The 72,089-nt window shown below is 37.4% G+C and overlaps 3 protein-coding genes and 1 pseudogene across 3 annotated transcripts; 3 read left to right on the top strand and 1 right to left on the bottom strand.

Annotated features, from left to right (window-relative positions):
- Positions 1 to 14,483: 14,483 nt before the first annotated feature.
- On the top strand, positions 14,484 to 19,217 carry LOC104094140 (la-related protein 6B). Its single transcript, XM_009600011.4, has 10 exons — positions 14,484 to 15,204; positions 15,921 to 16,002; positions 16,177 to 16,271; positions 16,472 to 16,543; positions 16,702 to 16,781; positions 16,877 to 16,976; positions 17,299 to 17,346; positions 17,434 to 17,502; positions 18,294 to 18,440; positions 18,605 to 19,217. The coding sequence occupies exons 1-10, from the start codon at positions 14,737 to 14,739 to the stop codon at positions 18,917 to 18,919; spliced, it is 1,476 nt and encodes a 491-aa protein (XP_009598306.1). The 5' UTR covers positions 14,484 to 14,736; the 3' UTR covers positions 18,920 to 19,217.
- On the top strand, positions 17,883 to 17,978 carry LOC117276259 (U6atac minor spliceosomal RNA; annotated as a pseudogene).
- Positions 19,218 to 39,068: 19,851 nt separating the features above from the next.
- On the bottom strand, positions 39,069 to 39,631 carry LOC138902442 (uncharacterized). The gene is made up of 3 exons (XM_070190310.1): positions 39,626 to 39,631; positions 39,460 to 39,513; positions 39,069 to 39,353 (listed from the first exon to the last, which is right to left on the bottom strand). Exons 1-3 carry the CDS (start codon positions 39,629 to 39,631, stop codon positions 39,069 to 39,071), a joined length of 345 nt encoding a protein of 114 aa, XP_070046411.1.
- A 24,029-nt stretch (positions 39,632 to 63,660) lies between these two features.
- Positions 63,661 to 64,515, top strand: LOC138902441 (uncharacterized). Its single transcript, XM_070190309.1, has one exon. The coding sequence runs from the start codon at positions 63,661 to 63,663 to the stop codon at positions 64,513 to 64,515; it is 855 nt and encodes a 284-aa protein (XP_070046410.1).
- The last annotated feature ends 7,574 nt before the right edge of the window (positions 64,516 to 72,089 follow it).

The raw sequence follows: 72,089 nt of genomic DNA, 5'->3' as shown, positions 1-72,089 counted from the left end.
GGTGAAAGACATTCCCTCGATCTTGCTCGAGAAGAATCTGAGCAAAATGACAATGCACCAAAAAGAGGGGTAGATCTGGCCTAGGGTTACTTGGTACTAGCGGTAGAAGTCGATTATGATGGGATCGACGGAACCTAGTGTGAAAGGATAATTATACACACTTAAGAACTATTTCACATGAGTGGTGATGTCCTCTTCGGGGGTAGGAATCACTACATCTTTATTCTCCCAGTGGTAGTCCTTTTTCACCTGCTCGAGATCGCCTTCGGATATCGAACATATGTATCTAGACATGGGCTCACATCGGCCAGGAACCGAAGAAGGTTTTTCGACTTTAAAGTCGAAAGTAAGTTCACATGGCCCGAGGATGCACTCTTAGATATGTGGCTCCATCGGTGTTTTGTCACCGACCGACTATGATGAGGAGGCCTTTTTTTCTTGAGGAACTGTCTTTGATGTTTTTGCCATAGCTATATGAGGTTTAAGGAAGGAAAAGGCATAATTTGCGAGATTAGCAAACGCAAACCGACAAAGTTGATGGGCTTGAAGAGAATAGAAGAGCTTTTGAAGATTAGAAGAAGTTTGAAAGTAAAGTTTGAAAAGATAATGAAGGTGGTCTATTTATAATAGCCACTTTGAGGGTTTGAAAGCACTGGTGGCCGACCATCAACTGGCGTTAATTAATGACCTTGGGAACTGTGCAGATGTGATGCTTTAATCGCTTCTGTCGCTTACGTCACGATGTTAACATAATAATTGATTGAGGTATTAAATCGAAGTCTCAAATTCTTTTCTTCTCGTTATACTCCAAAAAATGAGGGAACTATCTGTATACGGTCAAAATCGGGCACACCCGATTTTGTTGGCATGGGAGTTACCTCGAGGGTAACCTCATAATAGATCGGGCTCGAGCTCAAAGATAGAACATCACACCTGGAGATCGAAGTGTTCATTGAGATCGAGGCCAGCAATAATCGAGATCGAGCATGATTGACTTCGAGTAAGGCGTAATAACAGAATGGAGAGATATCAGTAACCTGTCGAAAGTCAGGGCGGAAATCCCGAAACAGATCAAATCAAAGCAGTTATTAGCACCAATTATGGGATCTACTTCCGTTATTAGAGTTGTACCTTATTTAGGATTCCTCTATTATATAAAGAGGGATCCCATTCACTTGTAGAAACCAACATGATTCACGAATAAGAATATACATATACACTGTTTACTTTGTTGATCACTGTTCATCGTTGTTTGTTCTAACCTCTATTGTTCTTATTAACTAACCACAAGATTATTTTGAAACGAGGTCGAGGCATCGTTTACAGACCAATTTGATTTATTTTATTGTCCAAGTTATCTATTTAATCCGTTGTTTATCAATTGTTGCTGGTTTAAATCACATATCCTTAAAAACACAATATAAGTTTAATTGTTACTCAATTTTTAGGGTAAACAATCATGACCACAGAACGGAGGATATCCGACAATTGATAGAGGAAGTAGCCCGACTATTTAACAACGGGAATCTTTGAGAATTCCTGAGTGACCAAGCCAAGATTCATTTTAGGAATATGGATTCTATTTTGTGAATATGGATTCTATTTCAGTAGCCCGACTATTTTGCTACTTACTCTTCAGAGCGGTTGGCTGAAATTTACATCCGAGAGATCGTTCGCCTGCATGGTGTCCCAGTTTCCATCATTTCAGATAGGGGTACTCTGTTGACATCGCAGTTTTGGAGGGCCGTGCAGCGAGAGTTGGGTACTCAGGTTGAGTTAAGCATAACTTTACACCCTCAGACGGACGGGCAGTCCGAGCGCACTATTCAGATATTGGAGAACATGTTGCGTGCTTGTGTCATTGACTTTGGGGGTTCATGGGACCAGTTTCTACCACTCGTGGAGTTTGTATATAACAACAGTTATCAGTCGAGTATTCAGATGGCTCCGTACGAGGCTTTGTATGGGAGGAGGTGTAGATCTCCGGTTGGATAGTTTGAGCCGGGTGAGGCTAGGCTCTTAGGTACAAACTTGGTCCAGGACGCATTAGATAAGGTGAAATTGATTTAGGAGCGGCTTCGCACGGCGCAGTCTAGGCAGAAGAGCTACGCGGATAGGAAGGTCCGTGATGTGTCTTTTATGGTTGGGGAGAACGTTTTGCTGAAGGTATCACCCATGAAGGGTGTTATGAGGTTTGGGAAGAGGGGCAAGTTGAGCCCCCAGTTCATTGGGCCTTTTGAGGTGCTTCAGAGGATATGAGAGGTGGCTTATAAGCTTGCCTTGCCACCCAGCTTGTCGAGTGTGCATCTAGTGTTTCATGTTTCCATGCTCCGAAAGTATATTGGAGATCCGTCCCATGTTTAGGATTTCAGCACGGTTCAGTTAGAGGGTGATATGACTTATGATGTGGAGCCGGTGGCTATTTTGGATCGGCAGGTTCGAAGGTTGAGGTCAAAGGATATAACTTCAGTGAAGGTGCAATGGAGAGGTCAGCATATGCAGGAGGCCACCTGGGAGACCGAGCGGGAGATGCGGAGCAGATATCCATGCCTATTCGAGACTCCACGTATGTTTCTAGACCCGTTCAAGGACGAACAGATGTTTAAGAGGGGGAGGATGTAATGACCCGACCGGTTGTTTTGAGAGTTATAACCATGTTTTCCCCATTCCTACTTCTTTTTGTGTTATTCAGCTATATTATGTTATATCAGGTTAGTTGGTTCGAGTCCGGAAGGAACTCGGAGTGAAATGAGACACTTAGTCTCATAATTAAAAATTTTAAGTTAGAAAAGTGGACCGGATATGGACCTATATGTAAACGACCTCGGATTTTAATTTTGATGATTCCAATTGCTCCGTATGGTTATTTTGGGCTTAGGAGCATTTCCGGAATATTATTTAGAAGTCCGTAGAGGAATTAGGCTTGAAATGCCGAAAGTTTTATTTTTGAAAAGTTTGATCGGGGGTTGACTTTTTGATATCGGGGTCGAAATCTGATTCTGAAAATTGGAATACCTCTGTTATGTCATTTAGGACTTATGTGAAAAGTTTGAGGTCAATCGGACGTGATTTGATAGGTTCCGGAGGTTTTTGTAGAAATTAGAAATTTCAACGTTTATTAGGCTTGAATTGGGGTGTAATTCATGATTTTAGCATTGTTTGAGGTGATTTGAGGATTCGACTAAGTTTGTATGATATTTTAGGACTTGTTGGTTTATTTGTTTGAGGTCTCGAGGGCCCCGGGTGAGTTTCGGATGGTTAACGGATCAAAAAATGAACTAGAACAGCTGCTGCAATTTCCTTCTTTTGGAAATTGCTTCTGCCCAGAAATCGAGCCCAGATGTGAGCCTAGATCAAGCTCAGGGTCGAGGGCCACGATCGAAGCCTAGATCGAGCTCAGGGTCGAGGGCCACGAACGAAGCCCAGATCGAGCTCAGGGTCGAGGGCCACGATCGAGCCTAGAGTCGAGGGCCTCGATCGAAGGCATGATCGAGCCCAGGGTCGAGGGTCACGGTCGAAGACATAATCAAGGGCCATGATCGAGAACCAGGATCGAGGGGCTGGACCGAGAACCAGGATCGAGGACCTCGATCGAAGGCCAAGATCGAGGGCCAAGATCGAGGCAGAACCGAGGATGTCTGGGCAGAATTATAAAAATAGGGACTTCATCCCATTTGCCATTTTTGACAAATTGGAGCTTGGGGAGAGGCGAATTTTGATATATTTTCAAGGAAAACTTGAGGTAAGTCCCTTGTGATCGTTTCTACTCCATAATATTGAATTAGCACCGAATAATCCGACTAGATTACATGATTTTGAGGTGTAAATAAGAAATTGGAACTTAGAAATTTGGAAATACGATTTGTAGATTTGAGGGTCGAGTTGAGGTCGGATTTTGGTAAAATTGGTATGGGTAGACTCGTGGTTGAATGGGATTTCGAATTTTGTAACTTTTGTCGGGTTCTGAGACGTGGGCCCCACAGGCGATTTTTGAGCCAATTTCGGGTTTTGGTCTAATTTTGAAGCTTTTCTTGTGGAATTCATTCCATTAGCGTATATTGATGGCATTATACTGATTGTGAATATATTTGGAGCATTTGGAGGGAGAGTCCAGAGGCAAGAGCATTGAGGGGTAGAGATTTGACCGGTTTGAGGTAAGTAACGATTGTAAATCTAGTCTTGAGGGTATGAAACCCCGGATTTCGTATCATTCTATTATTTTGAAGTGACGCACATGATAGGTGACGGGCGTGTGGGTGTGCACTGTTGGGGATATGTGACTTGGTGCGTCCCGTAGCAACTGTAAAGTTGCATACTTTGTTGAAACCATTTGGTACTTATATATTTTAGAAAGAATTTCTGTAAATTGGGCTGAATGCCATGTTTGGGCCTTATGCCAATGCTGTTTGGACCCTTAGGGGCTGTTTCTTACCATCCTCTCACTGTTTTCGATTGAAAATCAATACTCAGTCATGTTTATATTTGTTTACCGCATAACTCAATTTTATGACTCTATTTTGATGCATATAAATGTTTTGGGCCGAATGCCCTGTTTTACTGAAATGCCCGAAGGCCTGATTTGTGAGGATGAGTGTGGATTGGGGCTGCCCGCCTGCAGCATACTTTATGACTGAGTGAAGCTGAGGGCCTGATTTGTGAGGATGAGTGTGGATCGGGGCTGCCCGCCTGCAGCATACTTTATTATTATAGCACGCGAGTTGTCCGTGCAGATTATAGCGCTTGGGCTGAAGGAGCCCCTCCGGAGTCTGTACACACCCCCAGTGAGCGCAGGTACCTACTGAGTGCGAGTGCGAGTGCCGAGTGCTGAGTGACTGGAAGGCAAGAGTGATTGTGAGGTATGCCCGAGTGGCAAGAGTGATTGTGAGGTATGCCCGAGTGGCAAGAGTGATTGTGAGGTATGCCCGAGTGCACGAGTGACTGTGAGGTTTGCCCGAGGGGCTATATATGAGTGATGTTTTGCCCGAGGAGCTGTTTATGATTTCATCATTTTTGCTCACCTTTGCATTGAGCCTTCGTTAGAAAAAAAACTGTTGGAAAAATATCTTTAAATGATTTTTACTGGAACTGGGTTTAAACGAGATGTTTGATTCAAATCCTGATTTTAAAGCATGTGGTATTTTACTGAGATTTCCTGATATGAATGTTATATGCTTTATTACTCGTCACTACTGCTCAGTTTTTATTTATTGTTGTTAATTACTGAATTGGCATACTCATGTTACTCCCTGCACCTTGTGTGCAGATTAAGGTATAGCTGGACACGGTAGCAGTTACTGAGTGTTCTAATTGCAGATTTTCTTGGAGATAGCAAGGTAGCTGTTTGGCGATCGCAACCCCTTCTCTTCTCTCTCTTATCTTCCTCTAGTTGTATTTAGCTATTTTTTTGGGCTGAGTTAGCCTTGATATTATTAGATAGATTGTAGTATATGCTCATGACTAGTGACACCCCGATATCGAGCTTTTCTTTTTCGCACTTCTATTTTTTTTCTTTGATTTGAACTCTTTAAATGGAGATTTTATGTTAAATAACCTTGAAATTATTTTTGAAATGAAAATATCATTTTGTTTTGGAAATGAGTCGGCTTGCCTAGTTCCACGATATGCGCCATCACGACAGGGATTAGTTTTGGGTCGTGACAGTCCCAAGGACTCTTTCCCTTTGCCCAACATCGATCGCATGATCGAGGCCACGACCGGCCGCGAGATCCCCAGTTTTCTCAATGCCTACTCCGGGTATAACCAAATACGGATGAACCCGAATGTTCAGGAAAAAACCTCTTTCGTCACTAAGTACAACACTTACTGCTATAACATGATTCCATTCGGATTAAAAAATGTTGGTGCCACTTACTAACGCCTAGTAAACCAGATGTTCGAGGAACAAATAGGAAAATCAATGGAGGTTTACATTGATTATGTTGGTTAAGTCCCTGGGAGCAGAGGACCATTTAAAATATTTGCAGGAAACCTTCAGCATATTGAAGAAATACAATATGAAGCTGAACCCGGAGAAATGCGCGTTTGGAGTTGGTTCAGCTAAATTCCTAGGATTCATGGTATCCAACTGGGGAATCGAGATCAATCCCGACAAAATAAAATCCATCGAAGATATCACTGTCGTGGACAACGTGAAGGCCGTGCAAATATTAACCGGGCGCATAGCCTCCCTGGGGAGATTCATCTCTAGGTCCTTCGACAAGAGCCATCGATTCTTCTCATTATTGAAAAAGAAGAATAACTTCTCATGGACCCCGGAGTGCCAACGGGCCTTGGAGGAACTCAAGAAATATTTATCGAGCCCACCGGTGTTTCACACGTCGAAGACAGACGAACAACTATACTTGTACTTAGCAGTATCAGAGATAGGGGTAAGTGGAGTCCTGGTCGAGGAAGAGCAAGGTACACAATTTCTAATTTGCTATGTTAGCAGGACCCTAGGTAAGGTTGAAACTATGTACCCTCACCTAGAAAAGCTGGTGCTCGCTTCGCTAAGCGCCTCTAGAAAGCTAAAAACATACTTCCAGTGTCACCCAATATGTGCCATGACTACTTACCCGTTGAGGTATGTTATACATAAGCCCGAGCTTTCGGGCCGGTTGGCCAAATGGGCCGTGGAAATCAGCAGGTACAATATTGAATATCGACCCCGGACCGCTATTAAATCTCAAATTTTGGCAGACTTTGTGCCCGACTTTACGCCGACCCTAATACACGAGGTTGAAAGAGAGTTATTAATCAACTCAGGAACCTACTAGGGAATCTGGACCCTCTTTACGGACGGCGCCTCAAACGCAAAAGGGTCTGGACTTGGCATCGTATTGAAGCCACCAACATGTAATGTGGTTAGAAAATCTATTAGGACTGTGAAATTCACTAACAACGAGGCTGAATATGAGGCCATCATTGTAGGTCTCGAACTAGACAAAAGCTTAGGGGCATAGCTGATCGAAGCCAAGTGCGACTCCCTCCCGGTGGTGAACCATGTTAATGGGACGTTCGAGGTCAGAGAAGAACGAATGCAAAGGTACCTGGATAAGTTTTAGGTAAGATTACATTGGTTCAAAGAATGGACTTTGGAACACGTACCTCAGGATCAAAATAGTGAGGCCGATGACCTTGCTAACCTAGGATCATCGGTCGATGACGACGAGTTCAACTCGGGGGCAGTCGTACAACTTATGAGATCGGTAGTGGAAGAAGGCCATGCCGAGATTAACTCGACAAGCCTAACTTGGGATTGGAGAAATAAATATATAGAATATCTGAAGATCAGAAAAATTCCCATCGAATATAAAATAATCAAGGGCCCTGTATACAAAGGCAACCCGGTTTAGTCTGTCCGAGGACGGAACCCTCTTCAGAAGAATATTCGATGGCCCACTAGAGATATGTCTAGGACCAGGGGATACCAAGTACGTTTTAAGGGAAATCTACGAAGGCACCTGTGGAAATCATTCAGGTACCGAATTGTTGGTTTGAAAAGTAATCAAAGTCGGCTACTACTGGATCGATATGGAAAAGTATGCGAAGGACTTTACACGAAAATGTGATGAATGTCAAAGATATGCTCTGATGATTCATCAACTCGGGGCACTGCTGCATTCGGTTCTGTCACCATGTGCGTTCATGAAGCAGAGAATGGACATCGTCGGCCCCCTTCCATGGGCACCCGGTAAGGCTCAATTTATATTGTTTATGACTGACTAATTCTTTAAGTGGGTGGAAGCAAACGCATATGAGAAAGTTAGGGAAAAGGAGGTCATCGACTTCATTTGGGACCACATCATATGCGGGTTCAGAATGCCGGCCGAGATCGTGTGCGACAATGGGAAACAATTCATCGGTGGCAAAGTAAGAAAGTTTCTCGAAGACCACAAGATCAAAAGGATCGTATCAACGCCCTATCACCCTAGTGGGAACGGACCTCAAAAACATACTCCAAAACCTCAAAAAAATGTTAACTGATGCCAAAGGAAAATGGAAGGAAATCCTACCCGAAGTCTTATGGGCATACCGTATGACCTCGAAGTCCAGTACTAGGGTCACCCCATTCTCACTGGTTTACGGCACCGAAGCTCTAATACTGGTCGAAGTCAGAGAATCTAGTCTCAGGTTCTGATTAGCAACCAAGGAATGAAATGACAAGGTTATGAACACGAGCCTAAATATATTAGATGAAAGGCGCGAAACATCCCTTGTCCGATTGGCTGCCCAAAAATAGCGGATCGAGAGATATTACAATCGAAGGGCCAACCTTCGACACTTCAATGTCGGGAACTTAGTGTTAAGAAAGGTCACTCTAAGCACTCGAAACCCGAATGAAGGAAAGTTGGGTCCGAACTAGGAAGGTCCGTATCAAATTATCAAGATCACCAGAAAAGGGTCCTACAAACTCGGAGCAATGAACGTCGAGCAACTCCGAAACAACTGGAATATAACTCACTTGAAATGATATTACTGCTAAGGTATGGCCCCATTCATTTTTATTATTTTGAATTAACACTTGCAGGTAACAAACGATGAGCGAAACAATTTTTAGGCCTGAAAGCACACGTTGAACTCTTTTTTCCTTGAACCGGTTTTGTCCCAAATGGGTTTTCCGACAAGGTTTTTAGCGAGGCAGAAGTAAATTGTGCTAACTTAGAATTAAAGGCCGGTTAGGAACTGGTATCGAAGATCACAACAACAGTATTCGAGGCCTCTCTACGATCGGCCCTGAACACTGGGGGGCATTACCCTCGAAAAACGACTTTAGCAAGTAAAGAAACTTTATGATTGAATGGTCTCGGCTCGATCGATAGGATTTACTGTAAGGGCCAAATGGTCAAATGACTCATGCCCGCATAGACTGCTCAAGCCCTAGCACCAAACTTGTACACATGTGTAACTATTACGCACAGGAATAAAAAGAAGTTTCTACCTCACGGATAAATATCTTGTCCCTTAAAAATTTCTCTTTCTTCTTTCCTCTAAAGGAATTTCCTACATTCAATCCCCTAAAAGGTATCGATCCCAAGGGACTCCTTTATCCGGGTCCAAACGATCACTCCCAATCGGGGACTGCCGTCCAAAAATAAATTCGGATGAATCGGGCTATCAAAGCTCGGGGGAACAAGACCTATTAGGCAACGCCCGAACCTTAAAGGCTACGGCTATCCCTATTCGGGGACTGTTATCTTAGGCAAGCCCAGATAACTCGAGGTGACAAGCCCACTGAGCAACACCTAAACTAAAAAGGCTTCGGCCATATTAAAATGGCTCGGAGACGTCTCTGACCCGTAATAAAAAAAAAACAAGGCCTTGAAAAATTTCTAAACCAATTCTAAAGGCTACCCTCAACAAACTATTATTTAAGTACCTTGGGGAAAGGTTCTAGTCATACCAAATCCCCATGATGCCTTAGCAAAATAATGTCAAAGGCAAGGCGTGTTCGAACCTCCGAACATGACCTAACTAGTTCATGCTAAGACATTTCGATCTTTGCAAATGTAAATAATAAAGCAAAGTACACAACAAAACTAAGATATTGTCGAAGGGAAAAACAAGCCTTATATTATATATACAGTCTTTACAAAGGCCAAACGGCCTTGACAAAAAATACAAAAGTACACAAGTACAGAAATACAAAAGAATACAAGGTAGTTAAATGGCCTGGTCTTCACCGGAGCCAGCCTCATCGCTAGGGTCTTCGGAGTCTCCTTCTCCATCGGATACGCTCGAACTCTCGGAGTCTTCCTCGGGATAAGCCAAACTTTTGTCCTCGTCTTCGAGCCCCTTATCTCTCTCGATTTCGGTCGACAAGTCGAAACCTCGAGCATGAATCTCCTAGAGGGCCTCCCTTCGGGATTGCCGCTTCGCATGCTCGACGATATCTTTTGTTCGGCCTGGGCCACCTCAGCATCGGCCTTATATTGGGCCACCATTTCGTCGGCATCGACTTTAACAACAGTGACCACCGACTTGGCTGTTTTTAGCTCCTTGGCAAGATTTCCTCAATCATAGATGACTACACTTAGCTGAGACTGGAGCTCCTCAACCCTTTTGGCTTGCACCTCAGCCTTTTCCTTTTTCGCTCGAAGCTGAACTCCAACTGAAGCCAGCTGCGCCCGAGCAGTCTCCTTTTCCGAGGCCAGACGGTCCATCCTACCTCTCCATTCGTCGGTCTCGGCCTTGAAAGCATCCATCTCAGCTCGAAGTTGGTTGACCGATCGATTTTTTGTTGGACCTGCGGATTCCGACTGTTAGTCACCAAACCTATCTCATCGTCACTAACCTCAAATATTTTTACCTGCTCGACCAAGTCGGCATTCTCCTTCCGAGCCACATCCAGCTCAGCTCGAAGGCCCTTAGCCTCCCCCTCACGTTGCTCGTTGAGAAGTTTTTAAGAATCTCTCTTCTCGTTGAACCCTCGGACCTCAGCTTCAAGCTGGTATAGCTCATCCTGATATCGGAGAAAGGTCTCATGATGCAACATTGAGGCCTGCAGACACAAAGAAAAGTGTTAAGATTATCTATAAGTTAGTCTAAGTATGAATTGAAATCATCCAGATATATTTGAAGTTACTTGGTTTAGCGCCCGTTGTGCTTCATTGAACAAGCAGGACGCATCTACCTCGCTCATCTTAGCTTGTTCTTCCTCGGTCGCCAAACACTCAAGGTAGCTGGCCACCCCTACAGGGGCATAGAGGATCTGGGCATCCTCCGAAATGGAGATGACGAATGACCGCTTCCAATCGGGATCCAAACTCGGAGCTGGAAATCGGTTGACCAGCTTCGGGCTTGAAGAAGGCCCGCTTGTTCCTGAAGGGCTGGAAATCGGTTCACCAACCCAGTGACGTCCTCCGTGGCGGTAGAATCCACGCCATCAAAAAAGCCGCGAAAAGGGTCGTCCGCTCCGTGGGCCCCCTCGTTAGGATGTTCCTTCATCGTCTGAGCCTCGTTGAACATGGACTCAGTGAACGAAGGTGACTCGGTGATATAGATCATACCATGTGCTTCCTTTGGGGAGTCGCCCACATCCCGAGATGCTTCGTCTACGACTTCCTCTTTGGCCTCCCTAACTTGAGGTAGATCAGCCTTGCCCCTCTCCGGTTCGGAGGCACCTTGCCCTTCGAGTCGCGATGAAATGCGGACCATTAAATAAAAGGCTTCTTCTTCTTCTTCTTCTTCTTCGGATTTGTCCCTCAACCGATAGAGTGAATCCGAAAATAATGCTCGAGCGCTGGTGCTTTCTTTAGACTTGCACACCAGCCTTCTCTTTATTTTCTCCTTCTCCGAGTTCGGAGAGCTCGAAACCCTTTTTCTTTTCTTCTCTCTGGCCTGTCTCGGAGTAGGGGACTCGGCAGGGAGGTTCTCATCACAAGATGAATGCCTCAGTGTGACATCCTTGGATAAACTTGCAAAAAGAAGTAAAACAAGTGAGAACTTAATGAATCAAAAAGGAAGTCAAGTATTATTTACCTGTGAAAGAGATCTCACCATGAGAACGGGCCTCCCATCAACCCTTTGAAAGTCCGCACCATGATCATTGAGTAGGGCCTTTGTAGTACGATGCCCTTGACCCATTTCTTGAGTCGAGGAATTGCATTCGGGATTCGGGCAACAACTGCATCACCACAAAACACTGATAAGATAAAAAAACAAAAAGCGATAAATCAAATCTTGGAAGAAAAATTATACTTACATGACATGTTCCACTTCTCAGGGAATGACATGTGCTCGACCGTGATCAAGTTCGAGGTCCTCACTCGGACGAATCGGCCTAGCCAACATCGATCCCGATCTTCATCGATACTCGAGAACGAGGCCTTATTGGCCCGACGGGAGAGCTTGATCAGTTCCCCTGATATAATCGGGGATTGTATAAACGCATAAGGTGGTCAATAGTGAAAGGGCACCCTTCTATCTTGCTTACAAAGAAACAGAAGAGGATTACGATCCTCCAGAAAGAAGGGTGAATTTGACCGAGGGTTACCTCGTATCTTCTGCAAAAAATGATGATAACCGGATCCAAGGGGCCCAGCGTGAAGGGATAAGTGTAAACACTTAAAAATCCCTCGATGTGGGTGGTGATGGCTTCATCAGGTTCGGGAACCACCACATGTTTGCCAACCCAGTTACAATCCTTTTTGACTTTAGAGAGAATATCCTTGGTGATCGAGCAGATGTACCTCGAGTCCTCCTCGCACCGGCCTCGTACGGAGGAGGGCTTTTCGAACTTAAAATTAGCGTTGACCGGGCACCCCCCCCGGGATGAACAATTTCAGAGGAGGTTCCGGTACTGGTTCCTCGACAGCAGTACGCGAAACAGTCTCTTCGGTAGCCGACCGCAAGGTAGAATGAGTTTCGTTTTGGGGAACGATTTTTGAAGTCTTCGCCATTTCTTTAAAAATGAAGGAAAAGAGAGGAAAAAGAGAATGTTAAAAGAGTACACTTGATGGTTTGAGATGAAGACAGATGGAAGTTATTATAAAATATCTCAAAGTAACCAGAATATAGGTGCTTGAAAGTGTTGAAATTTCTTAGACACGAGGGCAGAAGGCTTGGATGTGAAGTTTTAATGAATAAAGTAAGGGGTATTTATAGTTTTCTAGCGACGGTTCACATCTGGGAGTGGCCGACCGGCAACTGACAAGCATTTAATGCCATTGAGACTAGACCGACGGGACGTTTTAACTATTTTGTCATTTCTGTCATGGTATATCAAAGTGAAAATCAGGAGCTCATATCGTTTCTCGTCATCTACTCTCCGAAAAATGAGGGGACTATCTGTATACGGGTATAACCGGTCTCCGACATGATAAGCCAAACTCGAGATTATGTTCAAGTATGTTCAGCCCTACATACGCTGGTTCAGGATCTTGATTGATCAAGAATTAGAATTGAATTTATCTTCGTTGATCAATTTATTTCTGCAGTTATAGCAAGCAAATGTTATTTTAGTAGTTTTTGCAATAAATGTATAAGGGAACATATTATCTCTAACTCTATTTGCGTATGTGGGGCTAGAACTATACTTGCGAATACCCTCTTGCCTAATATGACTCTAAGAGACACAATAAACAGAATCAACAAGTCTAATAGCAGTAGTTCAGAGCATGGGGTTAGTGCTCCCCGAGTTCAAGATATGGTGTCAGAACCCAATCCCCTGCCTAAATAGAATCAACTGTGAATGTAGATGTATTATCTGTACCTTCTCAAAAAGAAGAGGTATTATATGTACCTTCTCAAACAGAAGAGACTTCAAGGGCTTTAAAGACTGTAGAAAAGTGTCCAGTAGTTGTTGGGGAGGCAGTAAAGATGAAGAAAAAGAAGAAACCAAGTATGCCTTTTGATGGTGTTGGTGTAAACAAGCGATGGAGAGTTGCTCAAGACCATACTGTTTCTGAGAATTACATGTTGGCGATGAACGTTACTGCCTACCATCCTCATTGGACGAGCATGGGATACCCGAGTTATGGACATAGTCCCATAGATATTCAGTTTGGACATCATGTCTTACCTAGTGTGGCTCCACCTCTAGGCCGATAAAGCTCTTGGTTTAGACCTCAAAAATTCAATGCTCCTATAGCTAATCAGAGAAAACAAAGAGCGTGAGTCTCTTGCCTCAGCTGCCAAGAAGTGCAAACCTAGTGTCATTCAATTCAACAATTTCTTTTTGCTATGTACTCTAGTTTGGACCTGTCTTAGCAATCTGTCATCCTAGCAGGATTATGCTTGCATTATTAAATCTGTAGCTACTTTTAATTTGACAATAAATACCATTTTTGTTTTGTTTGAAAAAATAATTGTTATTACTTTTTATTGATAATAATCTTTATGCTCAAAATCTTGCCTAATTTCTTTCGGGAAAAGAAGTTGACAAAAACGAACAAAAACTTGGAGGGAAAAATATTGTGACTATAGGACAAACAGAAAGGGCACTTTATCCTTTTGGCTTTAACTAAGATTTTATCTTTTTCCACATTAACAATAAGTATCCTTTCTTGTCATGAGAAGTCATAAAAAAAGATAGGAGAGAGTCAGTATCTAGTAAAATGATCGAGGTGCGTGTAATTTACTGCAAACATGAGAAAAAAAATGAAACACCATTAAAAATTACAGGGAATTATCCAATTGTACTGATTGAAAACAATAAGTATTTGATAAAATAGTTATGATACATGCTTTTGAATAATAATAAAATAAAACTATAATTTTCAAATAAAATAATTAAGATACTCACAAATTAACCTCGAAACTATGATTAAAAAGGGAATAGGGATAACAAAAAAAATAAAAAATAAAAGGAGAAAAGAGAGGAAGGGAGGCAAAATCAAAAGAAAACCTAAAAGATATGAAGGGGTGGAAAAAGAGGGAAGAGAGTCAATGATTGGGTCCCATACATACTTTCTTCTGGAGTGAAGACTAGAGTAGTACACAAAAAACAAGTATAAAAGGGAGATCGAGAAATCCTCTCCGCTGTTTTTCGTTTCTTCCTTTTTCTCTCTCTCTTCTTTTACTGGGATTTTTCCACTGTGAAAAAAAACTTGTTTCTGTTCCGAAAATTAGAAGCACAAGAATAAGAAGAATTGCTAAAACTAGTAAACATAATTCCCTCCTTAGACCCTAGATTCTAATCTACCTATCTAAAAACTATACAATAAAGAAAAAGAAGAAGAAGAAAGAAATCAACAACAAGAAAAAACAAAAATTAATATCACTTAATTCATAGTTATGGCTCTGGAGGAATCGGCAACTGTGTTAGATTCCCTCCCCGATTCCTTCAATTCCTCGGCGGCTACGTCTTCATCCTCATCCGACCGTCCATTCGATCAAACCGCCTCTTCTTCACCGTCCGATCCACCGCCCTCTCTTTCGAGAAATTCTTCACTCAACGCGCTTGCTCCGGCATTCATTCCACGAACTTCATCGTCTCCGTCGATTTCTCCGTCGACGTCGCTGACCGATTTGAATCAGGCCGGGAAAACGCTGGTGCACGTGTACGCTACTCCTGCTGCTACTCTTCATCCGGTTCAGAACCATTTTGTTTATGCTCCTCAATTGCCGGTTCAGTATCCGTCGCCGTTTTATGGTGGTGTTTTGGCCGGAGTTGCACAAGAGATGGTTATTGGTGCTGACTTGGATCATGCTAGTAAAAATGGAGGGTTGACTGAAGAAGCTCTTCAAAAGATTATAAATCAAGTAAGCAGAAAAATTTCTGTATCACTTACACTAGTTGTTTTTTTTAATTACTCTAGATGATTAATCTCTAGTTTTAGAGAACGGTAGATTTGTTTTAAAGATGAATTATTGAGTATTGAAATGGAACTGCCCTAAAGAGCAGAATGGATCTGGAGAATTAACCAACTAGTTTAGGATTGAGACGTAGCAGTAGTAGGAACTCGTTTATTATTGTTTATAATTCGTTTGTTTCCTTAGAATTTTCTCTTCTATGCAAATGGTAAATTACTAGCTCTCAGTATATAACAAGCTGACTTAAACTACAGAACTCTTTTGAAGATCTAAAATTGTGCTGCAAAATTTTCAAAAAATTTCGAAGTGCTTGTGAAATTTTTTAAGATTCATTGAAATGAAACTGCCCTAAAGAGCACAATGGATCTGGAGAATTAACCAACTAGTTTAGGATTGAGACGTAGTAGTAGTAGGAGCTCGTTTATTATTGTTTATAATTCGTTTGTTTCCTTAGAATTTTCTCTTCTATGCAAATGGTAAATTACTAGCTCTCAGTATATAACAAGCTGACTTAAATTACAGAACTCTTTTGAAGATCTAAAATTGTGCTGCAAAATTTTCAAAAAATTTCGAAGTGCTTGTGAAATTGTTTAAGATTCATGAGGGAGGGAACTGCTCTGCTATTTCTTTATTCTTCTAATTCAGAATACTCACATTGTCTGTAGGTGGAGTTCTACTTCAGTGATTTAAATTTGGCAACAACTGATCATCTAATAAAGCATATGCTCAAGGATCCCGAAGGATATGGTAATTTGTCCTTTAGCCTTTACTTTGTGTAATTAATATGGTGGGGGTGGGGTTTTCCTTAGCAATTGTGTTTTTGAGTCTCTTCTTGTTGGTTCTTGTTTTTATAGATATTTTTAAGTTTTTGTTTCTGATGATCGTTCTTAAGTCTGCCTGGACTTCTTTTCTTTGCTATAGTACCAATATCCGTGGTTGCCTTGTTCAAGAAGATTAAAGCTCTTGTAGATAGTCATGCACAGCTTGCTCAAGTTTTGCGGAGCTCTACAAAGCTTGTGAGTTTTTCCTCTTCACCTTCTCACCCCCCTTTCTAACCTAAAATAATCCACTGTCTGTGTTAATAATTTTTCTTCTGCGGATCATGTGCTTCCACCATGTAAGTTTCAGCCATAATTGTTGTCTGACATGTTTTCTCTTTCTTTTTTTTTTATTCACTTAATGTATTTACTTATTTATTTGATTTTTGTCCTTGTAGGTAGTTAGTGACGATGGCATGAAGGTCAAACGCAAAATTTCTTTGACTGAAACCGACTTGAAAGAGTTGCTAGTAGGTCTTTTTTTATTGCTAGCTGTCTAGTTTAGAACAAAAAACATTTGATGAAACATTTATTTCCACCTAATAGTTCATATCAGATTTTTATCAGTATTTTATTGTTTTTCTGTTGTTTATTTATCATTTTGATATTCCTCATCCTGCACCTTTAGTCTCGAATAGTGATTGCTGAAAATTTGCCCGAGGACCACTGCCACCAAAACCTCATGAAGATTTTCTCAGCTGTTGGAAGGTAGAATTTTTCTTACAGTCTATATACAGATGTCCAAAAGATCTGCTTAATAGAAAATATCAACAGCTTTTTAAGACTTTTGCTTAATACATCAGTGTGAAGATGATTCGCACCTGCCAACCTCAGTATTCCAGTGGTTGGGCTTCTTCAGGATCTAGAACCGCAAAATCAGATAGTATGATGTACAGCAACAAGGTAAGCATCAGATGGTGTGATTTGTGCGATATATGTAGTTTATGCATGAGTGTGAAATCTTGAAAGTTGATGCCTTCCCCCAACTACAACTAGAATTAAAATAAGAAATGATGAATATCATGTTCGAGTTGTTGATCTTCTGTTTTGGAAATAAAGCTCGACCATACTACCATATTCTGCTATCATAGGATGAACAAAGACTGGAAAAAATTGATACTGCAACAGAGTTCTGTAGCCTGGCACATATAAGATAGCGGTGTCTATATTTATACTTGGTATAACGTTGTTCCTTCTAGTATCTGAATTGGACATCTGAATGCAGTTACACGCTTTTGTGGAATACGAATCCATCAAATTGGCTGAGAGGGCGGTGAGTTAATATAATGTTGTTTCCAGCAAAACTTGGATATCTCTGTCTTTGGCATCCTTTATTTTCGTTTTTGATCTTATATTGCAGGTTGCAGAATTAAATGATGAGGATAACTGGAGAAATTGTCTAAAAGTCCGGTTACTTCTTAGACACACGGTGAGTCTTGAACAGTGTTTCCCTGTGTACACTTGAAACCACACGATTTAAGCAGTGATAATTCTGTTTGTTACTGAAAAAAGAATGAATGTTGAGAACTGATGATGAATGTTGCTGACATAATTTAGATGCCCAAACTACACACTTATAGTCCATATTTGTTCGGAGTACTTCTGATGCAGTTATAGTGATTGATTTTTCAGTTGATAATATAAGATAATTCTAGGGGTTGATTGTTTCTGAAGGAAGGGGAAGAAATGGATGACTAGGAAAACATTTAATTTTTAACTCAGATCTTATTATGCCATTCATTATTTCCGTTTAATCCCTTTCCTTTCCGTTCAGAAGTAGTCAGTGCTGAAGAATTTCTTGACTATAATGTGTTGATTAAATGAAGATGGTTGGATCTCCCTTGACAGGGACAGGAGCAGCTTTTGGGCCTGTTACCAGATTTTGTTGATCTTACCCAATTTTGTACAATTTAGACTTGCTAGAGAACTTCTAATGTCATTATTATTACTATTATTTATATATAATATATATATTTATCTTATTTTTTACTTTTACTTCTATATTGTTTTGGTATGAGAGGATCTGAGTTGAGCTTAAAGAAGAAGTGTGGATTCATATTTCCGACCCAACTTGTTTGGGACTGAGGTGTAATTGTTGTTTGTGCCACTTGTCATACAAGTTCAAATTAACCCTTTTTGCCTCAGCATAAATTTCGTCGAATGTATTTGATCTTATTTTTAATAATATCATGTATGTATGGATTTTGGTTGAACTCACAGGAAAAATGTGGCCAAGCTCGAGGGAAAAAAGTTGGTCATGATAGTGAACACAACTTCAAGGAAGATGATAGTTTTGCATTAGAGGTCAATGAAAAGCTTAATGAAGAGTCATCACACCATCTTGATGCTCGGTCCAATGAGCTTGCAGTAAGTGAATCTGTATTTATTCCTAAAATGTGGTAACATGTCTAGATAGTATTTTAGTAACTGCACCACACCACATAATCCTGCAGAGACTGGTTTTCAATAATATTGTAGTGTAGTCTGTGTTTTATTTTTGTGGTTTCCTCATCTTTGTTTTACATCGGCAGGAGGAGCCTGACAGTGATGGGATGAGAAAAAGGTGTGGTCGGGGTAAGGGACAAGGACAGGGTCAGGGACGTGGACATGGACGTCCCCAGTTTCATCAAAACAGCTGTGGAGGTCATTTAGGGGCTCCCATGTCAAACATCAATCATGGAAGTAGTGTGGGAAATGCCCCCTCAAATATCAATCGTGTTGGCCTAGGGCAGCCTGTTTTTGATCAGTCAGCAGCAGCCAAGCAATCTTCTGTACCTCGTATGTCGGATGGCACTAAGGGATTCTCCATGGGTCGAGGTAAACCAATGGCTATCAAAACTACGTGATGACTTCCTACTTTCCTGAGATTATCATTCGATAATTTCCACGTGGAGAAGGTGGGGATTTTTCTCTCCTTTTGCAGGTATTAATGGCAAGGTATTAGAAATGCTGTCAATCCAGTGGAGCTGGTTTGATAACATTTGGCCGTTTGAGTAAGAGTTTCATCTATTAAGTGTTTACTGAATCAAATGAACCTTGAAAGAAAGCTGCATTTTTGTTGTTATTCCTCTTCGAGTTCCTTGGTTGTAAAAATGAAACAGTACCGAGGCAGCTACATAGAAATAGTAAAGAATTTTTCAACTCTCTTTCGCTCCACCTTCTACTGCATGTGTGAAGTCTGTGGACACTGGACATTAGTCAATCAGGCAATATGATGGTGAAATGCATAAACCCCAGCATAAGAAAGTGCAGAATATCCTATGAACAAAGTCTATTGGAATTGCATAGCTTTAGGCTTGTGTAAACCAAAAGAGGCATATTGCAGCATAGCACTGGTTGTGCTACTTGCCAAGTTAAAATTTGTGGCATGATCACCTTACTTTTTGAGAAAGAAATACTGATTCAAGTATCCAAATCCAAAAGGTAAAAGAATGATTAAAAATGCTTTTGAAATTATCTTAGGACTCTAAATGGTAACCGTTGATAAATATAGGCTTAAAAATGCATATCCTCGATCACTCTTTTGTACACTTGATCATCTCTGGCTCGGGGCAATAACAGAAGGGTTTATTGTACTTTTGTTGTATTTAACTTCAGGGGTCGTGTTTTTTGCTCTGCTCGTCTGAATGTGCGCATAATATGCTGGTTTTTAACAGTAGGGATATCTTCCTAACGCGTTACTTAATTTTAGGGGTCGTGTAGATGTGTTAACTTTTCCAGAAAACTTAATTGAACAAGTTTTTTTTTCTTTCTTGGAAATTTTATACCACTCGATATTTTTATATATTAATAGTGTTTGACAGTCACTGAACTTGACAAGGGGCAGGTTGCAGTAGAGTTTTGATCCCAGTAAATCAAATAGGTTGCGGTAGAATTACGAACTCAAACCCATAAATTTCAAAGCATGAATCTGCCCCGACAAGAAGAGTCATGTCTGTGATTTCTTCTACTGTACTTGCTCTGGATGAAGCAAATATGCAATCTCTTTCATTGTACAAGATAGTTTAATCTAGTAACTGGCTGGTAGGATACAAAGTGAAAGTGGATATGTAAACATCAAATGGCAAGGAGACAGATGAAGCTAAGAGATTATTTTTCTTCTACTATGTTTGCTACCTTTTTCGAATTGTTCTATCATTCAAAGTAATAGGAGATGCGCTGGGGTAGTAGACAGAGAACTATTGATATAACGAGTTCATATGCTTGACGTTGGGTGGCCATCATTCCCACTCATAAGTATCATATTCTATAAAGTTCTCTCTCGTATTAAGATTACTTGAAGTCCCTTAACTCGTATTGTGGGAAGCTTCACTTCACTCATTTCCTTTCACTTTCCAGGAGGAAAAATATCAAATAAAGATTACTTAATAAGTGGCTTGTGTAGAAAATAATATAAATATTAGACTTATATTTATTTTACATACCTTAAGTCATACAATAAATCAAAGCCTATCGCCTATTATATTTGTCTTCCGTTATAGTTACCAATTGATGTGGTAATCCTTCAATCGTAATGCGAAATCAAAAATCAACATGTATATACCATCTAGTCATCAACTTATAACATGTAAGTCTTTTTTTTTTTTGAAAGAAAAGGAAGCTTATATTACTAGAACTGTATCAAAATATTACAGAGACATAACATAGTCGGTAGGAAAATACGTAGTACTACTACATATTCCTTGCTTGTTTCTATGTAGTTCTGGTTCAAGAAAAAAGGAGGACGAGTAAGGTAAACACATTTAGTTGGCTTGAAGTGGGTAATAGCTTCCTTTGCTAGTTGATGCGCATCTCCATTTCCTTCCCTGAAGTTATATATGTCTGAGTACGCATTAATAACCTGCAATCAAATAGAGTGTTATTAAAAGATTCGTTATCGTCACTCGATCAGTAGTTTAGTGATTTATGTGAAGTGAATCTTAATCTCCACTTGTGTAAAATTCATCTCCATCGTATCCTTTGAGAATGCACCGTCTATATTTAGTTTGATAGTGTTGTTGTTGGGCTTTTGCCATTTTACCTCGATTCTGATCCTTCCAATCTTAAGACGATTCCTTTCAGTAAAGAAATTAAATTCCCAGGCTTGATGAATAACTTTAATAATTGGGTTCAAGTCTAAAGCTAGCTAGATTATTGTTCCTATTTTTCCAAAGGTTCCAAATGGTGAATGGAAACATGACTTTCCCAATTGATGTTGTGCTTAGCATTCTGTAGGTGGGAGTCCTTTATGTGAATTAGCCAGTGGATACTATATATGGTGGTTGGATTGTTCTCACAATGCCTAATTCTTCCCAAAAATGAGAAGCTATTGAACAGAGAAGAAAAATGTATTGAATATCTTCCACACCTGTTTTGTAAACCGGACATGTTAGGGTTGGAGGATATTTCAAAAATTTAGGTTGGAGGATTTGCAATGAAGGTACTATTTGGTATCCTTGTACAACCTCTAAAATCAACATTTGATCCTCTAGATGGGTTCACCACACTACTAATTTGAGAAGTATCCCAGTAACCTCTACCAGTAATGTTAAGGAACTTTGATTTCCAAAATGACAATCTAAATCGCATTTTGTCGATAACAAATTAGAAGTTCGCAGGTTTGGGCTTATGGTTAAGAATTGGGAATCCAAGATATTTGCCAGACTCATAGTTAATTTTCATGCCAAATAAGTTAGCAAAGTAGAAAGTAGTACTCGAAGGGCAGTTTTTCAAGAAGATTATTTTTTATTTAGAGTAATTTATAGAATGACATGACTCTTGACAAAATAATTCCAGGCACTTTTTGATACAATGTCCAGTTTTATGGCTAGCCTTTCCCATTAGAATTAGATCATCCACGAAAAAAAGATGAGAGAAACTAGGGCTTTTATAATTAACCTTAATAGGTTCCCTTAGCATAATGTCAACTTGATGGTTAATTAGTCGTGAGAGCAGTACCATACATAGAATAAAAATATAAGGAGACATAGGATCCCCTTGGCGTAGGCTTCTACTAAGACTAAAGAAGTTGAACTTTGTACCATTTACAAGCACCCCAATGGTACTTGCGCAAATACAGTGCATTACTAGCTTAGAAATCTTAGGAGGAAAATTAAAAAATCTAAGAGTTCTATATACAAACGACCATTTCAGTCGATTAAATGCCTTTTCAAGATCAATTTTTAACATTATATTGAATTTAGAGCTTCTAAAATTGTGTAAGTTATTTATGAGCTCTTGAATGATGATGGCATTATCGCTAGCTCTCCTATTTTTTTTATAAAATTAGATTGGAGTGGACTAATCAAATTAGGAAGATGAGACTTAAGTTTGTTGGCAATAATCTTGGTGACAATTTTATAAGACGTTTTACAAAGGTCAACCGGCCTGAAGTTTTTTAGATTATTAGCATTGGCAAATTTTTGGAATGAGGCATAAGTAGGTATCATTAGTATTGTTGGGTAAAAATTGAGTTTCGAAGACCTTGTGAAAATTTTTTAACACTGAGCTAATAATAATATGCCAATATTTTTGGTCGAAAAATGGGTGCAAGCCATCTGGTCCTTGGAGCCTTAAAGGGCTTGAAAGAAAAAATTGCCTTAGTGATTTCATTATTAACCAATGGTCTATCTAAGCTTGTTAGGTCTAAATTAGTATGGCTAGTGGGTTGTGGGATAATATTGGGTATGTTATTGTTGCAGTGGGTTCTTTCAAGAAAGATGGCATTCCTGTTTGTTATGGATTTGGACGTAGTGAAAGCAAATTGAAAGAAGTTGTGAGTGTGTTCTAGGATGGCTTTTGGGTCAGAAATTCACTCACCATTATCATTCTTAAAGTACATAATAGTATTACCACATTTTCTGTTAGAGGCGTAGAACCTAGTATTGGCATCACCTTCATTTAGCTAAGAGATACGAGAAGGTAATTTCCAAAAGTCCTCTTCCATCTTAAGGATATTATTATACACAAGTTGGAGTTTTGACTCTAGGTCTTGTAAAAACATGTTACAATAGTAATTTGGGGAAGATTGGATACCATTTAAGCAAGCTAACAGTCTTTTCTTCTTTTTGAAAATGTGTATCATGTTTTCAAATATGAATCCTATCTCTAAACAGGTTTAGAGCATTGTTAAAGTCATTGTTATTCCAACTTTATCGTATAATATTTATGAAATCTGGGTATCTACACCAAATGGTCTCTAACGTAAAAGGTTTGTCATTGTAGTTAAAATTTCTAGGAATTAGTTGGATCAATAAGGGATTATGACCACTACAGTAGCCTTTGAAAATAAATTGATACAATCATTGTTAACAGAGATCCTATCAAGTCGTACCTCTAGATTTCTTACGATGATTGGACCAAGTGTATTTACAACCCTTATATCCTAGATCCATGAGGTTACACTTGTTAATACTTGTCCATAAGCAGGGTACGATTGATGGGATTTCCACCAAACTTATCAATATTCCTGCTAAAATTGTCGTTGAAATCACCATCTAGAAGCCATGGGCCTTTGTAAGTATCATAAATATTTTCTATGTTATGCCATAAAGTATTTCTATTTTCTATTTTAGTACTAGCATATATAGAAGAGAATAGCCTTGTAGTCACTTACCTCCATGTTAGCATGAATTTCTAGGTTCCTCTTAACAAAGTTGTGGACACCGACCACATTGGAGTCCCATAGTATAACCATTCCTCCAGCTTGTCGCGAAGTCATTGAGGAGGTTAATATGATTATCCATACGAGCTTCCAACAAAGCCACCATGCATGGTTTGTGGCTGTGGGTATCAATTATTTCTCCGAAAATTATCATTATTACCACCCCTAATATTCCAAATAATCATCACTGTTTAGTTGTGAGTTAATCCTGTGGTGGCCTGATGTCCAACGAGCACTTGTAAAGTGCCGGCGGACAACTGAAAATGTGCCTCTTCTCTTGCATCTCCTTGAAGAGATATACACTTACCTCATTAATTTAGACTTGAAAACTCTATTATTTCTTCTGACCCCAGGAACATATATCATCTCCTATGCATTCCTCACTTGTTGATCTTCTGGTTCTGGTACGTTGGGAGGAGGTGCTTGTCGGAGTACCTGGTTGGCAGGTGGAGGTGCAGTGGCTTGAGTTTGTGCTTGGTTGAATGGTACAGACCAACGCATGGATATTGGGTTGAGGTTTGAAATATCCCCTGGCGAATGACACACTTCTTCTTTATTGTCTTGGACATCGCTTCTAGATCTCTGTTGATTGGCTAGCTCATGGAAGCTTCTACAGTGTAGTAGAGGGAATTGGGTATGCCTCCTTGTAATGGCATTTGGATACCACATGGCCCAATCTCCCACATTGTTTACACAAGAAGTTTTCTCCCTCATAATATATATGCTGTTTATGACGACCACTGAGGATAAAGGGAAAGGCTGGTTCATCCAATGGCAATTATATACATAGCCTTGCATAACGTCCCCTTAAGGTCGAGAAAGCGCAAGCATCAATTTTTAGTAACCTGCCAATATTATTCCCTATTTTGTTAAGAATAATACCGTCATATAACTCGATTGGTAATTATGGTAGGCGGACCCAAACAGCTGTACGTGAAGCTTTAGCTTCTGACGCTACAAAGTTTTAATAGTCAGCCCCAAGGTCAATTAATGGAAAATTTTCAGGAATTTTTCATAGTTCTTGGATCTTTTTTTTGAGTAGATCATATTGTATCCTTTTTCAATGGAGTTTGATAATAACTGAGAATTTCCATGGCTGATAGATACGTTCGAGATCCTCGTGTGACAATTGAATTTGACGACCTCCAGATGATGTTGGGGCTGGGAGTCTGGACCATCTCCTTGTAGTGGCAATATGTAGTGAGCACTTAGTTGAGTGTGTACATTCATTAACAGGGCCGGGCGCACCTTAGTGTAAACGGTGTCATCCGATACCGCTTCACTGGAAAATTTATTAAAATAAGACATATAATTCGAATTAGGTTAAGTAACTGAAGAAACGAAACCGCTTGCCAAGAAGCATCACTTGGTCCCATGGGTTAAGCAACTGAATTTCGAGTGGGAGGTTAGGTGCTCGAATCTTTGCAGTCATGTATAATCACATTTTTAGATCTCAAAGCCTTCTTATATTATACTTTTTTACCCGAAAAATGGGTAGAGTTAAATTTGTACGCAGTTCTAAGGGTATGTGGTATAACTTGACACAAATCATAAGAATGAATAGAAATATCGAATGTTGACTGTAGAGAATGAAAAATAAGTAAAGTTGGGAAGAAGATGATTTATAGATTAAGCAAGATGAATCAATTTATCAAGCTAAAAAAGGATAACTCTTCAATATAGGAGTGTATGATATCTCAGTTACCATTTATGCAAAACCTGGTCCTTATATAAATAATAACCATTCCCTTTATAGTGGAGGGATCCTACTTTAGATATAATTAAAAATACATAGTGGGAGACCCATGATAGATAAGCTTTTTCATAATTCCTGCAAGGATTCTCTCCTCTTCTGGGATTGCAACGGCTCTTGCCTATAAGCTCAATACTGACTTGAGCTCTCGATCTTGACTCGAGCACTCGATCTTGACTTGAGCTCGATTCTGACTCGGGATCCTTGTATTGATTCGGGGTCAGTGTTAACCGGTCTCTACCTCATAAGCTCGATAACTTCACTTTGCATCATGGTTCGATTTGGATTTGAGCTCGATAATGATATTGAGCTCGACATTGAGCTGTCCCTAGGGCTCGAAGCTTGGTGACCTGACTTCGGACCTCAACCTGATATTATGAAGATGCTTCTCTGATCCAATGCATTACCATTTCGACCAGTTCGTACGAAGGACTAACCGATTTTTACCGTATACATATAGTCCCCTCGTTTCTCGGGAAGGATATAGCGAGAAACGACATGATTTCTCAACGGCTCGATCAGATATAAGCTGACGTTTACATTGGGCTCGATCATGACGCACGTGATAGCTGTCTCGTCGATTTAGTTTTTCAAGGCATTTAATGCGTGTCAGATGGTGGTCGGCCATTATTGAAATTGAACCGCCATTGCTATACCTATAAATAACCCTTTTTTCACTTTTAATCACTTTTACATTTTCAAACTCTAAATTTTCTAACTTCTTTCTCACACTTTCTGAATTCACTCGCAAATCTGTGATTCTTCTCTGCAAAATCTTTCTTCAAAAATACCAAATCTTTGTTACCTCTTTCTATTCTCAATCTTTAAATCCAAAAATGGCGAAAACATAAAAAACCATTCCTCAGAAAGAAAAAGGCTTCTTCTTCAAAGCCTGCCACCGACAACACACTGGTGGAGCCACGACCTAAGGAATGCGTTCCTGGGGTGTGTGTTCTTACGTCTGATTTTAAGGTCGACAATGGCTCATCGGTTCCCGGCCGATGTGAGCCAGTATCGAGGTATATGTGTTCGATAACCGAGAGGCACCTCGAATAGCTAAAGAAAGATTGCAATTGGGAGAACAAAGAAATAGTAATTCCATCTTCTGAAGAAGATATCACCACTTACGTGAAAGGGTTTTTAAGTTTGTATACTTACCCTTTCACATTAGGTCCCCTCGACCCTGTTATTATTGATTTCTGCCGTCAATACCAAATAACCCTAGGCCAGATCCATCCTTCTTTTCTACGGATCGTTATTTTGATCCGTTACTTTGTGAACAAAATCGAGGGGATGCCTTTCACCTTCGACCATCTCATCCGATTGTACTGTCCTCGCCTATTTCGAGGCGGGTTAATAAAACTTCAGCGTCGGGCTACCAAGGTTCCGTTCTCGAGTATAGACGAGGACATGGATCGAGGCTGGATGGGCAGGTTCGTTTGAGTAAAGACTTCGGACCTGATTCAAACTGAAAAGATGCCTTTTCCTGAGGAGTGGAACATGAAGCGTAAGTGTAATTCTGTTATTATCTCCTACTATTTTTCCCCTTCTTTCCTTTTCTCACAGATATCCCCCCTTTTGTGATGCAGTGGTTCCTTGGATGCCCGGTGCAGTCCCCGGTCTCAAGAACTGGGTACGGGATCTAGCTTCGACCTCCACATACGCCGAGCGCTTGTGGCGTGATTTGTCAAAGGGCCGATGAGAGGCCAAAAATCATGGTGAGCCCCTTTCTCGTATCTTTGGTAGTTCAAATGAGATGCTTTCCATATACGTAAATCAATTTTCCTGTATGTAGGTGTGGGCAAAGATGCGGTTTTGAGGCCTTCATCCATCGAGGAAGAGGCTTCGGCTTCTGATCCAAAGCTGGTGAAGTATAACAAGAGAAAAAGGGCCTCCGCCTTCGAAGATCCAAAATTAAAGATGAGGATGGCTTGTAAGCCGAGGAAAAATACCATTCCTTTGACCGTAGAATCAGTTCTGCATCTAAGGGATGAAGAAGAAGAAGAAGAAGAAGAAGAAGAAGAAGAAGAAGAAGAAGAAGAAGAAGAAGAAGAAGAAAATGACGGGTCCGTGCCGGTGGCCCAAATGAAGAAAACCATCGATGCCCCAAAGGCAGCTGAATCGATGGTGAATTATAAAGCTCCTCCTCAGACTGAGGAGATATCGGAGGAAGGTTCGGGCAGAGTCCCCAAATCATTAGAGATCGAGGATGCTTCCCATTGAAGTCAACAAACGGTGGGTATATCGGAAGGGGCCGGTCCTGAAGCTCTCCGAATTGAGGAGAACGCCCCAAGCGAGTCGCTTGGGGAAATAGTAATCGGAGACTCGTTCACTCTCCCTGCCTTTTCTGAAGGGGCGATTCGGGAAGCCCAAGCTTTGGGGACCCTCGAGATGAGCCGGTCTCATGAAGGGGAGGACCCCTTCTGTGATTTGTTTACTGGGGTCGAGGACGCTGCTGGCCCTAGTGATGTGCCGGGCCTTTTCTGCGAAGTGCTGCAAGCTCTGAATCGGGTAAGCTTTAACTCTCTTTGTTGATATTACTTTTATGTTTGCTATTCTTTTCTAACTTCATTTCTTCTTTCTTCGTAGGCCGTGGCGGTTCTTCGAGAAGCATGTTCTCGTTCTTGAGCTGAGCTGCATCGATTCAAGGCCAACCTCCGATGGGTTACGGAGGAGAGGAATGACCTTAAACTCCTTTCCGGGCAAAGAGAAGAATAAATCAAAGGCCTTCGAGTTGAGTTGGCTAAGGCTCATCAAGACCAGATCGACCTGACCGAGCTGGTAATGATAATATTAAGAACTCATGGGTTGATTCAGGATCAGAGGCTAATATTTCGATCTCATAGCTGCAGCAGAAACTCGAGACGATCGGGCAGCTTCGTGAGGAAGTTGATATAATAAGGGCGGAGACCATGTGATGGAAAGATGGCATGGACCGTCTTGCTGCAGAAAAAGGAGACTGTTCGGGCCCAATTGTCATCGGCTGCAAGCCAACTTCAAGGCATGAAGGAGAAGAGTTCGGTTCAAGCGAGAAGAATTGAGGAACTCGAGGGTCGGTTGGCCTCCGAACTTGCCAAGTCCAAATCTGATGCCGAAAAAGCAAAGTCCTATGTAGATGCATTAGTGGCCATCTATCGGGCGGATGCTGAAGCTGCTCAGGTACAAGCAAGAGAGACAGCCAAGACCTCCAATACTCGAGCATATTGGGTTGCCGAACTTGCTAAATGCCGATCTTAGAGGGAGACCCTCGAAGAGATCCATGCTCGAGGTTTCGATCTTACCGAAGAGATAAAAAGAGCAAAAGAGCTTGAGCCGATGCGGAAGCCTTGGCTTCCGATGATGATGGTGATGATGATGATGATGGTGATGATGGGAGCAAAAGTGGGTCCGAGAGCAGGGAGGAGCCTTATGGAGAAGAGATTGCCCCCATAGATAACCAAGAAACTTAGCCCTTAGTTTTTATTTTGGTTTTTTGCACAGCGTCCTGTTCGACCATTGTAAATATTCTTGTATATATAAAGATCTTTTCTTTTCCTGACTTGCCTCCGTTTTATTCTCTGCCTTGAGAAGATTTTGTTTTATTCATGCCTTATGAAGGTTTTCATAAGGCTTTAGGTAGTTTGATCGAATTTGGATCTTGTAGCCTTTATAACCGAGTGAGTTCTTGCTCAAACTCGAAATAAGGTAGCCCATAGGCTTAGTAATCGAGTTGAGTGATTGTTTGAACTTGAAGTAATGTGGCCCGTAGACTTAATGGTCGAGTGAGTATTTGCTCAAACTCAAAATAAGAGTAGCCCGTAGGCTTAGTGCTCGAGTGAGTGATTCGAACTCGAGGTAATGTATCCCATAGGCTTAATGGTCAAGTGAGTGATTGCTCAAACTCGAGATGATGTAGCCCATAGGCTTATTAGTCAAGTGAGTGATTCGAACTCGAGGTAATGTAGCCCGTAGGCTTAATGGTTGAGTGAGTGTTTTGCTCAAACTCGAAATAATAGTAGCCCGTAGGCTTAGTAGTCGAGTGAGTGATTCAAACTCGATGTAATATAGCCCGTAGGCTTAATGGTCGAGTGAGTGATTGCTCAAACTCGAGATGATGTATCCCCTAGACTTATTAGTTGAGTGAATGATTCGAACTCGAGGTAATGTAGCCCGTAGGCTTAATGGTCAAGTGAGTGTTTTGCTCGAACTCGAAATAATAGTAGCCCGTAAGCTTAGTAGTCGAGTGAGTGATTCAAACTCGAAGTAATGTAGCCTGTAGGCTTAATGGTCAAGTGAGTGTTTGCTCAAACTCGAGATGATGTAGCCCGTAGGCATATTAGTCGAGTGAGTGATTCGAATTCGAAGTAATGTAGCCCGCAAGCTTAATGGTCGAGTGAGTGATTGCTCAAACTCGAGATGATGTAGCCCGTCGGCTTATTAGTCGAGTGATTGATTCGAACTCGAGGTAATGTAGCCCGTAAGCTTAATGGTCGAGTGAGTGTTTTGGTCGAACTCAAAATAATGTAGCCCGTAGGCATATTAGTCGAGTGAGTGATTCGAACTCGAAGTAATGTAGCCCGTAGGCTTAATGGTCGAGTGGCAGTCCCCGATTTGTGGGGTAATCATCGGCCCTTGAGCCTATTTGCATAATAGATCACGAAATAGAGGACGACACGAGATATTGGCAAAGAAGTTTCTTTTCATGTTGTTATACATAGTTTATATTTTATACCATGGATCGAGCAATCTACATGAGCATGGTTCGTTTTGACCATTTGGCTCTTACAATTTTTCCTATTGGAACCCTGTTTATTGAAGTAACTTTCTTGCATCGAACTTGATATATTTGAGGGTAATGCCCCACCAGTATTCGAGGTTGATTGTAAAGAGGCCCCGGATACTGTTAAATCGTTCTAAGTTTGTACGATCAATGGTTGCCTCATTAAAAACCTTGCCGAAAAACCCATTTGGGATAAAACTGGTCTAAGGGAAAAAGAGTGCAACGCGTGCTTTCAGACCTAAGGCTTTGTGTTTAATAAACCATCCTTGTTCTTTGTTTGAACTCCTGCAAGGGTTAGTTTCGAAATATAAACGAATATGGGAGGGTCGTACCTTAGCAGTAGTATCGTTTTAGGTGTGACACATTCCAATTGCTTGGTAGTTGTTCGCCGTTTATAATACCGAGTTTGTAGGATCCTTTACCGACGTTTTTGAGTATTTGATACGGTCCTTCCCCGTTCGGACCCAGTTTTCCTTCGTTTGGATTTTGGGTGCTGAGGGTGACTTTCCTTAGCACTAAGTCCCCGATTTTAAAATGGCGAAGATTGATGCTTCGATTATAGTATCTTTCGATCCGCTGCTTTTGGGCGGCCAATTGGACGAGAGCGGCTTCTCATTTTTCATCCAATAATTCGAGGCTAGTATTCATAGCCTCGTGATTTGATTCTTTTGTTGTATATCGATACCTGGCACTGGGTTCCCCAAATTCGACTGGAATCAAGGCTTCGAAGCCATATACTAAGGAGAACGGGGTTGTCCCCGTACTGGATTTTGATGTTGTTCGATATGCCCAAAGAACATCGGGCAGGATCTCTCTCTCCATTTTTCCTTAGCGTCGTTCAATCTTTTCTTTAGTTTTTGAATGATAGTCTTGTTCGTCGATTCAGCATGTCATTCCCACTAGGGTGATACAGTGTTGATAATATTTCTTTTTATTTTGTGGTCTTCGAAGAATTTTGTCACTTTGCTGCCGATAAATTGTTTCCCATTGTCACATACTATTTCGGCAGGTATCCCAAATTGACCTACGATATGATCCCAGATGAAGTCTATAACCTCTTTCTCTCTTACTTTCTCGAACGCCTGTGCTTCAACCCATTTAGAGAAATAGTCAGTCATATATAAAATTAACTTAGCTTTACCTGGGCCGATGGTAGAGGGCCGACGATGTCCATCCCCCATTTTATGAATGGCTATGGAGATAGAACTGAGTGAAGTTGTTCTCCGGACTGATGGATCATCGGTGCAAACTTTTGACATTTGTCACATTTTCGAACAAACTCCTTTGCATCTTTGTCTATATCTATCCAATAATATCCTGCTCTGATTATTTTTCGGACTAATGAATCGGCACCAGAATGATTTCCACAAGTACCCTCATGAATCTCACGTAGGATATAGTCGGTGTCTCCTGGACCTAAACACACTGCCAATGGTCCATCGAATGTCCTTCGGTATAATGTTCCATCTGTATTCAATGTGAATCGAGCAGCTTTGGTTCGCAGGGCCCTCGAATTTTTAGGGTCCGATGGGAGTTTTCCGTTCTTCAAGTATTCAATATACTTATTCCTCCAATCCCAGGTTAATCTTGTAGAATTTATCTCAGCATGACCTTTTTCGATCACGGAACTCGAGAGTTGAACAACAGTCCATGATCTAATCTCATCTTCCTCGACCGATGATCCCAAATTTGCAAGCGCATCGGCCTCACTGTTTTGTTCTCGAAGTATATGCTGTAAAGTCCATTCTTTGAAACGGTGCAAAGTTACCTGTAATTTGTCCAAATACCTTTGCATTCTATCCTCTCGAACTTCGAAGGTTTTGTTTACTTGATTTACCACCAGTAAAGAGTCACACTTGGCTTCAACGACCACTGCTCCCAAGCTTTTAGCTAACTCAAGACCTGCAATCATGGCCTCATACTCGGCCTCATTGTTAGTCAACCTAGTAGTTTTGATAGATTGCCTAATAGTGCTACCCGTAGATGACTTTAAACGATGCCTAGCCCGGACCCTTTTAGGTTCAAAGCCCCGTCTGTGAAAAGGGTCCATACCCTCGATAATGTACCCGATTTCAACAAGAATTCTTTTTCGACTTCGGGTATGAGGGTTGGCGTGAAATCGGCCACGAAGTCCGCTAAAATTTGAGACTTGATGGCCGCCCGGGGTTGATATTCTATATCGTACCCACTGAGTTCGACGGCCCATTTGGCCAATCGGCCTGATAGTTCGGGCTTGTGTAAAATATTACGAAGTGGGTAAGTGGTTAATACACATATGAGGTGACATTGAAAGTATGGCCTTAACTTTCTAGAGGCGCTTATCAGCGCCAGTGCCAATTTCTCTAAGTATGGATATCTAGTTTTTGCTTCCCCTAAGGTTCGACTTACATAATAAACGAAAAATTGCGTACCTTGCTCTTCCCGAACTAGGACGCCGCTTACTGTGATTTTCGATACTGCCAAGTACAAGTAACGTTTCTCGTCTGCCTTTGGAGTGTGCAGCAGTGGTGGGCTTGATAGGTATCGTTTCAATTCCTCTAATGCCTGTTGGCATTTCGGGGTCCAGGTGAAATCGCTCTTCTTCCTGAGCAGAGAGAAAAATCTGTGACTTCGATCCGACGATCTTGAAATGAATCGTCCTAAGGCAGCAATCCATCCCGTTTGCCTCTGCACAGCTTTTACACTATCCATGACAGTGATGTCTTCGATGGCCTTGATTTTATCGGGGTTTATCTCGATCCCTCGATTCGATACTATGAAGCCAAGAAACTTGCCCGATCCGACCCCGAAAGCACATTTCTCGGGGGTGAGCTTCATGTTGTATTTCTTTAAAATCTCGAATGTTTCCTACAAATGAGTCAAATGGTCCTCTGCGCGCAAGGATTTAGCTAGCATGTCATCAATATAAACTTCCATTGATTTACCTATTTGTTCATCAAACATTTTATTTACTAGGTATTGGTAAGTAGCTCCTGTATTATTTAGCCCGAAGGGCATTACGTTATAACAATAGGTTCCATACTTGGTGATAAACGAAGTCTTTTCTCGATCCTTCGGGTTCATTTGGATTTGATTATACCCGGAATAGGCATCGAAAAAAGTAAGGATCTCGTGGCTGGCCGTGGCATCGATCATGCGATCGATGTTAGGTAGTGAAAAAGAATCTTTGGGGCATGCCTTGTTTAAATCCTTGTAATCTACACACATTCTAAGTTTGTTCCCTTGTTTAGGGACTACAACCATATTGGCTAACCATTCGGGATATTTCACTTCTCGAATGGACCCTATTTTGAGAATTTTAGTTACCTCGTGCTTTATGAATGCGTATTTTACCTCAGACTGGGGTCTTCTCTTTTGCTTCACCGGTTTGAACCTAGGGTCTAGGCTCAGCCGATGCGTCGTTATATCCAGTGGGATCCCTGTTATGTCTAAATGGGACCAAGCAAAACAATCTATATTATCAATAAGAAATCGAATAAGCTTTTTCCTGAGTTCGGGGGTTAATCCCGTTCACAGGTATACCTTTCGTTTAGGCAGATATTCGATTAGTACGACTTGCTCCAGTTCTTCGATCGTTGATTGGGTAGCGTCGGAACCATCGAGGACCACGAAGGATTTGGGATCCCTTGCTCATCATCTTCGTCAATCTTCTGATCTTCTAGTTGGTTCGAAGCTAACGTCTGTGATTGCTATTTGGCATTACGTTCCCCCTTTGAGCCCGACCCCTTTATCGATGAAGGCGAGGATATTGAGATTGCTTCTTCGACGGCAAACATTTCCCTTGCGGCCGATTGTTCCCCGTACATTGTTTTGATTCCCTCCGATGTTGAGAATTTAAGAACCTGGTAGAAGGTCGAAGGTAAAACTCTTATATTATGGATCCACGGCCTTCCAAAAAGGGCGATGTATCTCATATCGCCTTCTATTACGTGGAACTTTGTTTCCTGGATAGTCCCGACCACATTTATCTGCAAAATTATCTCGCCTTTGGTAGTTTCACATGCCATATTGAATCCGTTTAGAACCAGGGTTACGGGTATGACCTGGTCCTGTAGATCGAGCTGTTCTACAACCTTCGATTTAATAATGTTGGTCGAGCTACCTGGATCAATTAACACACGCTTAACTTTAGTTTTATTCATAAGTACAGATATTACCAGTGCATTGTTATGAGGTTGCATGACTCCTTATGCATCTTCATCATTAAAGGACAAGGTTCCTATGGGTGCGTAATCCCAAGTTCGAGATCGTTTTTCTCTCATAACCGATGTCTTAGTGTGTTTAAGTACCGGCCCCTAAGGGGTATCGACACCACCGATGATCATGTGGATGACGTGCTGTGGTTCTTCTTGTTCGTTTTGTTTACCGAAATCCCTGTTTTTGAAATGGTTTTTAACTTTGTCGCTTAAAAATTCTCGAAATATTCTTGAAACGACTCAGATGGTTTTTTCTGCAGGTTCACCAGTGTGAACCGATCAGGAGTGATCTCTGTATTGAATCGAAAATGGTTCATGAAGTCCTATGCCATATCTTGCCAAGTTCTCCTATTACGCGGGTCCTATCGGGTATACCAGGTGAGTGCTTCTCCCGTCAGACTCCTTATAAACAATTTCATCTTCAGTTTCTCATTTCTTCCCACACCGACCAAATTGTCGCAATAAGCCCTTAAATGTGCGTGAGGGTCCCCTATCCCGTCGAAAGTATCAAACTTTTGGGGGTTTGTATCCTATTGGTATATCCATATCTGGGTGAATACACAGGTCCTCATAATTCAGGCTTTCACTTCCTTGGGCAACTTGGATACTCTTCATTTGCCTTCTTAATATTTGCAATTGTTCAGATACCGACTCTCCTTCCTTACGCCTAGCCTCTCTCTCCATCTCGGCGTACTGATTGATCTCATATGGCACCCTGACCATGACGGGTGTTGTAAAGGTAGGTTCGGTAATGACATATACAGTGGAAAGTACCGCTCGTGAGTAGCGGCATGTGCCACAAGTATGTACTGGTTGGTGGTGAAATTGAATCCTCCACGAGGAGGAGTAGTTGCATTAGCGGTAATAGGCGAGTTTTGTGATTCTCAAATTTATCTAAATTGGAAGAAAGGATCAATGAGGTAGAATCATGTCTATATTATTTTAAGTTCCTTGCAACTTTATTAAACTTGGTGGTTGTGTGATGTCTTATATAAAAATATATTTAGTACTATAGTAAGGTTTTATGAAAACATAAAGTGTAAACTAGTCGAGAAAAGTTATAATAGTGTAGTTATATTTTTTTTTTTATAAATATAATTAGTATCTTTTTTGAAATGGCATTGTTATTATATTTATTCATTTGTTTTTTTAAATGTCGACATCGCTTGCAAAAAATTTCGCGTATGCCCCTATTTGTTAAGGTACCATGTTCACCCGCAATTAATTTATCCTTAAAATTCGGACCAGGCATGGGGATATCTAAGCTTTCGTTTCTTGATGCAATATCAGGGGGTTTGGGTGGGATTAGATGCAAGGAGTTTAGATTTTGCATGGGAGAATGGTGATTTGCAAGCAGGACTTATGAAAAGGTGTAGTGAGAAGCGAGAGAGTTCTTTCTAGAGAGAGAAATAACATGTGGTTGATTATAACATGTAAGTCTTTCAATATAGAGTTTTGATCTTTACTCTACTAACTCTCTTTAGTTTTTGAATTTTTAACCTAACTAACTCATTATTTAAGTCACTTAACCAAACTAATACGTTTTTTTTAAGTTTAACTGAAATAATATAAACGTATTTCTCAGTAACGAAATACAAAATATTTTATTCAAAAATTTTAATAGCAAAAAAGCAACGGCTGATGAAACAAACGGAGGTATAAATCGTTGTTGCTGGATACGATACACAGATTAATCGTGCATGTCAGTAACGTTTTTATCTTGCCGTTTAAATTTTTAAAAGTTACTAGATTTAGAGTACAGCGTGAAACCCTATATTAATGAATATAAGTTTTAAAACTGGGTATGATGTTGAAGTTTTAAAAAGTTTATATAAATAAAAACTGTGTGGAGTTAAAAATATATTTAAAGAAAAAATGAATTAAAATCAGTAAGTTTGTCTTGTATTGTATTTTTTATCTTTATGGTAGTCCATGTATACTTAAAATTAGTAACCAATATACATTATTGTTACTTTAGCCTTCAATTGGTGAACATAAAAAGAATTATGCATCAATTGGAAGGGATTATATATTATACCCAAAAAAGAAGAAAAGATACTAACCAGTAAGGTATTAGAAAGAACGATAGTAAAAATTTGAATCTTTGGTTCCTCCCCCGATTAGAATATATGTCCCCCACTTCTTGCAAATAAATTTATATAAATAATTTTTCGGATTGCTAGTTTTCTTTTCTAAAACTTAATTTTATTTTATTTTTGTTCCTCTTTTTCTTAAACAACACCTTATTCATGGAAAATTATTTGTTTTCCACAATCAGAAATATAATAGATTATAAAAAGCTTTCTCTTTTACATGTAATTTTTCCAACTTGGACAAAATCCCTCATGGTTTCAATAAATTACACATTGTTGCTTTGTCAGTAGAGTTTATAATATTCTTTATAAAGTACTATGACGTGAAATGAAATTTTGTCATACTTCAATTTATCAATGTTTCAAAAATATTTATATAAGTAGAAAAAACTTTTGAAATTAAGATTTAACTTAATTTACTGTGCTTAAAGGTGATGATCCTACTAAACAAATATGAGTATATAAAATTGACTAAATATCAGATAACTATGTCTGACAATTATGTGCTACTGTCATTCTACTATGTAATTTTAAGCAGTTCTAATAAACAAAGTCTTGTAAATTTCATATTGTAATTGAAAAAAGGGCATATATATAGCTGCAAAACATAGATTATGAGGAGTGAGGGAAAAAAAGGAGTGAGGAACATAAAATAAAATTAAAAATAAAAACTTATTAAAACTATGTGTTGCAGTGTTGGCTTCGATAAAATCCCAAAGTTTCTAACAACTCAGAACACCATAATCTAAAATACAGAAGAGGCATAAGGATTAGATAGTAACTAATAAAACCTTATGGCAATTTGCTTTCTTTGATTTTTGCACTTGATGATCTTCATAAGTTCATCCAAACAATTTGACGTAGCATAAATATAAAAAAAATAGGATGGTTGTGACTTCAATAGCTGTTTGAATCAGAAAACGTAGCTTTTTGAAGTGTTATCTTTTTTATTGTAGTTTCCTTTTCCCAAACGAATTTTCTATTAGATTGTCATTTTTTATTGAATAAAAATATACGTACTTGAATTCAAGTTTTAAAGGAACAAAATCGTAATTGAATAACTTGAATTCAAAATTTTAGTTATTAGGTAAAGGTAATAATTATCTTCCTAATATTTAGGACAAAATTAACTTTGGTTATTAGATCTTTCCTTACTAGAATATCCTAAATATTAGGAAAATATTTAAATATCTATTTTATCAAGTATAAAGTCAGATTATAAAGGGTAAAAAATACAAGTATTGATATATATTATAACCTAACATTCAGTAACGTTTTTAATGTAAAACGTAACCTAGGGTTACTTTATTAGCTGTCCCCACGAATTGGTCAGATAAACTTGACGATGTCATTTCACTACTTTACCTTTCCATGAATTACCTTTTACCCCTTCTGGGTTCTTGATTTTTTTTTTCTCACAAGTTCCCACCTTTAATTTCAAGAATTTGGAAACTTTGAAGTCTTTAGAATTGGAAATTTTGATTCTAAAGTTGGGTTCATGAAATTGATATCAAAGATTTAAATGGAGAAATATGTTGCTGCATCTAATGAATCTCAAAAGAAGTATTCTCATCCCAACACTGTTTTAATCTCCTCTCCTACTATGGCTCGTTACTCTAAAGCTTCTTCTGATGCTAAAGTTGTAAGCTTTTTTCCTAATCAACAAGACCCCTAAATTACGCCAGAGTTTAACGAAAAAAGAAGCATCTCCTGATATATCCCAATAGACGTCGTAGGAGCTGCCAGAAAACGTCTGTTCTAACTGTAATTTCATGACTGATACTTTAAATATTCGGTGATTTTGCTGCTAGATAGCTTTCACTATGCTTGGAACAGAGCTATTTTTTATCTGCGGTTAAGGTATTTTTTCATCAAAAAAGAATACGACTCATAATGTATAATCAATTAAATGGGTAAGACAATAGTTCTGTTTGTTTGATATATCAATGCTTAATAATTTTTTATTATCCCATATTCTTTGATATATCAGTGTCAATTGCTGGAGCTCATTTTTAGAATTTTTACCCATCAACTAATAGTCTTTGAAATGCTGGATTGCCATTACTTTGAATTCTTTTTTTGAACTAGTTCATAGGAGATTATCTTGACTTATGCAGATAATTTGCACGGATGAAGTGATTTACTAATTAATAAAGATAAGCATTAAACAAACTTTTTTTTTCTTGGTTAAAATGCCACTAAACTAGTGAAACATTAGGGAATCCAATGTCTGTGATAATCTTTTTTCTTCTTGGGTAAAGTTAAATGTAGCACTTGTGTCTCAGCAGCAATATGGCACTAAACAATCCAATGTCTGTGGTAATCTTTTTGGAAGTCCTTTCCACTCATCGATCGTTGGATATATCGGATAAGAACAATCTTGATGTCTTAAGGCAAACGAGATAGAAAATTGCTCTTTAGATGTCTAAGGCAAAATCGATGAAAGGCCCTAGGCTCTCGCCATCGACGCAACTTCGGCATACTAGTCAAGATTCCTTTTGCACGATCAGATATCACACATACATCTTCTTTGTCCTTTACTACATGAGTGCTCAAATTTTTAAAAACCACTTACATGCCTCTTTCGACTCCCTTTGAACAATAGCAAATGCATGAGGCAGAATGTTATCATTTCCATCAATTCCAACAATAATTAGTAATTTGATGTCATATTTGCAATACATATGCGTTCCATCTACTGAAATAACAGGGCGACACGTCTTGAATCCATCAATGCATGGTTTGAATGCCCAAAATGCAAACTTGAAAGTCATTACCTCTGTTGAACTCATTGACTCCTTATGTTTCCATTTCATAACTGTGTCGGGATTAAAGTGCTGAAAAAATGACGCATAAAATTGATTACGTAAAATCGTAACAAACAAAAAAGTATATATTTTTGTAATAGATGACAAGAAACTGAATTATTTATTTAACTCATACCTCTTTTATTGCTTGTGCATATGTAAAATAAGCAGAAACTTGGTTGAAGAAAATCTGGTGAGCAACAATTTATTAAATGATGCATTGTCAAATCATCCGAGGTCGAGATTGTACGATGAAAAAACTTTCACCAAGTGACGTTACTGGCGGTAACATTTTAGCTTACAATCATTACTACCAATAACGTTATTACATAAATTTCAACCGCACTAGCGCTATACAGGGCTGATAAGATAATTATGCATAGTACGGTATATAACCGCGTTATACATGTATAGCACAGTTATATACCACGTTATGCATAGATAAATAAACGGTCTCCTTCCTTCTTCCCCACATTCGAACCAGACGACTCCCCCCTCCCCCCTCCCCCATTTCAAATTTCTGAATCGACCCCTCCCCCCAAATTTCCTTCTAAAAAAGTTATAGTTGACCTCACCCGTTACACAAAAAGATAAGATTGTAGGTCTCACATCCTAGCTAAGCCTTCTATTGTTGTGGTTTCCTCGTTTCGGGCTCAAATTTCAATTCATCGACTTTCCGAAAAACATAAATCGAGATATTCCGATTTAGTTTATATCGAAACTCGTATAATAATGCATATTACTTGTTTTAAATGTGTTTTCATGTTATTTTTTTATTTTTTTTTTGCGATTAAACTAGTATGTTATTTTTATCCGGACTAAAATATTAGTGCTTTGTGTTTGTTTTGTGATTAAAATGTATTTGTTATTTTTATCTAGTTTAGATTATTTATTTGCTTAAAGACTAGTGCCCTTTTAGCGTAGTAAAATATATAGCCTTTTAGCATAGAACCCCTGTAGTTTAAGTAACTTTTATACTAATAGATCAAATACAAACTCTATTAAATATGATAAAAATTAATTAGTTAATTTACAAAACAAACATACAAAATTATGAAAATATTAAAATTGACACACATAAGAATTCAGGATAGTTTGGTGCTACTGGGCCACAAATATCGAGCATGGAACCCATAGATATATACTTTGTCCAATTAAATATGATAAAAATTAATTATTTAATTTACAAAACAAACATACAAAATTATGAAAATATTAAAATTGACACACATAAGAATTCAGGATAGCTTGGTACTACTAGGCCTCAAATATCGAGCTTGTAACCCATAGGTATATACTCTGTCCAATTAAATATGATAAAAATTAATTATTTAATTTACAAAACAAACATACAAAATTATGAAAATATTAAAATTGACACACATAAGAATTCAGGATAGCTTGGTGCTACTGGGCCTCAAATATCGAGTGTGGAACCCATCGGTATATAGTTTGTCCAATTAAATATGATAAAAATTAATTATTTAATTTACAAAACAAACATACAAAATTATGAAAATATTAAAATTGATACACATAAGAAATCAAGATAGCTTGGTGCTACTGGGCCTCAAATATCGAGCCTAGAACCCATAGGTATATACTCTGTCTAATTAAATATGATAAAAATTAATTATTTAATTTACAAAACAAACATACAAAATTATAAAAATATTAAAATTGACACACATATGAATTCAGGATAGCTTGGTGCTACTGTTTCTCAAATATTGAGCATTAAACCGGTAGGTATATACTCTGTCCAATTAAATATGATAAAAATTAATATGGTAAAAATTAATAATTTAATTTACAATACAAATATACAAAATTATGAAAATATTAAAATTGACACACATAAGAAATAAATATAGCTTGGTGCTATTGGGCCTCAAATATCATCCTCGAACCCCATAAGTATATATTCTGTCCAATTAAATATGGTAAAAATTAATAATTTAATTTACAATACAAACATACAAAATTATGAAAATATTAAAATTGACACAAAAAAGAATTTAGGATTGTTTTGTGCTACCGGGCCTCAAATATCGAGCCTCGAACCCATAGGTATATACTCTGTCTAATTAAATATGATAAAAATTAATTATTTAATTTACAAAACAAACATAAAAATTATGAAAATATTAAAATTGAGACACATAAGAATTCAGAATAGCTTGATGCTACTAGGTATCAAATATCGAGCCTGGAACTCATAGGTATATACTCTGTCCAATTAAATATGAAAAAATTAATTATTTAATTTACAAAACAAACATACAAAATTACGAAAATAATAAAATTGACAAACATATGAATTCAGGATAGCTTGGTGCAACTAGGCCTCAAACATCGAGTTTGGAACCCATAGGTATATACTCTGTCCAATTAAATATGATAAAAATTAATTATTTAATTTACAAAACAAACATACAAAATTATAAAAATATTAAAATTGACACACATAAGAATTCAGGATAGCTTGGTGCTACTGGTCTCAAATATTGAGCCTGGAAACCATAGGTATATACTATCTCCAATTAAATATGATAAAAATTATTTATATAATTTACAAAACAAACATACAAAATTATGAAAATATTAAAATTGATACACATAAGAATTCAGTATATCTTGGTGTTACAAGATCTCAAATATCGAGCCTGGAACCCATAGGTATATACTATGTCCAATTAAATATGATAAAAATTAATTATTTAATTTACAAAACAAACATACAAAATTATGAAAATATTAAAATTGACACACATAAGAATTCAAGATAGCTTAATGCTATTGGGTCTCAAATATCGAGCCTGGAACTCATAGTTATATAATCTATCCAATTAAATATGATAAAAATTAATTATTTAATTTAAAAAATAAACATACAAAATTATGAAAATATTAAAATTGACACAGAAGAGAATTCAGGATAGTTTGGTGCTACTAGGCCTCAAACATCAAGCTTTGAACCCATAGGTATATACTCTATCCAATTAAATATGATAAAAATTAATTATTTAATTTACAAAACAAACATACAAAATTATGAAAATATTAAAATTGACACAGAAGAGAATTCAGGATAGTTTGGTGCTACTAGGCCTCAAACATCAAGCCTGAAACCCATAGGTATATACTCTATCCAATTAAATATGATAAAAATTAATTATTTAATTTACAAAACAAACATACAAAATTATGAAAATATTAAAATTGACACACATAAGAATTCAGGATAGCTTGGTGCTACTGGTCTCAAATATCGAGCCCGGAACCCATAGGTATATACTATGTCAAATTAAATATGATAAAAATTAATTATTTAATTTACAAAACAAACATACAAAATTATGATAATATTAAAATTGACACGCATATGAATTTAGGATAGCTTGGTGCTACTAGGTCTCAAATATCGAGCATGAAACCCATAGGTATATACTCTGTCCAATTAAATATAATAAAAATTAATTATTTAATTTACAAAACAAACATACAAAATTATGAAAATATTAAAATTGACACACATATGAATTCAGGATAGCTTGTTGCTATTGGTTCTCAAATATCGAGCCTGGAACCCATAGGTATATACTGTGTCTAATTAAATATGATAAAAATTAATTATTTAATTTACAAAACAAACATACAAAATTATGAAAATATTAAAATTGACACACATATGATATCAGGATAGCTTGGTGCTATTGGGCCTCAAATATCAAGCATGGAACCCATAGGTATATACTCTATCCAATTAAATATGATAAAAATTAATTATTTAATTTACAAAACAAGCATACAAAATTAAGAAAATATTAAAATTGACACACATAAGAATTCAGGATAGCTTGGTGCTATTGGTTCTCAAATATCGAGCCTGGAACCCATAGGTATATACTCTGTCCAATTAAATATGATAAAAATTAATTATTTAATTATCAAAACAAACATACAAAATTATGAAAATATTAAAATTGACACGCATATGAATTCAGGATAGCTTGGTGCTACTGGGTGTCAAATATCGAGCATGAAACCGATAGGTATATACTCTGTCCAATTAAATATGACAAAAATTAATTATTTAATTTACAAAACAAACATACAAAATTATAAAAATATTAAAATTGACACACATAAGAATTCAAGATAGCTTGGTGCTATTGGTTCTCAAATATCGAGCATGGAACCCATAGGTATATACTCTGTCCAATTAAATATGATAAAAATTAATTATTTAATTTATAAAACAAACATACAAAATTATGAAAATACTAAAATTGACACACATAAGAATTCAAGATAGCTTAATGCTATTGGGTCTCAAATATCGAGCCTGGAACCCATAGTTATATATTCTATCCAATTAAATATGATAAAAATTAATTATTTAATTTAAAAAAAACATACAAAATTATGAAAATATTAAAATTGACACAGAAGAGAATTCAGGATAGTTTGGTGCTACTAGGCCTCAAACATCAAGCTTTGAACCCATAGGTATATACTCTATCCAATTAAATATGACAAAAATTAATTATTTAATTTACAAAACAAACATACAAAATTATGAAAATATTAAAATTGACACAGAAGAAAATTCAGGATAGTTTGGTGCTACTAGGCCTCAAACATCAAGCCTGAAACCCATAGGTATATACTCTGTCTAATTAAAGATGATAAAAATTAATTATTTAATTTACAAAACAAACATACAAAATTATGAAAATATTAAAATTGACACACATAAAAATTCAGGATAGCTTAGTGCTACTGGTCTCAAATATCGAGCCTGGAACCCATAGGTATATACTATGTCCAATTAAATATGATAAAAATTAATTATTTAATTTACAAAACAAACATACAAAATTATGATAATATTAAAATTGACACGCATATGAATTTAGGATAGCTTGGTGCTACTGGGTCTCAAATATCGAGCATGAAACCCATAGGTATATACTCTGTCCAATTAAATATGATAAAAATTAATTATTTAATTTATAAAACAAACATACAAAATTATGAAAATATTAAAATTGACACACATATGAATTCAGGATAGCTTGTTGCTATTGGTTCTCAAATATCGAGCCTGAAACCCATAGGTATATACTGTATCTAATTAAATATGATAAAAATTAATTATTTAATTTACAAAACAAACATACAAAATTATAAAAATATTAAAATTGACACACATATGATATCAGGATAGCTTGGTGCTATTGGGCCTCAAATTTCAAGCATGGAACCCATAGGTATATACTCTATCCAATTAAATATGATAAAAATTAATTATTTAATTTACAAAACAAGCATACAAAATTATGAAAATATTAAAATTGACACACATAAGAATTCAGGATAGCTTGGTGCTATTGGTTCTCAAATATCGAGCCTGGAACCCATAGGTATATACTCTGTCCAATTAAATATGATAAAAATTAATTATTTAATTTACAAAACAAACATACAAAATTATGAAAATATTAAAATTGACACGCATATGAATTCAGGATAGCTTGGTGCTACTGGGTCTCAAATATCGAGCATGAAAACGATAGGTATATACTCTGTCCAATTAAATATGACAAATATTAATTATTTAATTTACAAAACAAACATACAAAATTATAAAAATATTAAAATTGACACACATAAGAATTCAGGATAGCTTGGTGCTATTGGTTCTCAAATATCGAGCCTAGAACCCATAGGTATATACTCTGTCTAATTAAATATGATAAAAATTAATTATTTAATTTACAAAACAAACATACAAATTTATGAAAATATTAAAATTGACACACATATGATATCAGGATAGCTTGGTGCTATTGGGCCTCAAATATCAAGCATGGAACCCATAGGTATATACTCTATCCAATTAAATATGATAAAAATAATTATTTAATTTACAAAACAAGCATAGCAAATTATGAAAATATTAAAATTGACACACATAAGAATTCAGGATAGCTTGGTGCTATTGTGTCTCAAATATCGAGCCTGGAACCCATAGGTATATACTCTGTCCAATTAAATATGATAAAAAATAATTATTTAATTTACAAAACAAGCATACAAAATTATGAAAATATTAAAATTGACACGCATATGAATTTAGGATAGCTTGGTGCTACTGGGTCTCAAATATCGAGCATGAAACCGATAGGTATATACTCTGTCCAATTAAATATGACAAAGATTAATTATTTAATTTACAAAACAAACATACAAAATTATAAAAATATTAAAATTGACACACATAAGAATTCAGGATAGCTTGGTGCTATTGGTTCTCAAATATCGGGCCTAGAACCCATAGGTATATACTCTGTCTAATTAAATATGATAAAAATTAATTATTTAATTTACAAAACAAACATACAAAATTATAAAAATATTAAAATTGACACACATATGAATTCAGGATAGCTTGGTGCTAGTGTTTCTCAAATATCGAGCATTAAACCGGTAGGTATATACTCTGTCCAATTAAATATGATAAAAATTAATTATTTAATTTACAAAACAAACATACAAAATTATGAAAATATTAAAATTGACACACATAAGAATTCATGATAGTTTGGTGCTACTGTGTCTCAAATATCGAGCCTGGAACCCATAGGTATATAATCTGTCCAATTAAATATGATAAAAAATAATTATTTAATTTACAAAACAAGCATACAAAATTATGAAAATATTAAAATTGACACACAAGAGAATTCAGGATAGTTTGATGCTAATGGGCCTCAAACATCGAGCTTGGAACCCATAGGTATATACTCTGTCCAATTAAATATGAGAAAAATTAATTATTTAATTTACAAAACAAACATACAAAATTATGAAAATATTAAAATTGACACTCATAAGAATTCAGGATAGCTTGGTGCTAGTGGGCCTCAAACATCGAGCTTGGAACCCATAGGTATATACTCTGTCCAATTAAATATGATAAAAATTAATTATTTAATTTACAAAACAAACATAAAAAATTATAAAAATATTAAAATTGTCACACAAGAGAATTCAGGATAGTTTGGTGCTAGTGGGCCTCAAACATCGAGCTCGGAACCCATAGGTATATACTCTGTCCAATTAAATATGATAAAAATTAATTTTTTAATTTACAAAACAATTATACAAAATTATGAAAATATTAAAATTGAAACACAAGAAAATTCAGGATAGTTTGGTGCTAGTGGGCCTCAAACCTCGAGCTTGAAACCCATAGGTATATACTCTTTCCAATTAAATATGATAAAAATTAATTATTTAATTTACAAAACAAACATACAAAATTATGAAAATATTAAAATTGACACGCATATGAATTCAGGATAGCTTGGTACTACTGGGTCTCAAATATCGAGCATGAAACCGATAGGTATATACTCTGTCCAATTAAATATGACAAAAATTAATTATTTAATTTACAAAACAAACATACAAAATTATAAAAATATTAAAATTGACACACATAAGAATTCAGGATAGCTTGGTGCTATTGGTTCTCAAATATCGAGCCTAGAACCCATAGGTATATACTCTGTCTAATTAAATATGATAAAAATTAATTATTTAATTTACAAAACAAACATACAAAATTATAAAAATATTAAAATTGACACACATATGAATTCAGGATAGCTTGGTGCTACTGTTTCTCAAATATTGAGCATTAAACCGGTAGGTATATACTCTGTCCAATTAAATATGATAAAAATTAATTATTTAATTTACAAAACAAACATACAAAATTATGAAAATATTAAAATTGACACACATAAGAATTCATGATAGCTTGGTGCTGCTGTGTCTCAAATATTGAGACTGGAACCCATAGGTATATACTCTGTCCAATTAAATATGATAAAAAATAATTATTTAATTTACAAAACAAGCATACAAAATTATAAAAATATTAAAATTGACACACAAGAGAATTCAGGATAGTTTGGTGCTAGTGGGCCTCAAACATCGAGCTTGGAACCCATAGGTATATACTCTGTCCAATTAAATATGATAAAAATTAATTATTTAATTTACAAAACAAACATACAAAATTATAAAAATATTAAAATTGTCACACAAGAGAATTCAGGATAGTTTGGTGCTAGTGGGCCTCAAACATCGAGCTTGGAACCCATAGGTATATACTCTGTCCAATTAAATATGATAAAAATTAATTTTTTAATTTACAAAATAATTATACAAAATTATGAAAATATTAAAATTGAAACACAAGAGAATTCAGGATAGTTTGGTGCTAGTGGGCCTCAAACATCGAGCTTGAAACCCATAGGTATATACTCTGTCCAATTAAATATGATAAAAATTAATTATTTAATTTAAAAAACAAACATACAAAATTATGAAAATATTAAAATTGACATACATAAAAATTCAGGATAGCTTGGTGCTATTGGTTCTCAAATATCGAGCCTGGAACCCATAGGTATATACTCTGTCCAATTAAATATGATACAAATTAATTATTTAATTTACAAAACAAACATACAAAATTATAAAAATATTAAAATTGACACGCATATGAATTCAAGATAGCTTGGTGCTACTCGGTCTCAAATATCGAGCATGAAACCGATAGGTATATACTCTGTCCAATTAAATATGATAAAAATTAATTATTTAATTTACAAAACAAACATACAAAATTATAAAAATATTAAAATTGTCACACATAAGAATTCAGGATAGCTTGGTGCTATTGGTTCTAAAATATCGAGCCTGGAACCCATAGGTATATACTCTGTCCAATTAAATATGATAAAAATTAATTATTTAATTTACAAAACAAACATACAAAATTATAAAAATATTAAAATTGACACACAAGAGAATTCAGGATAGTTTGGTGCTAGTGGGTCTCAAACATCGAGCTTGGAACCCATAGGTATATACTCTGTCCAATTAAATATGATAAAAATTAATTATTTAATTTACAAAACAAGCATACAAAATTATGAAAATATTAAAATTGACACTCATAAGAATTCAGGATAGCTTGATGCTACTGTTTCTCAAATATCGAGCATTAAACCGATAGGTATATACTCTGCCAAATTAAATATGATAAAAATTAATTATTTAATTTACAAAACAAACATACAAAATTATTAAAATATTAAAATTGACACACATAAGAATTAAGGATAGCTTGGTGCTAATGGTCTCAAATATCGAGCCTGGAACCCATGGGTATATACTATGTCCAATTAAATATGATAAAAATTAATTATTTAATTTACAAATCAAACATACAAAATTATGATAATATTAAAATTGACACACATAAGAATTTAGTATAGCTTGATGCTATTGGTTATCAAAAATCGAGCCTGGAACCCATAGCTATATACTCTGTCCAATTAAATATGATAAAAATTAATTTTTTAATTTACAAAACAAACATAAAAAATTATGAAAATATTAAAATTGACACACATATGAATTTAGGATAGCTTGGTGCTACTGGGTCTCAAATATCGAGCATGGAGCCCATAGGTATATACTCTGTCTAATTAAATATGATAAAAATTAATTATTTAATTTACAAAACAAACATACAAAATTATAAAAACATTAAAATTGACACACATAAGAATTCATGATAGCTTGGTGCTACTGTGTCTCAAATATCGAGCTTGGAACCCATAGGTATATACTCTGTCCAATTAAATATGATAAAAAATAATTATTTAATTTACAAAATAAGCATACAAAATTATGAAAATATTAAAATTGACACACAAGAGAATTCAGGATAGTTTGGTGCTATTGGGCCTAAATTATCAAGCATGGAACTCATAGGTATATACTCTATCCAATTAAATATGATAAAAATTAATTATTTAATTTACAAAACAAGCATACAAAATTATGAAAATTTTAAAATTTACACACGAGAGAATTCAGGATAGTTTGGTGCTAGTGGGCCTCAAATGTCGACCTTGGAACCCATAGGTATATACTCTGTCTAATTAAATATGATAAAAATTAATTATTTAATTTACAAAACATACATACAAAATTATGAAAATATTAAAATTGACACACAAGAGAATTCAGGATAGTTTGGTGCTAGTGGGCCTCAAACATCGAGCTTGGAACCCATAGGTATATACTCTGTCCAATTAAATATGATAAAAATTAATTATTTAATTTACAAAACAAACATACAAAATTATGAAAATATTAAAATTGACACACATAAGAATTCAGGATAGCTTGGTGCTACTGGGCCTCAAATATCAGCCTCGAACCCCATAGGTATATATTCTGTCCAATTAAATATGATAAAAATTAATTATTTAGTTTACAAAACAAACATACAAAATTGTGATAATATTAAAATTGACACACATAAGAATTTAGGATAGCTTGGTGCTATTGGTTCTCAAATATCGAGCCTGGAACCCATAGTTATATACTCTATCCAATTAAATATGATAAAAATTAATTTTTTAATTTACAAAACAAACATACAAAATTATAAAAATATTAAAATTGACACACAAGAGAATTCAGGATAGTTTGGTGCTAGTGAGCCTCAAACATCGAGCTTGGAACCCATAGGTATATACTCTGTCCAATTAAATATGATAAAAATTAATTATTTAATTTACAAAACAAACATACAAAATTATGAAAATATTAAAATTGTCACACATAAGAATTCAGGATAGCTTGGTGCTACTGGTCTCAAATATCGAGCCTGGAACCCATAGGTATATACTATGTCCAATTAAATATGATAAAAATTAATTATTTAATTTACAAAACAAACATACAAAATTATGATAATATTAAAATTGACACGCATATGAATTTAGGATAGCTTGATGCTACTGGGTCTCAAATATCGAGCATGAAACCCATAGGTATATACTCTGTCCAATTAAATATGATAAAAATTAATTATTTAATTTACAAAATAAATATACAAAATTATGAAAATATTAAAATTGACACACATATGAATTCAGGATAGCTTGGTGCCACTGTTTCTCAAATATCGAGCCTGGAACCCATAGGTATATACTCTGTCCAATTAAATATGATAAAAAATAATTAATTAATTTACAAAACAAGCATATAAAATTATGAAAATATTAAAATTGACACACAAGAGAATTCAAGATAGTTTAGTGCTAGTGGGCCTCAAACATCGAGCCTGGAACCCATAGGTATATACTCTGTCCAATTAAATATGATAAAAATTAATTATTTAATTTACAAAACAAACATACAAAATTATGAAAATATTAAAATTGATATGCATATGAATTCAGGATAGCTTGGTGCTATTGGGTCTCAAATATCGAGCATGAAACCGATAGGTATATACTCTGTCCAATTAAATATGATAAAAATTAATTATTTAATTTACAAAACAAACATACAAAATTATAAAAATATTAAAATTGACACACATAAATATTCAAGATAGCTTGGTGCTATTGGTTCTCAAATATCGAGCATGGAACCCATAGGTATATACTCTGTCCAATTAAAAATGATAAAAATTAATTATTTAATTTACAAAACAAACATACAAAATTATGAAAATATTAAAATTGACACACATATGAATTCAGGATAGCTTGGTGCTACTGTTTCTCAAATATCGAGCATTAAACCGATAGGTATATACTCTGTCCAATTAAATATGATAAAAATTAATTATTTAATTTACAAAACAAACATACAAAATTATGAAAATATTAAAATTGACACACATAAGAATTCATGATAGCTTGGTGCTACTATGTCTCAAATATCGAGCCTGGAACCCATAGGTATATACTCTGTCCAATTAAATATGATAAAAAATAATTATTTAATTTACAAAACAAGCATACAAAATTATGAAAATATTAAAATTGACACACAAGAGAATTCAGGATAGTTTGGTGCTAGTGGGCCTCAAACATCGAGCTTGGAACCCATAGGTATATACTATGTCCAATTAAATATGATAAAAATTAATTATTTAATTTACAAAACAAACATACAAAATTATAAAAATATTAAAATTGACACACAAGAGAATTCAGGATAGTTTGGTGCTAGTGGGTCTCAAACATCGAGCTTGGAACCCATAGGTATATACTCTGTCCAATTAAATATGATAAAAATTAATTATTTAATTTACAAAACAAGCATACAAAATTATGAAAATATTAAAATTGACACACAAGAGAATTCAGGATAGTTTGGTGCTAGTGGGCCTCAAATATCGAGCTTGGAACCCATAGGTATATACTCTTTCCAATTAAATATGATAAAAATTAATTATTTAATTTAAACAACAAACATACAAAATTATAAAAATATTAAAATTGACACACATGAGAATTCAGGATAGTTTGGTGCTAGTCGGCTTCAAACATCGAGCTTGGAACCCATAGGTATATTCTATGTCCAATTAAATATGATAAAAATTAATTATTTAATTTACAAAACAAACATACAAAATTATGAAAATATTAAAATTGACACACATATGAAATCAGGATAGCTTGGTGCTATTGGGCCTCAAATATCAAGCATGGAATCCATAGGTATACACTCTATCCAATTAAATATGATAAAAATTATTTTATAAAACAAGCATACAAAATTATGAAAATATTAAAATTGACACACATAAGAATTCAGGATAGTTTGGGGCTATTGGTTCTCAAATATCGAGCCTGGAACCCATAGGTATATACTCTATCCAATTAAATATGATAAAAATTAATTATTTAATTTACAAAACAAACATACAAAATTATAAAAATATTAAAATTGACACACATATGAATTCAGGATAGCTTGGTGCTAATGGGTCTCAAATATCGAGCATGAAATTGATAGGTATATACTCTGTCTAATTAAATATGATAAAAATTAATTATTTAATTTACAAAGCAAACATACAAAATTATAAAAATATTAAAATTGACACACATAAGAATTCAAGATAGCTTGGTGCTATAGGTTCTCAAATATCGAGCATGGAACCCATAGGTATATACTCTGTCCAATTAAATATGTTAAAAATTAATTATTTAATTTACAAAACAAACATACAAAATTATGAAAATATTAAAATTGACACACATATGAATTCAGGATAGCTTGGTTCTACTGTTTCTCAAATATCGAGCATTAAACCGATAGGTATATACTCTGTTCAATTAAATATGATAAAAAATAATTATTTAATTTACAAAACAAACATACAAAATTATGAAAATATTGAAATTGACACACAAGAGAATTCATAATAGCTTGGTGCTACTGTGTCTCAAATATCGAGCCTGGAACCCATAGGTAGATTTTCCAATTAAATATGATAAAAAATAATTATTTAATTTACAAAACAAGCATACAAAATTATGAAAATATTAAAATTGACACACAAGAGAATTCAGGATAGTTTGGTGCTAGTGGGCCTCAAACATCGAGCTTGGAACCCATAGGTATATACTCTGTCCAATTAAATATGATAAAAAATAATTATTTAATTTACAAAACAAACATACAAAATTATGAAAATATTAAAATTGACACACATAATAATTCAGGATAGTTTGGTGCTACTGGTCTCAAATATCGAGCCTGGAACCCATAGGTATATACTATGTCCAATTAAATATGATAAAAATTAATTATTTAATTTACAAAACAAACATACAAAATTATGATAATATTAAAATTGACACACATAAGAATTTAGGATAGCTTGGTGCTATTGGTTCTAAAAAATCGAGCCTGGAACCCATAGGTATATACTCTGTCCAATTAAATATGATAAAAATTAATTATTTAATTTACAAAACAAACATACAAAATTATGAAAATATTAAAATTGACACACATATGAATTCAGGATAGCTTGGTGCTACTGGGTCTCAAATATCGAGCATGGAGCCCATGGGTATATACTCTGTCTAATTAAATATGATAAAAATTAATTATTTAATTTACAAAACAAACATACAAAATTATAAAAATATTAAAATTGACACACATAAGAATTCAGGATAGCTTGGTGCTACTGGGTCTCAAATATCGAGCATGGAACCCATAGGTATATACTCTATCCAATTAAATATGATAAAAATTAATTATTTAATTTACTAAATAAGCATACAAAATTATGAAAATATTAAAATTGACACACAAGAGAATTCATGATAGTTTGGTGCTACTAGACCTCAAACATCGAGCCTGGAACCCATAGGTATATACTCTGTCCAATTAAATATGATAAAAATTAATTATTTAATTTGTCCAATTAAATATTATATAATTATAAAAAATAATTATTTAATTTATAGATCAAATATACAATTAATGTTATTTAATTTATAGTAGACGACATGGACCTTTCGCATATGTATCCCGGACCTGTCTCCGATGAGCTATTAGTGTTACAAGGCGATCATAGGTCCGACTACGTATGGGAGGGAGAGTTACTGGCCCAGACTCTCCGCGCCAGGAGAGTGGACGACATGTGGGATTTTATGAAGGATAGAGATCTCCATCCCCGTGTAGTCCTGCGCCTGCGGGATACGGGCTTCTACATGATTTTGGAGATCGGGCGGCTGCAGCTCGACTGGTCTTTGATCACGGCCCTGATAGGGTGGTGGCGACCGAAGACGCACACTTTCCACCTGCCCATTGGCGAGGCCACCATCACGATGCAGGACGTGAAGGTTTTATATGGGATGCCTATTGATGGACTGCCCGTTGCACTGCCTCAAGCCATGAGAGAGATGATGCGTGGGCAGTATTTGGACATGCTGCAGCAACTCACTAGTTTCAGGCCACAGGATGAGACTACACACTCAGGGGCCAGTCGCATGAGTTTGACAGCTATACGACAACATTTGGAGATATTGCACCCCGATATCACCGAGGAGACAGATGATCTGCATATTCACCGGTATACGAGGTTGCTGCTGCACCTTCTGTTTGGAGGGGGGGGGGGGGTCTTGTTCCCGAACACTTCGGGGAACCTAGTCAGCTTGCAATTTCTTCATCATCTTCAGCTGCTAGATGATTTACCCCAGTACAGCTGGGGTGCTGCTGTTCTCGCCTACTTGTACAGGCATCTGTGCCGGGCGAGCATGGGAACCCAGCATGACGTATGTGGATTTTTGCTGCTTCTACAGGTGACAACATATTCGAATACTCTGTTCATTCCTTCCAATTCTATCTAGTAAAAATTTATCTTAAACTTTATATCAATTTTGTATGTTAGGTTTGGGTCTGGGAGCGGTTCCTACAGTTGCAGCCACCTCTACCACCATTACCTCCGGATGTACCACCTCCGTTTCTTCCTCTAGCTAGGAGGTGGGTTCTCCGGCATGGATATGTACGAGATTACGAAGCTCGGCATAATCTCCCCCTTTGCAGGGATGTGTTGGATATGCTGGAGGGCGCATAGGTAAATGTGTACCTAAACTTACTTGGTATAGCTTCACATGTGTTGCGCATACTCACGTTTTCTGTTGTTATTTGATAGTTCATCTGGATGCCCTATATCGACGACTTGATAGGTGGCCTGCCTGATTATTGCTCGGCCGGCCGACTGATTTAGAGCACTTCAGTCCTGCTGATGTGCCTCGATATTGTGGAGCATCATGCCACAGAGCGGGTACTTCGCCAGTTTGGCCGTACACAATATATACCGAGAGGGCCTACATGGGAGGCCACACATTATCAGCGGGATGATCGTTCCAGGGCGGACGACGCATATGTAGCATGGCTAGAGGTGCAGGTCCATACTTGGGACCGACGAGCTGACCTGATCCCCCCTCCCCCCCTTCACAGATCCAGACAAAGACTATTTAGCTCTATATGCCATGGTACCGCCGCGTTACCCGACTTTTTATCGGGATTCCCATTCATCAAGCTGGCGGTCGGTACGTTCCATACGCCGGGCGGCACGAGGCCCTGGTATGTTTTATGTTATTATTAATTATATAACTGTAAGCTAGTGTTCTGTAGTTTATATTTTATACGTTGTGCAGGATATTGTCCTACATATAGTCTACCATATGGGACTGCAGATGCAGTAACATGTTGGCGAGGGAGCGGCCACTTTGCACGATTACGGCCGGCAGGTTGCAGAGATGGCTGCCCGGACACTGCAGTGAGCTCGAGAGGATCAGCGCTTGGGATACGACCCTGCTTATGTGGTGCCAGAGCAGTTCCAGTGAGGTAGGGGTGTCGCACGAGGTAGGGGTGCCCCACGAGTCAGGGGTGCCTCATGAGGCAGGGCTGCCTCTCGAGGTGGGGGTGCCCCACGAGGCAGGGCTGCCGCACGGGGTCGTGGTAGGCGGCGAGGAGGTGGTCCCCAGTAAGGGGGCGTTGAGGCATCTGTTGATGAGGTTGATGTTGATCTGTCGGGTGACCTACATGAGCCGGACGAGTATCCCACCAGCATGCCGTCATACAACCTTGGGATGCAGCTCACTCCAGGGACTTCGCAGGTGACCCCGTCAGGTCTATTATTGATCACGGGCATGGACCTTACTGGAGAGGATTGGGAAGCATACTTCCCAGGCTCATCGACCGCTGTTGAGGATTGGCCGACCCAAAATTTGGATAGTGGGTGCCGGCTGAGTTATGGCTCATCATCACAGGAGCACGTATGTTTTTATTAGTATTAAATTTAAATTTGTTTTTTCTTTTCTCATTTATTTTCCATAACTTTATTAATTTTCTTATTAAGGCTTCATCCCCGCCTATCACGGAGGCCCATTTGTGCGATGTTGGCATGGCTGCGACGGATGATTATATTCAGGAGCCCGACGAGACCATGGTAAGACAATTTAAATTTTTGTGACTTAATATATACTTTCCTATATTGAGCTGACTTATTCTTCTGTAGGTTTCTACTGGACTGACAATCCCTTCTACCGATCCTGCCAGCACCACTGATGATCATACTGCAGCGCATCCTGCTATAAAGAGGCGTCGTGATGAGGATGATCCTGATAGCGTAGCCGGGCGGGATGGGATGCGCCTCAGGCCAGTGGCTGAATTGAAGCACACAGGCTGTGGGACGCATTGATTTTATTTTTTTGTATTTTATGTAAATAATAACAACAATTTTTTATGTTTACATAATATGCGCATTATGTTTTTATTTCCCCGTTCCTTCTTTATTTTAATACTACAAAACAAACATAAAACATAGCAACTTAACATAATTTAAATTCATTACAACTAATAAAAATACATGACACGGGAAACATAAAGATAAAGTAGTACACTCAACACATACATGTCATTGTTTAGTCACTGCCGCCCATTATTCTCTGCTCCAACCACTTAAATTTCTCTTCCATCTTATTTTTTTCTAGTTCTGCCTCTTTCAGTTTCTCCTTCAACTCCGCAATTTCTCGTTTATATTCTTTTTCATATTCACACTGTTTTAAGGTCAAATCATAAAGATACCGCAAAGATCATTTGTAGCATTCCTGCTTACATGGTTCATCAATCCATACCTCAATATTGCAAAAAGGTTCGTCAGGAACCCTATAAAACTTGTTCACACACATCTAGTAGCGGCGTCCAACTTCACCATCATCCCAATAGTCATTCATCATATATTTTTTGCCGCACTGGCACCTTGGTACATAAAGGCGTTCAAACATTTGTTAAAGCGTAAAAAAAACCTTGCTTTTATGGAAAGCTTTGCTATTGGTTATTGTTAAGCTCAGAAAATAACTAGAATGCACCCGTTATTTATAGGCAAGGCAACACACATAACGTAGTATTTAACCGCACTATATATATTCACATAACGTAGTATTTAACCGCGCTATACTTTGCGTGTTAAAGATTCTTTCGGATACAAAACAACTTTTTCTCAGACGGGCAGCTTTTCAGTTCGACAAGACAATACACATAATGTAGTATTTAGCCGCGCTATATATATTCACATAACGTAGTATTTAACCGCGCTATATATATTCACATAACGTAGTATTTAACCGCGCTATGTGTATTCACATATTTATCAAAAATCTAACTTTAAGTCAACTATTTTTGAACTATATTTATCAATCGAACCAACCGAAGGACATTTTTGACGGTCGTGTCCTGTTTGCGAGCATATACCACATTTGCGCGCATAAACGGTATCGCTAACATCCATTTGGTTCCGTATACGCGTTCTATTCTGCACCTGTATTTGATGCAAATAGTCCTTGTTATACACTATTTTAAATGGTTCCGGTGGCCAATAATGCTCAGCACTCACTGGCTATAATTGCCCACTATAGGTGTTTAAGTAAGTAGCAACACTATATTGTTTATCAAAATAGTTGGTTGGCCCTAAACCTGTATGTTGAAAGCACCTGATAGCATGTGAGCACATCATGTGGTAGATGGACCATTTCCCACAAGAGCATAACCTTCTAGATTCATTTATGGTATGTACATTATTCCCCCGATTTTGATGGATAGCGGTGCGAACTTCAAAAACATTTCTGTCGTGATCATACTGCAAAAATGAATGCCAATGTGCTCGCCGCCTGTATTTCTCAAATCTCTTCATCGGCAGTGGCATAAATTCAACACCCCTTTCCATCAATGACGTTGCAGCTGCATCCCTTTCAACAAACCTCTCCGCCATTTGCTTGAACGACATCCGCACCATGGCAGTGACATGCAATCCTCTTGCCGACTTCAATAACCCGTTGAAAGACTCTGACACGTTTGTAGTCAGAATTCCCCATCTTCTTCCACCATCCGCATGCAAAGTCCACTTGTGAAGCTCATGTCGCATCAGCTAACGATAGGCTCTTTCGTCTTCCTGCCTGATAGATTCCACGTGCCTCCGAAATTTATGCTCTTGGTGGTCTGTTGCTGCCATGCACATCAAATCATGCAGATCCTTGTTGGGACGTGCCTTCTGGAAATTGGCCTTAAAGTGCCTCACACAATAACGGTGGTAAGCATAAGGTTCTTGCCATGCAGACAAGTTCTCTACAGAACTTAAGATACCACCATGCCGATAAGATATTAGACAAACTCTGGAATGCTGTTTGACAACGTGCTCTTTCAAATGGTTCAAAACCAGCGTCCACGTCTCTTGGCTTTCATTGGCACAAACAGCAAAAGCTAGAGGAAATATTTGTCCATTAGCATCTACTGCAACAGCTATCAACAGCTTGATATCATACTTTCCATAGACATGAGTGTTGTCTATGGATATTACTGGCCGGTAATGCGGAAAACCATCAATTGCTGGTTTAAATGCTCAGAACACGTAATTGAATATATATTCTGGTTTTCCTGGACTCCGCTCAAGCTTCCATTCAACAACCGTCCCGAGGTTAAAGTGTTGAAGTGCGGCCATGTACTTGGGTAGAGCTGCAAATGACTTATCCCAGTTACCATAAACAATTTCAAACGCATGTTTGCGCCCGAGAAATACCTTTCTTTTAGTAATGGTATGGCCATATTCCTGGTGGACTGATGTAATGCACTCTTTGATTTTATACCTTATGGATGCTTCAATGTGTGGAATAAGGACAAGAGAAATCAAGTCAATATCCAAGTTGTAGTGATTCCCATTGAATGTGTCTATTTCACATCTATGGGTGGGAATGTATTTACCCACTTGCCACAAACTTGTTTTCTTCTTTCTCGCACGCAACATCCAATGACAACCCGTAAACCATCTACGGCAAACAACCTTGTATACCTCGGAGTTGACTCCCATACCATCATCTCACGACACTCTTTTACGTTGTGCATTTTCGCCGCCCTGCTTAGGCGAGCTTTATCAGGAAAAAGCATGCCCTTTTGCCAACACTGTTGGTATAGAATCATCCCACATTGTTGTCCGAATTTCATCAAAATCCCTTGTGAGAGCATCCACATCCGGCATACTTGGCAAGTTATCAAGGTAGGGAATCTTCCTTGAATGAAACGGTACTTGGGAATCGTACACTCTTGGTCTAACGGGGGGGTGGAGCATACTCCCTCATCAAATCAGGTCCTTCATTCTCTTCCTCCTCATCACCATCCTCACGAGGGAAGGGTGTGTCATCTCCAAAATCATCGACATTGTTATCATAATCACTGTTCTCTTCCTCACTCTGTGCAACTGCCAGATCCCGATTTAATATGTCGTCTTCAGGCAATTGAGTGAGGACAGGTGGTTCAACTTGCTCGTTTTCACTGCACAAACAACAAAATAATAAGCTACTGAAATTAATAAATACTTTCCATATAGCTGTATCACTTCACTTACAAGTCGTAACGTGTTGACATTTCTTGATGGACATTATCTTGTTGGTGATGACTCCCGGATGGACCACCATGATCCAACACACCAGAACTACGCATATTCCAACTGGGCATGGGTTCATAACTTATAAAAGTCATATCTGGCTGGTACCCCTTGTAGAATATATATAAGTGTTAATACAAATTCAATACAACAAAAATATACATCATAACACTAAGAAAAATTGAAGTTTACCACTCGTCTTGTAGATTATGTAAAGCAGGAGAGAAATTATTTTCTCGCTTCTCATTCGCCCGTGGTGATAAGTTTAAATCAGGGCAAACTCTTTCATCCGGAACCTGTCCGATAAAAACTGCTCCAGAATAACCATCCGATGACTGAGGGTTATCCCTACTATGCGAAACCTCATTATTGCGAACGTCTTCGACCTTGGCGTACATTTCGAACATTTTTATCACAAGAAATTCCTGGTATTCATCCGAAGTCCTCAAAAAATCCCTCAAAGTTTCATCATCATCGATGTTAAACTCAGCGTATCAAGCAATCCCTTGCGGAGTGACGGAATACGGATATCTTCCGGTTACTTTAAGGTTCACCGAACGTTTCCTCACACTCATTTTATTACATAACAACGATACCAATCTATCGTACTCCATTGTAAGTGGCAACTTAACATGACACTGTGGAGATAAACTATAGCTCACAGAGTTATTTACCACCACAACCTCACCCCTTCCCCCTCACCCCCCCAATATAATGAAACCCTTACTTTTTGCTCTTCAGACATTATGAAAAAATGCTTGAGAATTTAACAAGAAGAAAAATTTGAACGAGAGTTAGGAATATTTTTGAATGGATTTTGTAAAATCCTAACGCCTTTAAATAAGGCAATGCCTAGCTCGGTGGGCTGAATTTGTTTAGGTATAGCACTCTTTTAAAGAGCGCTATACCCATTTGAATTATTGTTATGTCAGTTAAACGCATGAGACTTATTGGTGGGCCCACAAAACAGGTATAGCGCAGTTATAGACCGCGCTATGCATAGCTGTCTTATCAGCCCTGTATAGCGCAATTTACAGTGGCGTTATATATATATAGCGCTCTTTTAAAGAGCGCTATACTTTAACGGCTAAAACTCCGTTAAAGTATAACGCTCTTTTAAATAGCGCTATACTTTAACGGCTAAAACTCCGTTAAAGTATAACGCTCTTTAAAAGAGCGTTATATATAGAAATATCACTCTTTTTTTTAAACACACATTTCCGTCACACTTGTCCAAAAGAACCACAAATGGGTTATGAACTCCAATTTATACCTCCATTTGTTCCGTCAGGCAGCATTTTACATTTTTGCTATTAAAATTTTTGATTAAAATATTCCTATTTTGTTACTGAAAAATACGTTTATATTATTTCGGTTAAACTTCAAAAATAACATACTAGTTTTGTTAAGTGACTTAAATAATGGGTTAGTTAGGTTAAAAATTCCTAGTTTTTGTAACATCTGATAGAATGTGCAAACATGGCTAAGTAGAGAGGAAAGGAACCAAGAGCCATTTATATAATTTTAAAAATTAACTTCCTTTCAATTATGTTGCTATAAAGGAAGAACAAAAGAAGTATGTTGCTCCGACACCACATATAAGAAATAATGTAGATCTTGGCATAAATTTTGTGATTTTACATATCAAAATATCTATCACTTTTTATATGTCTATAATAATTTAATAGACATAAGCTATTAAAATTAATTTGTTGTCACTTATTGAATCAACAAAAAATTGTTTTCCTATGATAATTCGTCCACATGGAAAAATGTTAGCAAAATATGGCCTTACATGACCAAATAATATATTTATACATATTTCCTGTACATGTATTTGAACTTCAAGAAAATTAGTATATATATATATATATATATATATATATATATATATTAGTATACATGCAATATATATATATATATAATTTAAATGAAACAATGGCTAAAGTCATGTAGCTTATTTAGTCCACTCAAAGATACAAAGTACATTCATATAGAAAATATAAACAATTATTTATGTACATGAATTGTTTATGGATTAATTGAGTTATATTGACCAAACTTTAAATACATTCATAGATTCTCGATGAATCTATTAAGTATATGAATGCCTATCCATATACTGAATACACGCCGTAGGAAATACAATCAACAGCAACAAAAAATAAAATCAAGTGTAATTCCACAAAGTAAGGTCTAGGGAAGATAGTGCGTACGATAGATCTTACCTTTATCTTGTGAAGGTGGAGAGCTTGTTTCTAATATACTCAAGAAAATATAAAAAGGAAGCAGTAATAACAAGCAGTAACAATAACAAGATAAGATGATAAAAAAATAGAAGCGAAGGAAATAACATATAGTAATAAAATCCGCAGATGAGAAAATATGGGATAGTACTATTACTACTGGCATAAAAAAGAGAGACGCTTGACTACCTACTAACTTTCTACTCTAATTGTCGAGCTCCACAATCTCCTTTTAAATATCATGACTTTGATAAGCTGTAGTTGCGTCATGTTCTGCCTAATCAATTTTTCTCAATACTTCTTAGGTCTACCTCTATCTCTCCTCATACCCACCATGATCAACCTCTCGCACCTCTTCACTGAAGCATCTGTGTCTCTCCTCTTTACACACACGTACCATCCCGGTCTCGATTCTCACATCTCTTCCACCACGGAGTCCATTCTCACCTTATCCCGGATATTTTTATTCCTAATCTTATCTCTCCTGATATGCCCACACATCCATCTTAGCATCCTTATTTTTTATACTTTCATCTTCTAGACAAGTAAGTTCTTGACAGGCTAGCATCCTATAACATACAACATAATCTGTCTAACCATCACTATATAGAACTTATCTTTAAGTCTTTATGGCATATTCTTATCACACAAAATACAGGATATGAGTCTATATTTGTTGGCCCAAGTGAAGTTTGTTTTGATGATTGACAAAGAAACTCAAGCATAAATCATGTCCATACACAGTGTACACAGACAGATTCAAGCATAAGGCATGCACGTGAAGGAGATAAACTTTAGTGGTTATATCTGATATCTCCTGAACGAAAAGGTTGCATAAATGATAAGGAGAAGGACTCCTTACTCGAGAGAACTTTATCCTAGATAAGGAAGGAGTTAGAAGTTGATGATAACTAGAACTCTTCCACCATGAAAGAGTACTGCATTAGAACTCTAGTTATTTCCTATTCTACTAACTCTATATATTGCAGGATGTTCTCATTTTACAGGTACGCACAAAAGCTAAAGTTAAACTTGAGTTGAGAGCAAAATAGTAAGGCATTTTGCAAGCAATTCTTGTGTGATTCAAGTGTGCGAATCTGAAGCTACATGAACCAGATAGAAGAACCAGTTCCAAGTGTCTGTCTTTTACTCTAGTTCAATTGTAGTAGGGCTTTTCAAATTGTACCTTTCAGCTTTATCTAGAGGCAATTGTGTTAGGTACTTTGAGTATTCAAGTTAGAGTTAACTTGAAATTGTCGCACCAGTTAGAGGCTAGTTACTACAACGGAATTAGAGGTAATCCTTAGGTTTACAAAGAATTTTGTAAATACTATTTTGAATCAGTGATTTAGTGAAGTGTTGGGGATAATCCTACTGAGTAGTAGGTCATGGTTTTTTCACCTTTTGAGCCAGGTGTTTTTCACGTAAAAACTATGTTCTTTACTTTCTGCATTTACTATTTCCGTAACAGTAGTATAAGGAACACATAGAAGAACTGGGTCCTTCTATAACCAGTGCACGCTAAAATTGGACACCACACAAATCACTCCCCCTCTTGTGTGGCATTGAAGTATAAAACATCAATTGTTATCAGAGCAGGTTCTCCTTGAAGAGGCTTACACCTTAGGAGAAGATCAACATGAGTGCACCACCTGGAAACTGGGAAGGGCGATCCACTGCTAAGCCACCACTCTTTAACGATCAGTACTACTCTTGGTGAAAAAACAGGATGAGAGATCACATTATAGGAGAGGACTATGAGCTATGGGACATTGTCACCGATGGTCCACTGGCTACCTTGAAGATAAATGCTGAAAGAGTATATGTGCCAAAGACAAAAGCTGATTGCACTGCTGAGGACTTGAACAAATGGGAGAAGAATGCTAAAGCCAAAAAATGGCTTGTTTGTGGACTTGGTCCAGATGAGTACAACAGAATCCAAAGTTGTACCACTACTAAGCAAATTTGGGACACATTGCAAGTGGCTCATGAAGGAACACCTCATGTGAAGAGATCTATAGAAACTCTAACTCAATATGAGAACTTTGCTATGAAGAAAGGAGAAACCATTCAAGAGATGTTCACAAGGTTCACTACACTGACAAATGAGCTAAAGTCTCTTGGAAGGATAATTCCTGAAGAAGATAGAGTCGAGAAGATACTAACTAGGGTTTTGTCTATCACTTGGGAGAGCAATATCACTGCCATTCAGAAATCAAAAAATATTGCCACTCTCCCACTGGATGAATTAATTGAAAATCTCACTACCTATGAACTTAGGAGACAAACCATGAAAATGGATGTACCTAAGAAGGAAATGAGCTTGGCACTCAGAATCACTGAAGGTTCTGATCTAGAAGATGATGAAATGGCTATGATCACCAAGGACTTCAAGAAGTACCTGAGAAGAGGAAAAGGTTCTTCAAGAAGCAGAAGCTATAGAAAGTCAAAAGCTCCTGAAAAGCAAATCAATGATGGATGCTACAAGTGTGGAAAGACCGATCACCACATCAAGAACTGTCATTTATGGGAAATCGAATATAAGAAGGAAATAGCTGAACGAAAGAACATGAAGAAGGAATAGGAAGAAAGAACAGGTTCAACCTAAGAAAAGCAACAACAAAGGATCAACCAAGGCTATGGTCGCTGCTTGGAAAGAAAGCTCAGATGATGATGGTGAGGATGAACAATCACTTATGGCCATTGGAGAATCTGATGAAGAAACTGAAGTAAGTGTAATTCATCTCAAAGACAAGATTAAATTGTTGTCTAAAGAAAGATTATCTGAGTTACTTCTAGAACTAATTGATGAATCTGAGGATGTAAACAATGAAAAGGAACAGTTGTCTAAAAAATGTGTGATTTTGAAGACTAAGTGCAAAAAACCTAGAACTTAGGGTTAGTGAAATTGTAAGTGAAAATACTATGTTGAAGAACCAGGTTCATGCACTTGACTCACTGTCCTAGAGCTTAGATTTTAAAATCTAAAACTGGAATTAGAAACAGGTAAAGAGATAGCTGATCACACACAACTCACTCTAGAAGAAAATGTAGGAAAAATGAAAGATGAGTTGTATAAAAGGGATGAGCAGGTAAGAATCCTAAAGGAGGATATAAGCAAGGTCAAGCATGAGCTAGACAGAACTTGTAAATGGAACAGGTCCTCTGATGCACTTTTTTGGCTACAAGAACACCATAGTAGCAACAGAAGAGGACTTGTCTTTGTGAACCTGGCACCTAAGTGGGATCCCAAAAGAAAGTACCTCACACTTCCTGAGAACAAGATTTGCACACACTGTGGGAAAATAGGTCACTATAAAAGTGAATACACTACAAAAGAAAAGGCTAGTCAAAAGAACAAAGAATTTGTTCAAGGGAAGAATAGGTTACCAAGTTAGGCTAAAAAGAATTTGATTCATCCTTTTGCCTATAGAAAGGGACCCAAACTATTTTGGGTTCCTAAGAATAACCCCTAATTTTCATTTGCAGGTCAAAGTGAGGGGGAAATCCAAATATAGTACATGGATAGTGGCTGCTCAAAGCACATGACAGGAAGCAAGAACCGGTTCCTTTCACTTAAGGACCTTAAAGGAGTTAATGTCTCCATTGGAAATGGGAAGAAAGGTGAGATCGCTAGGGTTGAAAATGTCACGCCCCAAACCTGGGGAGGCGTGGCTGGCACCCGCGTCATACTGGCCCGAGCGAACCATTCCATAACTCATGATTGTTTGACCAAAACTAGAACATACATAGGTCGAGTTGGCTAAACTCATTATTTATGTGATTATCATGGACCAACATGGCCACAAATCGTAATGCATAACTATAAGTGGACAAACGCTATATCAGCTATCCATCATACATAAAACATGAATACACACGGGCCGTCAAGGCCTCTGTACATAATGAATCTTTATCTACAAAGCCTCTGAGGGATCGTCAAACTGATTTCCTACACCTGCAGGCATGAATGTAGCGTCCACAACAAAAAGGACGTCAGTACGAATAATGTACCGAGTACGTAAGGCAGACTTGAAATATAACAATAAGTCAACATTAATTAAGGAGATATACGAATCAACCTGAAACTTTGAAGTGCCACCGTATATGCATTCTAATTATACTTACATATATAATGCCTCTTTGTGACTATTATCCATATTGTAACATGACTGCCCAACTGATCAGTGGTAAATGCCCGACCAGCCGTAGCTCAGTGGTAAATGTATAACTGCCCAACTTGTGGTAACTGCTCGACCGACAGTAGCACGGTGGTAAATGCATGACTGCCCGACCGGCCGTATCACAGCGGTAAATAAAGATGCATGATTGCCCAACCGACCGTAGCTCGATGGTAAATGAAAATGCATGTAACACTACATTATGAACATTAACATCTTTATCGTATGCCTCAATAGAGACTTAGAAACATACTTAGAAGTGCTTTGAATATCACTTTATAGGAATGAATAATGTAGACGTCCTTAACTACTAAGAGTAGAACCATTTATGGAATAACATTACGTTTACATTTCGTTACTTGGATTATGCCAGCAGAAGAAATGGTTAGCCTTAACATACCTTAATTGCTCATAAGAACTCATAAAAGGCCGTAGATGAAGAATCAGACTTAGATCTCCTTCAAAAGAGTTATCCTCAAAGTGAGAACCATGGTTGCTACCAACGTTTTCTTATTCCAAAATAACTTATCCTCAAGGTGTTGGCATGAATTCCCCAAATGAAAGAGTTAATCATTAACTAAAAGAGATGTTGAACGTTGTTGTTTCATTCCCCACAAAAAAAAGAAGTGTACATGTTATAAGTAGCTTTTGCCAAAATGAAAGCAAATGGACAATTTAATGCTTGGCTTCCACCTGGCCATGTATTGGCGGTGGGAGTCCTATATTTGTGACAAATATTGCCTACTAATACAAAACATATCTACCACATACTTATCTCTTTATTTTAATACTTAATGTATATAAAGAGCTATTTACTTTATTATCCAATTTTTAAAGTCCTAGTTATTAATAGTAAATCATAGGTATTTTATAAAATTTAGACATATACATGTATTTCATAAAGATGAAATTATTGATAAAAACACATAGATTCTAATTTTTTCACTTTAATAACAAGAGTTCAATATTTTATACTACTAATCTTAAAACGGTAAAAAGATATCTTTCTAATGAGAAAATAATTTCTATCCTTATAATAAAGAAAATTCCATTTATAAACTTCCTCATATAATGTATTTAGCTAAAAACTTATCCAAACAAATAGTATACTAATAACTTTAGAAAATCACATTTATCCAACATTTGCAAAAAGAATGTTTCACTTAAAATAAAGTACCATATCAAGGCAATATATAACGTTTTTGAAATTCATCAAATTTACGGGGTCTTACATCTATAACTTCATGTACGAGCTTAATTCTCGCCAACTCATATGTATTACTACGACTCATCCTAACATTATAGTACAGGATGTTACACTACTAGCATTAGAGACCCCTTTTTCATTCTACACGTGTAGATCTCTAAGTACACACCTAATGGCTCAGCACCAAAATTTACACCTCATATATATAAGTGTCACTTTCTGCTCACTCAAAGATATGGTCTGTGTTGAATAATAGTCATCCAACAATTCCGAATAATTTACGCACATCCACTATACTTTCCCACTTAATTAATTACACACATAATTAATTTATGAATCTTATTTCCCTTAAATACTAATCATTTTTAACTTACTTCATATACCTTACCATCACGGTCATGAGGTATAACTCTAGTCCATAAATACAGGGTATTATAGCTTGGACCGTATTTTATTCCAACATATCAAAGTTTGCCAAAACTCATTTTCTTTGATTTGTTTACCCTCTGTGTCACGATCCAATTTCTCCTATAGGCCGTGATGGCGCTCAACGTTGTTGCTAGGAAAACGTACAGTCAACTAACTATGTGATCCTTTCCTTTGAAGACTTGAAATAGTTGATTTTTAGTTTGTGCATAGATAAGAAGAATTTAATAAAAATAAAAATAAAAAAAATCAAGATTTTTAAAGCAAGTGAGGTAAATAAAATAACCCCAAAACCATCAAGTGTATACTAGCATGAACCACCAAGACCTGGTGTCACAAGTGTACGGGCAACTAGTAAGATATAAAAAAGAATACTAGTCTACTGTCTGAAGTGAAATAGACAGAAAATACAAGCAAAAAAAAGACTCCAGCTACTTCAGAACGGGCTCAGAAGAAAGCTCACCGCGAAGTCTCGTAGTAGTCAAGGATGCGCGCCGGACTGATATCCAGATGTACCTGCCTCAGATCGTGCACATTTAGTGTAGAAGTGTAGCGTGAGTACATAAACAACATGTACCCAACAAGTATCTAGTCTAACCTCGAAGAAATAATGATGAGGGGTCGACTTTGACACTTACTATGGGCTAACACAAAATGTCACAATTATAACTAAGCATGGGTTACATAAATATAGCTGAAGACTCAATAAAAATAAATAATAAACAATCCTTTCACTAATAGTAAATCCCAAATTTATTTCTATCATTTAACAACTTATATCTCAAGCCAATGAAGCAATATCAATTATAATTAGTTCCAAAGATTTATTACGTGCAATTTATGCCGAGGTCTTACGGCCCGATCCAACATAAAAATATTTAAACAATGCACTGCCGAGGGTCGAACGACATGAACTATAGATGCATCTATCTGCTACCGTGTCGTTCGGCCTGCTCCACGAAAAAGAGAAAGTACTTTATAACAACCGATTCAAGATTTATTAAGAGACTAATATTTAAAGAAACACCAATCCTCAATAACAGTCAAGTGACCCTTCCACAACTTCAAGTATGTGAAATTTAACCTTTTACAATTCCTTTATCAAGTTCCAATATGACTTAAGCAATTAAGTTAGCAAGTAGGGTGCAAACATCGTAAGTATAGCATGGTATGGGTCCTAGACTACCAGGACAATAACATAATTAGTAGCTATGTACAGATTCTCATCACCTCGTGCGTACGTAGCCCCCACAAATATGAGCACATATTAATCAATTCACCTATGGGGTTAATTCCCTCTTACAAGGTTAGAAAAGAGACTTACCTCGTCTCAAAGCCTACTTTTAGGGTCCAAGATTATGCTCAAACCCTCAATTCGGTGCCAAATGACTCGAAACTAGTCAAACGTTATATATAATAGTCAATACATGTTCAAAAGTTCACATCCTAACTATCAAAGTGATTTCCTAACCCTATTTGAAAAATTCCTAAAATTCACCCCCGGGCCCACGTACCCAGATTCCGGAAATATTTGAAGAAAGTTATTACCCATAACCTCATGAACCCAAATATATGATCTTTTCTAAATCCCATAACAAATTTTGTGGTTAAATCCTATTTTTATCAAAATCCTAGGTTTTCACCTAAACCCATAATTTTCACTAATTTACATGTTATAATCTACCCATAAACTATGTATTTAACTTACATTCGGTAGAAATTACTTTTCTCAATTAGTTGATGAAAGCCCCTCTCTAATCAGCTCCATAATCACCCCAAGAAGTGTAAGAAATAAGCAAAAATGCCTAAGTCCCGTATTAAATAAAGTGGTCTGCCTTCTGCGATATTCGCACCTGCGGTTCGACTACCGCACCCATGGTCCCGCTTCTGCGGATCAAATCACGCAGGTGTGGACCAAGGCCAGACTGCCTTCTCTCGCTTCTGCGCTCATGCGATCGTGCCTGCGGATCCGCACCAGCGGCAAAAGGTGCGCACCTGCGAAGCTTTCCGCTCTTGCGATGGCTGCCTTCACAGGTGCGGTGTCTGGCCCGCTTCTGCGGTCACTAGCCTCCCTTTTCTGGTCCTCTTCTGCGTCTCATGGCTCCCACCTGCGGCTGGCCAAGCGCAGGCACGTTTACACCAGTAGCTGAAGCTGAAGCATTTTCCTAAAGCCACAACTTGATTCGAGATTCGTCCGTTTAACACCTGAAGCCCTGCCTGAACGTATCAACAAGTTTGGAATCATAAAACGGACTCGCTCAAACTCTCGGAACGGGCAAACCAACATCAAAACTAAGAATCACACTCAAAACCAATTGAATCAAAAATATGAACTTCAAGTTCTTCAATTTACTCTCAACGCGCCGAAACGCCCCCGGGTCATCCAAAACCCGATTCGAATATATGCCCAAGTCCGAAATCATCATACGACCCTATTGGAATCGTCAAATCCCAATTTCAAGGTCGTTTGCTCAAAACATTGACCGAAGTCAAACTTAGCCTTTTTAGCCAACCTTAAGGAATCAAGTATTCCGATTTCAACCTGAACTCTTCCAAATCTCGAACTAACCATCCCCGCAAGTCATAAAACAGTAAAAGATCATACGTGGAGCCTTATTTAGGGGAATAAGGTTCTAGAAAGCAAAATGACCGGTCCGGTCGTTACATTCTCCACCTCTTAAATGAACGTTCGTCTTTGAACGGGTCTAGAATCATACCTGGAGTGCTGAATAAGTGTGGATATCTGCCCCGCATGTGACAATGGCGAACCTGCCTATCACTGAACCTTTATCGTGGAAATCCTCCTAGATCTCAACTGAACCTTTACCGTGGAAATCCTCTTGGATCTCAACTGGCGAACCTGTTTATCAAAAATGGCGACTGGCTCCTCCTCATAACCTTGGCTCTTATCTAACTGAATCGTGCTGAAGTCTAACACATGTGACAAGTCAGCATGATACCACCAGAGCATAGACACGTGGGAAATAAGATGAACTCCTGATAGACTAGAGGCAAAGCAAGCTCATAAGCAACCTCCCCAACTCGTCTCAACACCTCAAATGATCCTATAAACCTTGAGCTCAGCTTGCCCTTCTTCCCGAACCTCATGATCCCCTTCATCGGCGAGACTTTCAAGAGAACCTTCTCGACCACCATAAATGACACATCATGCGCCTTCTGATCTGTGTAACTCTTATGTTTGGACTGTGCTGTGCGAAGTCGCTCCTAAATCAACTTTACCTTTCCCAAGGCATCCTTCACCAAATCAGTACCATATATCTTAGCCTTGCCGGGCTCAAACCACCCGATGGGAGAACGACACCTCCGACCATATAAAGCCTCAAATGGATCCATCTCGATGCTAGACTGATAACTGTTGTTGTAAGAAAACTCGTCCAAAGTCAAGAATCGATCCCACTACCCTCGAAAGTCAATCACACATGCTCTGAGCATGTCCTCCAAGATTTGTGGATGAAATGCTGTGCTGAGCGCTACGCGGGTCCCCAACTCACTCTGTACTGCTCTCCAAAAATGCGAAGTGAACTGAGGGCCTCTATATGATATGATGGAAATAGGCATACCATGCAACCGAACTATCTCCTGAATGTAAATCTGGGCCAACCTCTCTGAAGTATACATAGTCACAACCGGAATGATGTGTGCCGACTTGGTTAACCTGTCGACAATGACCCACACTGCATCATACTTTCGCAAGGTACACGGCAACCCAACTACGAAATCCATAGTAATGCGCTCCCATTTCCATTCCGGTATAGTCATCTGTTAGAGTAGGCCACCTGGCCTCTGGTGCTCATACTTAACCTGCTGGCAATTTAGGCCCCTAGCTACATACTCAACTATGTCTTTCTTCATCTGCCGCCACCAATAATGCTGCATTAGGTCGCGATACATCTTCGTAGCACCTGGATGAATGGAATACCGAGATCTGTGTGCCTCCTATAGAATCCTCCTTCTCAAACCATTGAGATTAGGAACAGATAGACGACCCTGGAGTCGCAGAACACCATCCTCACCGATAGTAACCTCCTTGGCACCACCCTGTAGTACCATCTCTCTGAGAACTAACAAGTGCGGATCATCAAACTGTTGAGCCTTGATCTACTCCAATACTGAAGACTGGGCAACGATGCATGCAAGAACTCGGCTGGGCTCTGAAATATCTAACCTCACAAGTCTATTAGCCAAGAACTGAATGTCCAAAGCTAGTGGCCTCTCCTCTGCTGAAATGAATGCCAAGCTACCCATACTTTCTGCCTTTCTGCTCAAGGCATCCGCAACTACATTCGCCTTGCCCGGATGATAAAGAATGGTGATATCATAATC

The sequence above is a fragment of the Nicotiana tomentosiformis genome, chromosome 12 (assembly GCF_000390325.3).
Source record: "Nicotiana tomentosiformis chromosome 12, ASM39032v3, whole genome shotgun sequence".
Classification (NCBI taxonomy): Eukaryota; Viridiplantae; Streptophyta; class Magnoliopsida; order Solanales; family Solanaceae; genus Nicotiana; species Nicotiana tomentosiformis.
This window is presented reverse-complemented; position numbering and strand designations above follow the sequence as displayed.

Coding starts and splice junctions, on each gene's coding strand:
- LOC104094140 (XM_009600011.4), top strand. CDS start 14,737: ATGGCTCTGGAGGAATCGGCAACTGTGTTAGATTCCCTCCCCGATTCC. Junction 15,205..15,920: donor TTCAAAAGATTATAAATCAA/GTAAGCAGAAAA, acceptor CATTGTCTGTAG/GTGGAGTTCTACTTCAGTGA. Junction 18,441..18,604: donor CTCGGTCCAATGAGCTTGCA/GTAAGTGAATCT, acceptor TTACATCGGCAG/GAGGAGCCTGACAGTGATGG.
- LOC138902442 (XM_070190310.1), bottom strand. Junction 39,354..39,459: donor ATGCACAAGCAATAAAAGAG/GTATGAGTTAAA, acceptor TCATTTTTTCAG/CACTTTAATCCCGACACAGT.
- LOC138902441 (XM_070190309.1), top strand. CDS start 63,661: ATGAGAGATCACATTATAGGAGAGGACTATGAGCTATGGGACATTGTC.